A 69,715-nucleotide genomic window follows, 5' to 3' on the forward strand; every position below is an offset into this window, starting at 1 on the left:
TTGCCACGACCTGTGACCTTTTTCAGGCTTTCGGGGTCGTTTAGGGCCTCAAAACTGCATTTTTCTATTTTCCGGTGTTTTGGTTTTCCTAGTTATTTTCGGGTTGTTTTTGTTTTTACCCATGGCTTTAGGGTTTCATTGTTAGTCGCCCTAGGGTTTATTTTCTTATAAATAAGCCGCCTTAAGGCTGCAGAACAGATCTTTTATCTTATTATCAATAAAATTGAGATTATTCTCTTTTTATCTCTGGTGGACTCCAGAACCCTTTTCCTTAGGTTTATTGCTGGTAAACCTATTTATCAATCCGTCTGCGTCATTCTATATATTCCAAATCTCTACAAAAATCTTCTTGTAAACAGATCCCAACCAACAACTAGCACAGAGACATAAAGACAGTGCATGGCTTCCAACTGCATACCTCAAGTTGTTCATGAAGCCGCTTTTTTGGAGTTCTGCCTGCAATCACAATGCTTCAGTAATACCCATACTGCTCCTGCAGGTACATAGGAAAAAGTTTCAAGTTCATTTCAAATTTAATAGCTCACAGATAAACCAGTAGACAGATTAGCCTAAAAAAAAAAAAAAGCTGAAGAACCAAACACCAATTCCTCAAACCAAGTGTTTAAGAACCTTAAAACCGCAGAACAATGCAGCTTTTCTTTACAAACTGCCTATAAAAAGCTGCAAGAAGCCACTAATCTTGTGGCAAAACTGAACCATAGATAAAATAGAACAAATTGAATTCTTCCAGAAACCCAAAGATTTCATCTTATGCAAACCAAATTTCATCTTTAATATCATACATCTCACAAAATATTCAATCTTTCCTACGTACCATAAACTCAAGCACATACACGCTGCCGGCTTTCTAATTTAAATTTCTATACAACACTGTTTATCACATAGATGAGCAGAGCCCATAACCCCTTTCAGTTCATCATTTCAAATACTATAATAAAGAATCGAACTTGATTAAGCAATCAAAACATATATCCATGCCAATAGCTCAAAATTTGTGCAAACAAGACCAGACCCATATATATATATATATAACAAGACCCGCCCCCGGATTTCACCCTGAAATTCGAAGTGGCCCTGCGGGGTCCACCTTAGAAGAAATTCTTCCAAAAATTTGGCAGAACTTCCCCTAAAATGGACTACCCAAAACCTGGAGAAATGAAATTTACACTTCTAAATCACTCATCCTTATTCTCCTAGAGCCACCTGCTCCCCAAATCACAACTCCAATTTCACAAATATCAGTCTCAACCCAAAAACAATATTAATCCCACAGGTTATCAGAGCAATACTAATCCACTAGGTAACAAAGAAAATAGAAATAGAATGAGTACGCGGAAGCAATGCTGTTAGCTATGCCTCGACTCCATGTACGCCCGACCTCAACTAATTTCGCCTGCAAACTGGGCATTTGAAACAGAAGGGCCCAGGGGAAAAGTATATGAAAACGTTAGCGTGAGTGGACAAAAATAAATAATTGAAAAGAAAAAGGATTTTATACTTTCCCACATTTATTTCTTTAAAAACTCGATGCATGCAACAATGGTAAAACATTTATTTCTTAAAATCAGGAAACTGGAAACTGGAATTGTAAATCAAATCCGCTGAGTATCGTATCATCGGACTAGACCCCGCTAGCCCAGAAATAATATAAAAGTAGGGGAAGAAGATAGCCATACGAATGAGCCTCCCAGGCTCGGGTGATAGCCTCCCAGGATAAAGTACTCCCATATACTCCTGTTATATACCCACACGCCACTATGTGTAGCGAGTAGGATACTGGGCTTCAGCATTACTGTCACAAAGACAGTAACCAGCGCCACAAAGGCGGACGGGCTTCAGTGATCCCATCACCTCGCCACAAAGGCGGACGAATCAATGCTAGCAATGATAATAGTCACCCAAAGTATGGCAAAGGAAAATCCGTAAACCACATAAATCCATAAAGCTTCCCCCAAATTCTCACAGTAAGGCGAAATATCATCGACGTGTCCCACACGCCAAAAGTATCTCAAATCAATAGCAGAAAGGTGAGATTAAACAAAATCATAATTCTCAACCCGAAATCATTACTAAGGCATTCCCAATGCCAAAACCAAAGATCGAATAAATAAACAAGAAATAATTCCATCGAAATCCCATTTCGAAATGTAATACCCCGGAAAAAAAAAATCCAAATTAAATTCCGTGGATTTTTAGAAATGATTTCACGATAGTAGGAGCGAGTACGAAGCTTGGAGAAGTTGTGGAATTAGTTCGAACGATTTTATTTTCGAAAACGAACGTTTTTAGGGGGTCAACAAAGTTGACTTTTTATACGTTCAAAATTTGGGAAAACTTCCTTCATGAAAGTTGTAGAGCTCGTCGATACGAGTTCGTGGACATGTGGAACGCATTATTCGGAGTTCGTATGATTAAGTTATGAATATTTGAAAATTGGGAATTTTCTATAAATAGGAAAAATTTCTGATTTATTCATTAAGGACGAAACTTTTCTGTTTTTGCGGAATAGTCCCCCGGACTCTCTCTCTCTCTCGATCGAAAACCCTCAGACCCGGCGGGTCGAGCTCGACCCGACCCGGCTTTTTCACCACCCTCCGGCCACCTCCAGCTCAGGACCCGGCGCCTCCCGAACTCGCCGCCGCACGCCCAGTCGCCTGGTGGTATCATCTTGCTCCGCCGCTGCCCCCAGAAGTGGATCGAAGCCCCCCCGAAGCTAGAACCCGACCCGACCGGAAAACCACTTTTCCGGCGTTGCATGGGCCGATCGTTCCTATTTTCGTGATCTCCTCTTCATGCTGATCATCCCCATGTAAGCCTTTCATCACGATTTTGTGTATAGAACGCTAGATCATGGTTTGACTTTTTCGACGTCCCTGATTTAATCTGAAATCTGATCAGACGCACGAGATTAATCCAACTTCAACGCTTGATCTAGGACGATCTAGGCCAAACCAGACTTAGCTCCAGGTATGAAAGTCGACCACCCTTTCATTTTGAACCAGTTTGTAGTTGGTCACTTTGCCATCTGAGGTGGTTGACCGGCGTTGACCGACGCGTTGACCGCCCACTGACCACCGCTTGTGGCGGCGCATCAGACCATATTTCGAGTTTTCATTATCTAGGCGATGATCTATGCATCCATACGAGCGTTTTGATATATAACATGGTCATGTTAGAAAAAGTTGATAAATAGTGGATTTACGTTTTGACGTTACTATTTAACGTTTTTACGTTTATCTTCGGTTTACGATCTGTGAAGATCTGACCATCGGTTTTGCTTCAATTTTGGATATGTTGATCGTATGACTGTCCCGGTGACTTTGTGAGGTCACGGGCGAAGATCCGACCGTTGGATCTTCGTATAATTGAGAAATAGTGATTCGGAAGGCGATTCGTGAGAATCTGACCGTCGGATTTTCATATAATTTTATGGAGATGTTTGTTAGAGTGATTCAAGAAGATCTGAGTCTTCGTGATAATTTTGGAGGATGATCCTAAAGGCGATCCGTGAGGATCCGACCGTTGGATCATCATTAAATTCAGATCCGACCGTTGGATCATCATTAAATTCAGATCCGACCGTTGGATCATCGTATAATTTCGATCTGACCGTTGGATCATCATTAAAATTAGAATCCGACCGTGGGTTTCCGTATATGTGTGCTTTTGAGTTGTTGGCTAAGTTAAGATCATTATTGGATTAGGTGATCGATGGATTTATTTGGCGGACGATTCGTGAGATTGTTAATGGAGCTGTTAAGAAGACGCAGCTGGATTAGAGGTGAGTAAACCTCACGTGGTTCATATTACGAACCCAATATATTTAATTGCTTTATTTTGCAATCATATGAACTATAGTTGGTATTAATGGGCATTCCTGTGTGAATGTCTATCTATATATATATTATTTATGTGAAATAATATGTATTGTTGAAATTGTGAGATATTATGTACTGTTATGGTTGTGTTGAGTTTATTGTTGAAAAGCAACAATATTGTGAGAGGTATTAAATTTATTGTTGAGAAACAATAAATTGTTGATTTGTTGAGATATATTGATCTGTGGAGATCAATAGGTCACGGGGGTGACCATGGCATCTATTAGTGAACCACGCCCTTGTACCGGGTAGGTGGAAACTAATAGCATTAAATCGTGAACCACGCCCTCGCGCCGGGTAGGTGGAAACGATCAGTTAGAGCTCTAGTCTGTCTGCCAAATGTTGAGTGACCTTATGAGGGTAACGGGGAGTGACTCATAAGTGTATAATATTTATATATATATATATTTATATATATATGAGAGTGAGAAAGTGAAGTGGTTTTGTGGTGATCATTGTAATTGTGATGTTTCTACATTTCTATACTTGAGTTAAAGGAAATGTATTTTATTAAATCAACAGTTCTTCTTGTTTACTCATACTGGCTGTAAAAAGCTTACCGGGTTTTGTGTTGTTGCAACTCCCGGTACACTATTCAAATTGTGTAGCGGGTAATCCTACAGGACAGGAGAACCAGGACGGTGATCGTGCGGTTAGAGCAATTGTTAGAGTTTTACAGCAATTGTACGTTGTGAGGTGTGTTATGCTCATTTGAGCTTTACAATATTGCTTGTGAGAGTGAATTGTAATAATGAACTTGAAGTTTCGAGATTTGGATTTTGTAATTGTAATTATTCATGTTTCGGATTTTGAATTTATTATTCAAAATTCGGGGCGTGACAGTTTGGTATCAGAGCGTAAGGTACATATTTGGTGATAATCAGTACTCCCCGAGTGATGGCCCGTCTGCAGCGGATCCCCATCATATACTCTTCGGTACTGGTATAATCATTGGGTATGTCTTAGTATGGGGTCTAGACAGCGTGTATGTCTGTAGGACGGTAGAGTTGTCTTCTAAGTTCGTATTAGAATAAATTTAGTTTCCGCAGGTTGTAATCTTCGAGGAATAGAGACCTCTAGATTTAACTCTGATGAGTCGGTGAGATTTGTTTTATGGAAGTGAGGTCCTTTTGGATGTTGAAGTGTTGGTTGAAGGCATGATGTTGACCTATGCACGTACCTAGTGTGGATACGAGTATGAATTGTTATAAATTTTGTCTTCTTAAGTTGGACGTACAGACGTTTGGATGGGATGTACGTATCAAGGATTAAATATCTTGTTTTGTAATGAGATGTCCTTGTGGAGTTTGTTAGTAGGGTTGAGGTTAGGAAAGAAATTATTGTGGTTACTTCTTCCTTGTGCTTGTAAGTTGTTAAGCAGGGTTTAAGGTGCGAGACAAGAATTTTATTTTGTGCTCGATGGTTAGAGATGAGAGACCATTGTTTTGGGTTGTCGTTGAGTACTATAATTCCTTCAGAATCAGGATTGTTGGTAGAATTGGAATTAGTAGTAGTTTTGGTGATTCGGAATTTGAATTGAGTTCGTGAGATATGTCTTATATACGTGGTTGATGTTGCTTGCATCATTTTGGAACGATACGTTACGATTCACAAGGAAAACTGGATTTGAAATTTATTCATTTGAACACCATGGGTTGATGACCTGACCGTGACTTGTGAATATAGTTTTGTTCAAGTGAATGAAATTGAATTTTGTGGCCTTTGTGTGGTGAACTAGTTTTCTTAAGTGTTGGATCGTAGTATGGAGATGGACTGCAGTGAATTTGAGGTTGTTTGTGTTTTAAGTTTAAGTAGGCGGGACACTTAAAGTTTTGAAATGGAGTTTGATCTTGGTCGGTAAATAATGGGGAGATTTAGAGTCAACTCTCTGTAAATGTTATTAGATGAGGGTGTGTTTCTGTGGTGATGGATTTTAGGAGAAATGGTTAAGTGCAATTTTGGGTATTGATTTTAGTGACTTTGTTAGGTATCCATAGTGGTTCAAGTGAATTACTATGTGATATGGAGTTTGATTCGATTTCTGAATCGCTAAATGTTAGGGATTGAATTGTGGTGAGTTTTTGTTGAAACAATTGATAGATGGAATTATCGAGATTCTATAAGAGTGGTAAGAGTAACTCTAAAAACGTGGGTTTTTCCTAGCTAACTCAGGATGTGTTTAGCTTTATAAATCCCTAATCCTATCGATGCAATTGTTGTGTTTGGTTTGACTCAGAGGATCCTAGCTAGACCTCGATGCGACTTAATTGATTGTTGGATTCTTTTTGAGTGATTGTTTTTATTGCATCATTATGAAAGATGTGTGCAGTAGAGTTGTTTATGGTTTTGAAAATAGTATTGGGTGACCAAGGTTCGATCCTTGGTGTTGTTGTTGGTTAAACAAAAAGAAAAGAAAACATGCACACCATCTTATTGAGTTATATTACAAAAAAAAAAAAAAAAAAAAAAAAAAAAAAAAAAAAAAAGGAAAACAAGGACTATGCTATACTAAGCCTAGTCAGCAGCTCCGGATGGATTGAGGCTGAGCTCAAGAGAAACGTTAGAGCCACTGTTGTAACCGCCTGAGCCACCAGAATAGTAACCAAATACGCTACCTTCCTCGGATGTAGTCTTCAGGTTACCAAAGACGTCCTCGCCGTGCACGGGGAACAGAGGAAGAGTTTGAACCTCCTGGTGATCTCCTCCTCGTTGTTGCAGGGATGTTTGTCCTCCTGTTGTGCCAAAAGAGTTGGACTGGTATTAGTGTTGAAGTGTGAGGAAGAATATGAAATAAAATTTAAATCAAGAAATCCTTCATTACCAGTAGAATAGGTGGAACCAAAGTTGAGATCAATGGATCTACCATCATCAGTAGAACTAGTGGACCCAAAATTGATGTCAATGGATCCACCAGCTGGCCCAAAATTGATGTCGATGGATCCACCAGCACCAGTAGAACCAGTGGACCCAAAATTGAGATCAATGGATCTACCAGTACCAAGAGAACTAGTTCCCATGGGCACTGGAGCAGCCTGATTACACCTATTCATCTGCTTCTCTCGAGCCCTGACGTTCTGGAACCAAAAGTAAATGTTCTTACCCTCAACATACCCATACTGGGTCAGCTGGAGACAGATCTCGTGAATCTGCTCTGTAGTTGGGCACTTAAATCCCTTGACGTAGTAAAGATCCTTGAGGATTCTTATTTGTTCTGGAGTAGGAATCCACCTGGTACGGCTTCGCCAGAAATCCACGTTGGCACTACTTCCAGCTGCTTGGGTGTTTCCTCCCTCCTCTGTTGGTTGCTGTTGTTGTGGTTCCATTTGTTGCGGGGTTTGGAGCTCCATTAGTTGCAGAGTTCGTGGCTCTTGGGTCATGGAGTGAGAGGATGTGAAAATCGAGGAATACATGGTTTAGTGTTTGAGGGAGATTTTGTTAGAAGGATTGGAGTTGTTGAACTGGTGATTGGAGATCTGAGATTCTCAGAGGAAAGATGAGATCGAATCTTCAAATGGAAGAAAAGATCTGAGAAAGAAGGATTGAAGATTTGGAGGAAAAGATTGAAGATCTGAAAGTTCAGAGGAAAGATGGGATTGAATCAACTAGATGGGAGAGAAGATCAGAAGAGAAGGATCGAAATTGATGAAGAAAGGATTTGAGAAGAGAAAGGCTGAAGAGTTGAGAGAGAAAGACTTGAGCTCGGAAGAAAATTTCTTTTCTTTTGGAGTGAACAGTTTTTCTCCAGAATGCACCTATTTATAGAACAAGGTGAGCAGATCTCCACCGTTGGATGAACGATCTCAGAATTTGAATCCACGCGTTGGATTAAAGTCATCCGAAAACCCGGAAAAGTTGTTGGCGCGTGGAGAGCGTGTAAGGGGACAGGCCGAACCTCGAGATGCTGTGGCAGACAGCTTTAGCCGAAAGCAGATTTGACTGCCGTAAATCACGGAAGGGATAAGCCGTGACACAAGTGGGCCGTACTTGGGCCTGTCTCGGATCAAGGCATCACTGTAGCTGTGGGTGGAGGCCTGATGGGCCGAGTTTCAGAAACAGTTTTGGACATGATGGGCCGAGTTTCTGAAACAGTTTTGGATGAGTTGGGCCGGATTTCTGTAACAGTTTTGGATACGTTGGGCTGGGTTTCTGCAACAGTCTTGGATGTTTTGGGCCGAATTGTTGAAACAGTTGAAACAGTTGGTTTAAATAAAAGGATTGGTATGGATAATAACGTGAGCAGCCGTGCTCGAGTGGTTGAGTGTACAGTTCGTGTACAAGAGGTCTGAGGTTCGAACCTCGCCTCTCGTTTATTTTTATTATGTTCGTTTATGACATAATAAGTATAAAATTTGTACACATTATATTAAGCACAGCTTGTGCTCCAGTGGTTAGGGGACAAAGGTTTCGTGCGGCAGGTTGAGGTTTCGAACCTTGCCTTCCCCGTTATTTTATTTATGTCACTTATGACATAATAAATATAACACGTGAGCATATATTAATGAAGGCAGCTCTTGCTTCAGTGGTTGGGAGCAAAACCTTTGTGTTTGAGGTCGGGAGTTCGAACCCTACCTCTTACAAATATTTTTGGGTCTCGTATATGCTTGATATACGGACGTATATACGGTATGTACGGTATACATACGTATATACGGTCTGTACGGTATGTATACTTATATACAGTTGTACAGTATGCATACGTATATACGGTCTGTACGGTATGCATACGAATATACAGTTGTACGGTATGCATACGTATATACGATCTGTACGGTATGCATACGTATATACGGTATGTACAATTTCATACCGTAGCCGAGCTGGAAGTTGGTGGGCCAAATAGTAAGCCCAAATAGTAAGCTCGAATAGTAGGCCCAAATGTTAAACCCAAAATGGTTTGGGCCGGTTCGAAATGTGGATGGTCCGATTTCTTCAGGCCCAATTGGCCAGCCCTAGTGCTTAGTCCAAGGATTGAGCAAGCCCAAGTCATCATCATTGGGTGACATAATTTATTGGCGTGCTTTTGGGGATGATTTGTTTTGAGTGATGCATCTCTATGGTTGTGAAGAGTGGTGCATGCTTAAGTTTTACTATGGAGATTTACCGTGATGCTAATTGAGTAGCGAAACACTTTGTGGGAGTGTTTACTGTGCTTGTATGCCAGTACAGAGTGATGATCTATGTGAAGATCTATGTGATGATCTATGTGAAGATCTATGTGAGGATCTATGAGATGATCCATGTGACGATTTTGTGTATGTGATGTGGAGTGTTGTTGAGCAGTTGTTGTGTGAGTTTACGTTTGTGATGAAAGGATTTAGTGGCCATAGGAATGTATTTTTATACAAAGGATTGAGGCTTTGTAGATTACTACAGATTTGGAAAAGATGGAGATTCTATAGTTAGGTCAACCTTAATCGAGAAGAATTGACTTACGCTTAAATTTCGGGACGAAATTTCTTTAAGGAGGGTAGATTGTAATACCCCGGAAAAAAAAAATCCAAATTAAATTCCGTGGATTTTTAGAAATGATTTCACGATAGTAGGAGCGAGTACGAAGCTTGGAGAAGTTGTGGAATTAGTTCGAACGATTTTATTTTCGAAAACGAACGTTTTTAGGGGGTCAACAAAGTTGACTTTTTATACGTTCAAAATTTGGGAAAACTTCCTTCATGAAAGTTGTAGAGCTCGTCGATACGAGTTCGTGGACATGTGGAACGCATTATTCGGAGTTCGTATGATTAAGTTATGAATATTTGAAAATTGGGAATTTTCTATAAATAGGAAAAATTTCTGATTTATTCATTAAGGACGAAACTTTTCTGTTTTTGCGGAATAGTCCCCCGGACTCTCTCTCTCTCTCGATCGAAAACCCTCAGACCCGGCGGGTCGAGCTCGACCCGACCCGGCTTTTTCACCACCCTCCGGCCACCTCCAGCTCAGGACCCGGCGCCTCCCGAACTCGCCGCCGCACGCCCAGTCGCCTGGTGGTATCATCTTGCTCCGCCGCTGCCCCCAGAAGTGGATCGAAGCCCCCCCGAAGCTAGAACCCGACCCGACCGGAAAACCACTTTTCCGGCGTTGCATGGGCCGATCGTTCCCATTTTCGTGATCTCCTCTTCATGCTGATCATCCCCATGTAAGCCTTTCATCACGATTTTGTGTATAGAACGCTAGATCATGGTTTGACTTTTTCGACGTCCCTGATTTAATCTGAAATCTGATCAGACGCACGAGATTAATCCAACTTCAACGCTTGATCTAGGACGATCTAGGCCAAACCAGACTTAGCTCCAGGTATGAAAGTCGACCACCCTTTCATTTTGAACCAGTTTGTAGTTGGTCACTTTGCCATCTGAGGTGGTTGACCGGCGTTGACCGATGCGTTGACCGCCCACTGACCACCGCTTGTGGCGGCGCATCAGACCATATTTCGAGTTTTCATTATCTAGGCGATGATCTATGCATCCATACGAGCGTTTTGATATATAACATGGTCATGTTAGAAAAAGTTGATAAATAGTGGATTTACGTTTTGACGTTACTATTTAACGTTTTTACGTTTATCTTCGGTTTACGATCTGTGAAGATCTGACCATCGGTTTTGCTTCAATTTTGGATATGTTGATCGTATGACTGTCCCGGTGACTTTGTGAGGTCACGGGCGAAGATCCGACCGTTGGATCTTCGTATAATTGAGAAATAGTGATTCGGAAGGCGATTCGTGAGAATCTGACCGTCGGATTTTCATATAATTTTATGGAGATGTTTGTTAGAGTGATTCAAGAAGATCTGAGTCTTCGTGATAATTTTGGAGGATGATCCTAAAGGCGATCCGTGAGGATCCGACCGTTGGATCATCATTAAATTCAGATCCGACCGTTGGATCATCATTAAATTCAGATCCGACCGTTGGATCATCGTATAATTTCGATCTGACCGTTGGATCATCATTAAAATTAGAATCCGACCGTGGGTTTCCGTATATGTGTGCTTTTGAGTTGTTGGCTAAGTTAAGATCATTATTGGATTAGGTGATCGATGGATTTATTTGGCGGACGATTCGTGAGATTGTTAATGGAGCTGTTAAGAAGACGCAGCTGGATTAGAGGTGAGTAAACCTCACGTGGTTCATATTACGAACCCAATATATTTAATTGCTTTATTTTGCAATCATATGAACTATAGTTGGTATTAATGGGCATTCCTGTGTGAATGTCTATCTATATATATATTATTTATGTGAAATAATATGTATTGTTGAAATTGTGAGATATTATGTACTGTTATGGTTGTGTTGAGTTTATTGTTGAAAAGCAACAATATTGTGAGAGGTATTAAATTTATTGTTGAGAAACAATAAATTGTTGATTTGTTGAGATATATTGATCTGTGGAGATCAATAGGTCACGGGGGTGACCATGGCATCTATTAGTGAACCACGCCCTTGTACCGGGTAGGTGGAAACTAATAGCATTAAATCGTGAACCACGCCCTCGCGCCGGGTAGGTGGAAACGATCAGTTAGAGCTCTAGTCTGTCTGCCAAATGTTGAGTGACCTTATGAGGGTAACGGGGAGTGACTCATAAGTGTATAATATTTATATATATATATATTTATATATATATGAGAGTGAGAAAGTGAAGTGGTTTTGTGGTGATCATTGTAATTGTGATGTTTCTACATTTCTATACTTGAGTTAAAGGAAATGTATTTTATTAAATCAACAGTTCTTCTTGTTTACTCATACTGGCTGTAAAAAGCTTACCGGGTTTTGTGTTGTTGCAACTCCCGGTACACTATTCAAATTGTGTAGCGGGTAATCCTACAGGACAGGAGAACCAGGACGGTGATCGTGCGGTTAGAGCAATTGTTAGAGTTTTACAGCAATTGTACGTTGTGAGGTGTGTTATGCTCATTTGAGCTTTACAATATTGCTTGTGAGAGTGAATTGTAATAATGAACTCGAAGTTTCGAGATTTGGATTTTGTAATTGTAATTATTCATGTTTCGGATTTTGAATTTATTATTCAAAATTCGGGGCGTGACACGAAAATCTTTTAGAAATCTCAAATCGACGAATGAAAATAATATGAAATTCCGGAATCACCTCGGAAAAATAATTCGTCGAAAATCAACATAAATTATAAATTCGAATCCGAGCATGACAAATTAATATCCGCAAGTCATAACCGAGATAAACCGTAATCAATCTCTGAAAATCATTATTGAAAGCAAATCCACGAGATAAACCGAAATCAAATTCCGAAATCAATTCATATGCTCGAAAAGTAATATGTTAATTAAATAAAGCAGTAATTCAAGAAAATAAACGCATGCATCATTATTTAAAACAAAAGTCCACTCACAGTACTATTTAGGCGATCATGCGTACGAGTTCCTTCGTCGAGCAATAGCTCGGTACGACGCCCTATACATAAATATAATTCGTGAATAACTATTCTATTTAAATACGATTCTCAAAATCGAATCCTCATAAATCATCTCTCCAATTCTTCTCGGATTCAACCCACGTTCTATCACTGATGCCAATTCGTTAATTTAAAGGTTCCAAGGCAGAACCGAGAGATATCCGGCGGTCGGATTCTCATAAATCGATAACTGAAATTCTGAATTTCCAGGAATTTATAATCGATTCAAAACTTCCCTAATCTTCACAAAACTTCCCTAATCTTCACAAAACTTCATATATAAGCTCCACAACATTTATAGGATTTAATTGGGCTAAAACAGAAATTAAAAACCTACTCTACTCGCCTCCACGTGCCACCAACAGTGGCAGCGCGTGGGTCCCACGCGCCGGCGGCCACCACCTCCGATGACCACCAAAAATTGGCAGCACCACCTATTCAACAGACCCAACATTTTTCACAACTACAAGAAATTCCAATTTTACCTTTAAGTGCTCGAGATTGGCCAGTGAAGAAAAAACCCAGAAATTCCAAGAACCCTAGGATCGAGTTTTGATCGATTCTCCCTCTACACTGTAAATTGTGGCTAAGGCTAGGGGCAAAATGATCCTTGGCAAAAACCGCACATTCGACCGTGGTTTGGTGGCCGGAAACTGCCGGAATCGGAAGAATTACCGGAAAACCCCAATCTGCTACAGTTTTCTTCAAGCCGTCGATTCCCACTTTTCCGGCCAAATCGCCGTGACCCGCTGCTGCTAGCGTGTGGAGGAGAATGAGGCGCGCCGGTGATGACCGTGGCTCGTCCCCAGGTGGCCGGACGGCGGCGAATCGAAAGGAAGAAGGAGAGAGTCCGACGCGGGGGAAGAAGAAAGAGGAAGAGAGAGAAATCGGGGTAGGTTTCCCGAAATGAAAACTGACCCTGGTAACTCGGCTATTTATAGAAAGTTAGCGTGAACAGTAACCATAAACAGTAACCATGAACATAACTTTAATGTTTTGCTTATAACTTTCGCATACGAACTCCGATTTTTACGTACCACATATGCACGCGCTCGATTTAACGTCCTCTACAACTTTCATGAAGGAAACTTTCTCAAATTTTGACCCAAACAAAAGTCAACAATTTAGGGCCACTAAAAGTATTAAAACAAAGTAAAGGTGAAAGTAATTCCTGTTTACCATCCAAAAGACTAGTAGACCGGTAAATTGAGATACGGGACGTAACAAAATATATATCAAGCATCCAAAAAAAATCAGTAAGAAATCGAAATGATAACCATTTCAGATGGATAAAGTAGTCAAAAACTAAGTGGTTTGGACTGAAAGCTTGGATAGAGACTGATAAAGCAAAGCAAAGAGTAGTAGTGTAAGAACTAAGAAGAAGCAGAGAGTAACCTGCTGCTTGTGGGGTGACTATTGAGCCAAGCCCTGCACCCCTGATTAGAGACTCCTCTAATCGAACTTGTATTCTAATTGTTCTTACAGAGCGGAGAGCACTGAATTAGAATGATCGAGAGGTTCACCACATCATTGCATGCAAAGGGAAGGGGAGGTCGCTCGATTCGCAAATTGGTCTGACTCGTAATTCACTCGATGCCAAAATACCATTAACCCCTGCTGCTTTCAGCATGACGGAACTGGAATTACAGTTAACGTCCCATTACCAGTCAACAAAAAGTAACCAGGTTGTGAGGATGATAACTGGCCACGTCAGTGGGGCCCCTTTGGTCTACAAAATTTTTGGTCCATGGGGGAAATTATAAATCTAGGAATCCGTTTTGGTTATTTTTTACGTTCTTAGAGAAATTTGAGGTTTATATTTAAAAATTAACCAATGCACAAACAGCATCTCGAAGAGACAGACGTATCACATATGACATGTAATAAAGAAACAAACGATTTTCCGGTCAAGAATCCCAAAGCTTTATGTTTGAATAAACACGCGAGCTAAACAGTGGAGGCAGTCACTGTTTACTCCGTAGACATCAATTACGTTCCGCAAGAGGCTGGACGGCGGTCAGTCGACCCAAGTATCCAGACACCTCCGGCGCACTCAGGGGCGGAACTAGGATTTGATATTGGGGGGGGGGGGGGTCCATACATAAAGTAACGATCATATAACCGAATTATTAAGTTCGAATAAAAAAAAAAAAACAACAGTATGACAATAATTTAAAAATCTTATTCGATCAATAGAATTCATAAGCAATAAGCCAACAATCAAGAAAAAATAAAACAATAATTCCATCGACTCAAAACATAACTCGAATGGTACAAGAATCTAGTCGAGGGTTTGATCGATGAAATAGTAAATTTATATAAGAAAGTAACAAAAATATGATACAGCAAAAAAAAAATAAAAGGTATCGCAAAATACCTTAATACCTTTCGCAGGCTCGGTGGCTTGGTGCAGATTAAGAGAGTTAAAAAAAGAGTTAAATACTGTTTACCCCCTATATTTATAGGGTTTCATCGTTTCAGTCCCTGACCTTCGAATTTCACCTAAAAAGTCCCTGAACTCCCAATTTCCTCCCAATTGGTCCTTGTCGTCAAAGACTCTGTTATCTTGCTGACGTGGCGGTCGTTTTCCCCCTACAAAGTCTATTATACCCTCACTTATTCAGTTTTTTTAATTAATTTTATTCTCTCTCTCTGTTTTTTTTTTACCTCTTCGATCTTCTTCCACATAGAGCGTCTTCTTCTTCCAAAAACAAACCCAAAATAAACCCAGCTCTCTCTCTCTCCATCTCTAGACCTTCAACGACACCAACGTCAGCCAAAATGGTGACGTTTCCAACCGCGCCGCCCTTCTCGCTCTCCGCTCTCCGCTCTCCGCTCCGCACCAGACCCCTGTAGCTTACTGGTTTTGCCCCAAGACGACGAAGATGACCCTTTTCTCTCTACCTTCTTCTTCTTCACACCCAAATTAATCACCATAACCACCACTGAGCTCTCTCTCCATACCCAACCATCAATCCCATTGCAATCAACACCAAGCCTAAATGGCTTCATATCTTCATGAAATTACCCTTTACATTCTCAGAAAACCCACTTCATCACTTTAGATTTACTAGGCCTGATCTGGAAATACATAGTGGAGAATGAACAACTCTTTCATTCTTACGAAACTCTGCTCGTCAGCTAACTTCGGCGTCTAAAAACTCCATCTTCTGTTGCTCAGATAGTCACGACTTCTTCATAAACGTTGTTCAAAATCGAGTCTTCTAAACTGTCTTCAAATTTCATGAAAATCCAACGGTTGAATCTTCCAAAATCAAGGTAAAACCAATGACTGTTCATACAAAATTCTGTTTTGAGATGAAATGATGAATTGGCTCCAATTCGTATTTACATGTCCTATTTCCTTTCAAATCCAGTCCCTCTTCAAAATGGGTCGAGTTCTTCTCTTGAGATTGAATTCAATTCATGAAGTACTCATTTCAATCTTGAGCAAGTTGAAGCCATCAAGGAGAGAGAGAGGCAAAAGGAGAACATATGCAATCTGGGTACCCCACCCAGCCCAACACCAACGCCGCCCAAGCCGCCCAGCACCCGCCGAAACCCACCTATCTGCTCTGGGTATTTGAGTTTTTGGTAAGATTTTGATGGGTGAAGTGTTTTGATTCAAAATCTCATTTGGGTATTTGAGTTTTTGTGAGGTTTTCTATCAAGATCGAATTTTTGGGTTTATGTTAGTTTTGGGGCACACATTTTGATTGGAATTGGGTCTGGTGTGGTTTGGAATGAAGAAAGTGATGGAACTGTATTTGATTGAGCTCACTAAGGTGTGAATGAATCGAAAAAAATTGAATTGAATTAGGTGAGGTTGGTATTTGTTATTTGTGATTATATGGAAAGTGTTGATGTAATGAAAGTTGCATGCAAGTAATTATAGTTTATTAATCATCGGACATGGTTCTGCTGCAGTTAACGAAATCCGGGATCTAGTGATGATTCTGGTCATGGGTATGCATATCCTCGGTCCAGCGAGAAAATACTGGAGGATGAGAGCTTCCGGATAATAGAGGGTCTTTAACCAGACGGAGATCAGGAGAGATGTGGAAGAAGAAGAGGTAAAAAGAAAAAAAAGAAGAATAAAATTAATTAAAAAAAAAGAAAAAGTAAGTGAGGGTATAATAGACTTTTTAGGGGGGAAACGACCGCCACGTCAGCAAGATAACGGAGACTTTGACGGATGCTTGACGGCAGGGACCAATTGGGAGTTCAGGGACTTTTTAGGTGAAATTCGAAGGTCAGGGACTGAAATGATGAAACCCTATAAGTATAGGGACCCTATAAGTATAGGGAGTAAATAATATTTAACTCTTAAAAAAAAAACCAAGTTACCAGGGTGGAATACAAAGCATTTGTATTGCAAAATATATAGACATAAAAGCATAAAACTACCAAAATTCCTTGATCAAAGCAATTTCCGTTCAAATCCTAATGACCTAGGAAATAGGAATAATTATTTATTATTACTTTGACTTCTATTTCTTATCTTATTGCTTTTTTAATATTATTTTGTTATTTTTTTAAGTAGAGACAAGATACTAGACTCCAAACACACCCTATGGGTGTGAGTAATTATGTGGGAAGTTATTCCACATAATGTGGGGAAAATTGCTGCACATATTTTATTTTTGATTTTTGATTTTTTTTTGTTAAATTTCTTTTGTTTTTCTTTCATTTGTGAATTGACCATTTTGTCTTTCTCAAATATTTCAGTTCAAATGTTTTTTAATATTTAAGGGATATTTTGATAAAATTTTTCTGTTTTGGCTGACAAACTCTCTTCTCTTAATAATAATATAGATATAATTATATATGTGTCAGCCGAAAAGCTAGGGGGGTCCGGACCCCTTTGGGCCGAACAGTAGTTCCGCCCCTGGGCGCACAACTACCGACGCAACCATTGAGCAGTGCCAGTGGGCTTTGATTTCTTTGTTCCCAGACAATTCAACAGTCTGATTGGCTCCAACATAATAGAGGGACTTTTGTGCTTGTAATTTGCAGCATGCAGAATTTGCAGGGAGGAAACAACAATATGGCCCAAGACCCAACTGAAGAGGCAGAGTATGCTGTTCATCACAATACTCTGTGTATGTGAATGCTTAAGTTTAGTTGACTATGTCTTTGTCTGTTGTCTCTCAGCAGTACCCTGCATAGTATATTCCCTCCCTCCCATTTGAAATTTTCTGCTGATATTATATGCATTAAACAAGTCCTATAATCACAATACGCGTTTCAACTAATCAATGGAACCAACCCACCCTGTCTTCTACTTAACATTAACTAATCATCCACATTGTTTAATCAAATTCCCCAATCCTCTCCAAGACTACTACTACTCTTCTCTTCTCCCACCTCCTGATATCAACTCATCTGCCAAGTTTTTGTCTTTGTATTGATCATGGGACAAGAAACTAGGAGACTCGCCGATGAGTATGAGGTAGCTGAGATTTTAGGGAGAGGAGGATTCTCAGTAGTCAGGAAAGGCATTAGTAGAAAAGCAGGTACCAGTGACAAAAACAATGTTGCCATCAAAACACTCAAAAGACCATTTGGGGGATCTTCCTCTTCCTCTTCCTCATCCAAAAACTCTTCATTTAATCCTGGTTTGGAGCAGGGCTTCCCAGTCCCGACTAGGAAACAAGTCTCTATATCTAATGTTTTGCTCACAAATGAAATCTTGGTCATGAGGAAGATAGTTGAGAATGTCTCGCCCCATCCGAATGTGATTGACCTCTATGATGTGTATGAGGATGAGAATGGGGTTCACCTTGTGCTGGAGCTTTGTTCTGGTGGCGAACTCTTTGATAGGATTGTGAAGCAAGAGAGGTACTCTGAGGCAGGGGCTGCAGCTGTGGTCAGGCAGATTGCACAGGGCTTAGCTGCTCTGCACAAGTCAAATATTGTTCATAGGGATTTGAAGCCTGAGAATTGTCTCTTCTTAAATAGTAGTGATGATTCTCCATTGAAGATCATGGACTTCGGGCTCAGTTCTGTTGAAGAGTTTACTGACCCTGTTGTTGGCTTGTTTGGTTCCATTGATTATGTCTCACCAGAGGCTCTTTCTCAGGGACAAATCACTTGTAAAAGTGATATGTGGGCTCTCGGTGTAATCTTGTATATCCTTCTCTCTGGGTATGTGTGTATGTAGATATTTAGTTATACATGATTTTTACTAGTTTATATTTCCTTTTAAAATGTTATATAAACACTTTTGAACCAAAACAAATGTGGATTTTAAGAACTTGTTATCTTGCTAGTGGAATTAAGCACCCTAAGTTGTCTGATTGCAGTACAAGCTTCAAAAGATATACAGTGTTCTTCAAGACTGCAATTTTAATAGAATGCCAACATTATAATAGCTTCAAGATCCAATGAAGCTTTTCAGTAATTTGCTAAAACTACACAATTAATGGAGTTGGTTCCTCTGAGATTAAGAAAAAGGGTGGGTAGAGGGATTAGTTTTTCTAGTCTCATAATGATATAGTTCTTGTCTTTCTTATGACTGTCCTCTTTATTTTCTTCTATCCAAACATAAGATTGTTCAATTAGTAGTTTCTGGCATATGTCAATCCAATTGTTAGATTCCCGAGTTTCTTCTGCTCAATTTAACAACCAACCCACTTAGTTGAGAAATTTCCATGTCAATGACTCAGTCTTTCAAAGCCCTATCAACTTGTCATGAAAATGTTTCACGCTCTGTAGTTTCTGATCTTCTAGGACCTTAATATGTATTCTTTTACTACAATATAGGTACCCACCTTTTATTGCTCAGTCGAATCGGCAGAAGCAGCAGATGATAATGGCCGTAAGTGATCAAACCATTTACATTCTATTCATATGTTTTTATATGTTAACATGATGTTCATTTTAACAGTTTTGTTTTAAAGTACAAGAGATAATATATACTTTCTCCTGCAGGGAGAATTCAGCTTTTACGAGAAAACTTGGAAGGGAATTTCCTTATCAGCGAAGCAATTAATATCAGACCTCCTCAAAGTTGACCCTGAAAAGAGACCTAGTGCTCAAGAGGTATGGGGGTAGTTTGCATGCAGGGTTACTAGTATTGATGTTGACTGAAATGTCAAGGCATAAGGATAAGAAATACTGTTAACTAGACTGTGAAGGATATTATGGATCACTATTTAGTACTGCAATTAGTGCTCTAGACTTCATATATAGTTCTACGCTATAATCTGTATATATTAATCCAGCAGTTCTTGGTTACTAAAGATGTTCTCTTCCAGATTTATGAGAAACCATAACACTTTGACTATTTCAAATCTTGTGGAATCAACAGCTTCTGGACCATCCATGGGTTGTAGGTCTTTCAGCCAGAGAGGACCAAATGGATGCTGAGATTGTTTCACGACTGCAGAGTTTTAATGCTCGACGCAAACTCCGTGCTGCAGCAATAGCTAGTGTGTGGACAAGCTCCATTTTCTTGAGGACAAAGAAGCTCAAATCATTGCTAGGGTCCCATGACCTTAAACAGGAGGAAATCCAGAACCTGAGTTTGCATTTTAAGAAAATGTGAGTAGTCAAAAGCAGATTTGCACCTTATTACTTCGTCTGTGCATGTTGTGATGAAATGCATGTTAGTCATAGACAACTATCAGTACACAGCATTCAGTCTCTGCTAAAAAGTTGCATGAAAGTATATATACGTTACTAGAGAATGTTCTATCGTCTATGTCTGGAATTCTAGGCTGTCAAACTGTCAATCTGATTCAAGTACATTTTATTTAAGCATGAGTCCACGAGATCGACAATACAGATCAGTGGTCTGTCAAAATGACTTAAAAAAAAATTAATTATGGAGATAACCAAATGACAAATGAAATTCTGTTTGAGTCACCAATTTTGGGCTAGACAATACTAAATTACTTTGGCATGAGCCTTATTTCTAGGCTTAAGTTCTTAACCAATATTTATAATTTCTGATCAAGAATGCCAACTTGGAAAAATACAGATGTGTAAAGGGTGATAATGCAACTCTGTCTGAATTTGTGGAGGTGCTGAAAGCAATGAAAATGTCATCACTGGTCCCTCTAGCACCCCGTATTTTCGACCTATTTGACAACAACCGAGATGGAACAGTAGACATGCGAGAGATACTCTGTGGTTTCTCTAGTCTCAAGAATTCACGAGGAGATGATGCTCTCCGCCTGTGCTTCCAGGTGCATTCTCCTTTTCTGTGTCTCCATTGTTATTAGTACAGTCACTTAAACAAAAGCTCACTCAGCTGAACTATTTCTGGTTCATTTTGGAATTTCTAGTATTATTTCAACCCCATATAGTTTTTACTAGCAAAATGATTTCTCTCTTGCTCTACCTTTTCACTATTATAGTTCGTTGAAGTTGATATCAATCGTCCCTCTCTTTTTTCTTGCAAGCAGATGTATGATACAGATCGATCAGGATGCATCAGTAAAGAAGAAGTGGCATCTATGCTCAGGGTAATCCTCTTCCTTCCTCTTATGGAATTTATCTACATTAGTTGCTGGTTTCACCTGAGAATAAGATTGTATAACGTAAGTAAATTATATTGAGCAGGCTTTGCCAGATGACTGCCTTCCAGCTGATATTACAGAACCTGGGAAATTGGATGAAATTTTTGATCGAATGGATGCCAACAGCGACGGAAAAGTTACCTTTGATGAGTTCAAAGCTGCCATGCAGAGAGACAGTTCTCTCCAAGATGTAGTCCTCTCCTCTCTTCGGCCACTATAGCTACTTAGCTCTTCCTATCATCAAACTTCCACACTTCTAATAGTTTTAAATCTTTCTTATGTTAAGAGGCAAGGTGGTGAAGAACAATGACCAAAAAACTGAGATGTATTTCATTGATAATAGGGTCTCTATATATAGAGGATTACATGTACAATCGTCTTCCTTAGTAAGAAATCCTATACACAAATAGGAGATCAATACAATATATTTTTCTATTACATCTAGGGTAAATAACCCTATTTGAGATAGGCACATAAATATTAGATTTCTTGCAACACTCCTCCTTGTGCCGTCCAAACAAAACTCCAAAAATATATAAGAGATTTTCAATATCCTGCTCAATCTTATAGATACTTGTTTGTACTCTAAAGATAATATCCCAGTAATCGGGAGTTTCTCTTTTAAGACTCTCTCTAAAGTCTTTCAATTTTCTCAACTTTTCTCTTTCTTTCTTCAATTCTTTGCTAGTAATCTTACAAATAGCCTTTAACTCAAGTCTGTCAACGATAGATATTATGAATAGTAAAATTTAACTGTTTACCTTTGAATATCGAGGATGAAATTTAGCTGCAACAATTATAGTCTAGACAAATATATTCAAGATGGGCCCACCACGTTTCATCAAAAGGAAGAAAAAAAAAAACTGTTCACTGTAGTAAATAGTAAAACGGAAATAAAAAGAAATGATTGTGAAAGAGAAAGGGTAGGTAATGGAATAAATATTAAGTGAAAGGAATAGTTGGGAAAAAAAAGAAAATTTTTGTGTGAATGAGGTTGAAAATAAGTTGGTGGAGTGTATAGGATGTATTTTGGTATTTTATGGGTAAATGGTCATTATTCCTAGTTATTAAGTATATAGCTCACACACAATATGGTGTGTTGGCAGTTTCTACTTTCTAGTTGAATTCTAAAACGAAAAAGAAAAATTAAGAAATTAATGTAATGTGACGATGTGTCGTATAATTTCGAAAAAAAAAAAAAAAAAAAAAGCAAACATGGGCATAAGGTTCGAAAGTGACTGCGTAAATCGCATATAAAAAATAAAATAAAATTTTTATAAGCATCAATACTTGGCGTTTAGGAAAGTTGTGATGAGATAGAATTGTATGTCGAACTGGTTAGCATATTGGTAATTTCGCAATGTAACAGAGTGAGTGTTAGTAGTAGTTGAGTCTCCGAAGCAGCTGTGATCGCCGGCAACAACAACAAGAGAACCACCAATCTCAATCGGAATGGCTTCTTCGTCATCGGAGGCGGTGTGCGTGACCGGAGGCAACGGCTTCATCGGCTCGTGGCTCGTCAAGACCCTACTGGAGCGCGGCTACACTCGCGTCCACGTCTCCGTCTACCCCGGCTCCGACGCCTCCCACCTCTTCTCCCTCCCCGGCGCCTCCTCCGCCACCCTCGCCGTCTTCGAGGCCGACATCCTCGACGCCGGCGCCGTCGCCAGGGCCGTCGAGAACTGCAAGGGCGTGTTCCACGTGGCGTCGCCGTGCACCCTCGAGGACCCCAAAGACCCCCAGGCGGAGCTGGTCTTGCCCGCCGTGCAGGGCACCCTCAATGTGCTCCAGGCCGCGGCGAGGTCCGGCGTGAGGCGCGTGGTGCTCACGTCCTCCATCTCGGCCATGGTCCCCAACCCCGGTTGGCCCTCCCACAAGGTCTTCGACGAGACGTCCTGGACCGACCTCGATTACTGCAAATCCCGCCAGGTCACTACTCTCTCTCTCTCGCTAATCAGTTTTACTCCTAATTCTGAGAACTAGCCAAAGAAAAGTTCACTTTTTGGCTGCTATCCAAGACTTTTAGTCAACTTATTTTAGTGCATAATTATGTCTCTCTGTTAAGTTTAGATGGGTATAGGTTTTGCTATAGGTTAGGAGTATAGGTTTTGCTATAGATAGAATCATAAATTATTGCCCAGCTTTCAATCTGAGGCACTTGATGACTTTTATGTATTTATTATTGAAAAGTACTGACTCTGCCGTCTTATATGAAGTTAAAACCTAAAACCTTTGCTGTCACTCATCCAACTATTCTCCTCATTAGTATTCCAACTATCCCCTTCATTAGTTTTAGTTTTATTGGTATTAAGTATATAATGTGGGTCTAATCACTTCATTAGTGTTAGTTTCATTAGTATTAGTATAATGTGGGTCTAATCATTTGGTTGTCCAGAAAATATATAGGAGAAGGGATATACAGAAGATTGTGTCTAGGCTTTCTGGCTTCCCTATTTTTGGTGAAGCCTGATCCTGGCCTTGCTTTATAATGAGCAGAACCGGTTCGAGCAAGCACTACGCGGCTGGCTGTTATTTAAAGATTTAAAAAAAGGCTCAATGTCAACAGAGGGCCCAAGTTCGGGCTAGTTTTAAGATATTTCAGACTTACTTATAGTCATTCTCTTAGAATTTGGAAATATAACTATAGTGCTGAAGCCCCTTGAGTATTGTTAAATCTCTCCAGTAATACGTGAAGCCTTCTTAAGTGATCATTTTGACTATCTGCACAACCAACAGTGATAGTAATTTAGTAATATTTTTTTTTTTTTTGACAGAAATGGTATCCCGTGTCAAAGACACTAGCAGAGAAAGCAGCATGGGATTTCGCAGAGAAGAATGGATTGGATGTGGTAGCAATCCATCCAGCCACATGTCTTGGACCTCTTCTGCAGCCTGGTTTGAATGCAAGCTGTGCCGTTCTGCTCAACTTGCTGCAGGGATCCAAAGACACACAAGAGTATCACTGGTTGGGGGCTGTGCATGTCAAAGATGTCGCCAAGGCACAAGTTTTGCTGTTTGAGGCTCCTGCGGCTTCTGGAAGGTACCTTTGTACCAATGGTATCTACCAATTCAGTGACTTTGCTGATAGAATCTCCAAGCTCTTCCCTCACTTTCCAGTTCACAGGTTAGTATCAAAGTTGGTTCAGGTTTTATGCTGATGCAATCTCATATGTGACTGTGCACGGTTTATTGTTATCATCTCTGATGTATTATATGGGCAACTGTTATACTTAATAGGTAAAAGAGAGGTCACTGCCCAACTGGATTAATTGGATTTTGCTGAATGCTTACGAGTAGTTTAATCCTGTGTAATGAATCTATGTAAAGGTTTCATTTAGATCTAGAGGCAGTTATTGGTAGACTTCCTCTATGTGTAGCTATGAACTGTTTATAATTAACTAATACTGCTGTAACTGCATTTTAATGCTTTGTGGGGTACTTGCAAACTATACTAGTAATAAGGTTGCATTGAAAATAGGTAGGGATGACACTTAAAAATGATTAGTACCTAGTGAAGTAGAGTAGAAGTGAAGTCATAACCAACAATCAAAGAAGATTAGGAGGAATAAAATAAGCATTTTTATTCAAGTAAGCATCGCAAGTGGATATGCAGGAGCTAAAGAGTAATCAGAAATCTCAAGCATCGTTAACCTGGATATCTGTCAGAGGATGTCTATCCTTTCCAAAATTTTAAAGTTGCTAGCAAGTTTAGTCTCCTTACTCTTAGAGTTAGAATCTTGTCTTGTTGATATATAGAGGCCACTGAGCTGCAAGAAACATGAGTTCTTAATACTATTGATGGTGCTAGAATGGAAGTATTTTCGGTTCAAGCAAAAGCACTTAGGAAATTGATTAGAAAAGGATTGATTAGAAAAGGGAGAGAGGTGAGGTGGCAGAAGGTACAAAAAAGAAACATAACTTTTATGAACTTATTATATTTAAAGCAGTGGGAAATCCACTTCAATATAGTATTATTAGCTCTGTATTACTGCAATGACCTCACTGAATGTGGTGCATAGGTGCACTCGATGTTGATTATTTATCCAAAAATAAATTTTTTTATGAGTTCTCCTTTTGCCTCTTCTTTTGTGATTGCTTCCTTGCCAGTCCTCTCTCTCTCTCTCTCTCTCTCTGTATATATATATATATATATATATATATATATATATATATATATTATGTTGTGTTCTTATTACTTCTCAATGTTTTCTAGAAGTTGTATTCATTGTGATCAAAGGTACCTGCTTTTGTAAAGCCCCAGCTTTTTAACACTGTCATAGGAGGCTTCGCAGCACCAATTGTTGATGGTTTACACTTTTCAGAAAATCAAATTTTACTTTCTGTGTATATGACCCTTCTTCGCAGAATAGTTATGGCCTTTGATTGATATCTTCGCAGTGTTGTTATTTCCTGCTTCATGAAGTCATGATGCCTTTTAAGCAAATTTATAAGGCATATTTTAAAGTATATGATGAGCAACAAATCGTTATGATTGGTTTAAAAAAATTTGAATTTCAAAATAGATATGCACAAGTCTAAATGATTGCATATATTTACTTTCCATCAGCCTTTGGAATGTGCTCGGATGCATGAAGTTCTTTAGTAATTACTTGATGTCAAACATAACATCTATCTTTGCTTCCTTCCTGTGGTGCTCTTTCCCTATAGTGGTGTTATTTGGTAGCAAGGAAAAGGCTTCTTAGCTAGCTTTCAATCTTTTTCTAGATTGTAAAAATTTCAAATAGCTGCAAGGAAAGTGAGACTCGGGTTAGTAGGCAGTGCTTGTGAGAAGGGAAAACAGTGCAACGTGGAGGTCCAGTTTGAACTTTGAAGTGAACCCATAGATTGAAAAGAATTCCAATGAAACAAAATTGTAGTTAATCATTGATATCATCAGTCATTTTGAACTTCTATCAGTATAGTTTTTGGACAGTGAGACATGCACTGATTTGGAGAACGTGTTCATCTTGTTGGTCGAATTATTGTTATTGTTATTATTTTCCTATCTTGTTCCATAAAAGAACTAAACTTTATTTTATTTTTATTTGAAGATATCTTACTTGAACACGTGTACAGGTTTAGCGGGGAAACCCAACCAGGCCTAAAGGATTGCAAGGATGCTGCAAAGAGATTAATCGACCTGGGTCTGGTTTTCGTACCAGTTGAAGATGCTGTTCGGGAAACAGTGGAGAGCCTCAAAGCTAGAGGCTTTTTGAAGCAGGAAGAGACGTCGCAATCTAGCTAGTTGGCACTTAGCAGTAATAATGAGTGGAAATGAAGTGTTGTTCACAATTAGTTTCTTATTCCCTTTCTATCATTGCCTTTTAACTTTTATTCGTTCGGAAAGTTGAACATTATCTATATATATTCTTGGATCTGAGCATCATATGTTTATTAAAGTAAACCATTCTCGTAACTATTGTTGTTTTTAGTGATCGAGTTCCAAGAAACAATTTCACTCACTAGATGGTGTCCTTTTTACTGCACAGTGCATAGTGCAGAGTATATTGCCTGCAAACTGCAACTGCAAGCATGTGGTGATCAACAGCGTGTCAGCATCATCAATCAATCTCAAAACCAAGGCCATTATGTAATGGCAGAACCTTGGAACTATTCCATTCATGGCCATAAAGAGTGCTACACTGAAATAAAAAGGGACGATATACTAGTACCACAGCTAACGGCCCGGCCAGAAGGACCACCGTGGCTGGTTTTGTTTTTTTTTTTTTTCTGGGCACGTGATTGGGGTCCTATTTAAATTGATTGAGTATTGACTCGTTGAAGGTATTCTGGTAGGTGTCACTGTCCCTCATAATCAGGCAAGCTTGGAGGGTTAGTGTGCCTAATTGAGCTTTCTATTGGCATAAGGCTTTAGTTTTTAGCCTTTTCCTCGTTTGCTCTGGCAAACCTGCTTTCCTAGTTTTTGTTTTTAAAAGCCTTCCCCAACACTCCATGTGCTTCATCTTCCCTACCTTAGCTCTGGCTCCTTTTCTGAAAACAAAAGAATCAATCCATTTCTTCTTTTATTTTTTGGTGTGAGAGAGAGAAAGAAAGAGAGAGACGTGCAGTTCCAATCATGGAGGTTCCTCTGGCATTGCATGTGCCCCTATCTCCTCGCCCCACTTCTTATTATTCTACACTTCTATGGAAACCAGTACTTCCTTGTTTATATATCATTCATTCCACTCTAGAGTCATAATTCCCGTAGGCTTTTAGCCCTCAACGAGAAAAGCAAGCCTCCATTGAAATTGAAACTTGGAGAAGAATACTGAGATGGTTAGTCCAGCACCCTGCAGCCGATCCTGGTGAGAACCTACTTTTCATGTCATTGTTTTTTGTCACTTTGATGAATTGAATTAATTGAAGAGTCTATTGATCTCTTGGTTTTGAAATCAAGGTCTATAAGCGAGGACTCGCTTAAAAGATATGTGCAGTTTGCAAGTGAGAGCTGTATACAAGAGTTACTGTCTGCTTCAGACTCCAACAGGGGGATTGGGATTAATAATGGCAATGATGGCTGGAAGGTTCTTACTCTTGAAAATGGAGTGGAGATATCGAAACGAAGGTCTGGAAATGGATCATTCCACACCTTCCGCAGCCGCTGGCTGCTCAGATCAGTATCACCCCAACAATTTATCACTGTTGCTAATGCCATAGATGCTGCCAAGGTCAACTAGTTCCATATATTAATATTATTATGTGTATATATATAGTTTCTTCTTGAATAATAAACTTGTTGGATTTTTATTAAGTTTATTGAGCCTGAACCTGCAGCAATGGGATTCTGATCTGGTAGAAGCAAGGTACATAAAAGATCTTGACGACAACCTCAGCATCATCCGGCTCAAGTTTGGAGATAATTCCAAGCCCCTATTTAGAAACAGAGAATTTATAGTCTATGAGCGACGGGAAACCATGGAAGATGGCACTCTGGTAGGTGTTTCATAATTAATATCCTCATAGTTTATAAGATATATATATATATTGTTATATACAATATTATGTGTGTGAGTGAGGAATATGTGTATCTTCTTGATTCATCATGAAATTTAATTTGTCTAACCAATTCCTAATGGTTGGAGAAGCTCAAGACATTGAATAGTGTTGTAAATTTGTAAAGCAAGGCTCTCACCACGCGTAGTCATGGGTGGTGTGACTTGAGCTAACATATGAACAACTTGTATTGGGTGCAGTGAAGCACGTATGACCCCACAATATGCGTAAGACGTGGGCTGTCAGCTCTGAGCGTACAACCCAAAACCGTATGTAAGAGTTGTAGATGTATAACTGGCCAGAGTTTTCCCTGTGCAGGTGGTAGCAGTTGCTTCACTTCCAAAGGAGATAGCTGCTGGATTGCAACCAAAGCAAAATAATGCAATCAGGGGACTGCTGTTGCAATCAGGATGGGTCGTTGAGAGGCTTGATGGTGACTCTTGCATGGTCACCTATGTTGTTCAGGTACGTACTTCTCTTTTTAACTACATAATGTCTTTTTATTCATCCGTTTCCTTCACCATATCCATATGGTTGCAGTTTTCACTTTTGACTTTTGAGTAACAACCCTCAGAAAAAAACAAAAACAAAAAACTGTTCAACCTTACTTATTTTTTTAGTTGGTTCAATTTTCCCTCTTTATTACAGTTGGATCCTGCAGGCTGGATGCCCAAGTGCTTTGTTAATCGACTTAACAACAAACTAGTTATGATCATTGAAAATCTTAAGAAACTGGCGCAAGCTTGTCCAATTGATGGGGATACATGATTCATAAGATTGTGCAGAGGACTTGAGAAATGAAAAGGACACTATGAATGCAATCTTTCTGTGCCACTTTCAAAGAACTAACTTCCAGAACCAATAATATCTTTTTGATTCTGTTGTTGGTAATTATATTGTAAATAACTCGCAGAGTGCAATCAGAGATTTTTTTTTTGTGTCAACTTAATCATTCACTTAAAGCCGCAAAAAGCTGCAGCAAACTTACAAAACAAAGGAAAGCTAAACACCCAGAGAACCAAAATAAAAATCGGCAAACTCACGATCATAGGGAGTGCAGGCAAACCATCAAATTTCAGAATGTGCACCAAGGAAGATGGATGTCTTGCACAGCAAGAAAATCAATTGCAGCATTAGCTGATCTGTGTAAAAGGGTCCAGATACAATTCTGAAAAGTAGCTTCGATTCAAATCTTTTAATTTTTTTTGTAAAAGATGATAGATTTCCTAGTATTAGCAAGAATCTTCTCCTTCACAAACATTAAGCTGTTCATAATCAGACTCCAATGTTATATGCTTGAAATCATTGGCTTCTGCCAAAACCAAACCCTGAGCTCTGGCCTCAAATTTCAACACTGATACTGCAGAAATAAACTTTTCCACACCAGCAACAACCTGATAACTTGAATGACGGGCAATCACTCCTGCATTTTGTTGCATCTGTTCCACGATGGTCCCATTCGATCTCCATCGTTGCCACTTTGCATTAACCTCCATTATAAAGATGGGTTGATTTCAACAATACCTCTCCTTTTCCATCTGAACGCTCAGAAATTGATGCACAGCTCTCAGCTCTATGAGAGCTGATCTTCCAAATTCTCCACAATGTGTAGCCACCCAACATTGAACTTCAAGCCTGTCCACCTTATGCTCACCCAACTTTGTGAAAACTCCCAAGAGTCATTGACTAATGGTAGAAATAGCAGCTGATTTAACGTTGTAGCTGATAGATAGGGCACCAGACAACATTGGTCTAAGAACACAGTTGCAATAAATGCTCCAGTCTCAGGAAAACATTTACAGATAGAGCATAGTGCATATGGCACAACTTTCTTGAAGAGTAAGATAAAGTAGGTGTAGAAATAGAGCTGATTATTTGGAAATGGTTGACTTTTGGAGTGGCAGCTATCTCCAAATGCACTTTGGTCTTTGGAATAACAATATCTGAACTGTAAAGTGTTAGAGGATTGAGCTGTATGATAGCCCGACCTGATAGTGTAAGATCCTCCTGATTTCTCAAAAGGCCTATCAATTTGTCAATCACCCCAGTAGATGATAGGGGAGTAGATTGAATTGCACCAATCTACTATGGGGAAAGGAACTGCTTGACAGGATCCAAGTTCTGAGATAAACAACTCCAATCACCACCAATGCAGCCTTGGCCCATCTTCTCCCAATTAAACCTGTGAATTTCCCCTCCATTATCAAATAGCTAGCCGACCACAACTAAGAGATCTCCTAGTCAAGTTTCTTCTGAACTCAAGTGTTTAATATATTTAAGACTTTTCCTACCCAGAAGCTAATACCTTTTTACCAACTCTTTGTCTTTCATGCACAACCTAAGAATTTTAATTTTTTTTGTTAAATAATAAAGAAGTGTGAGTCACATATTAATTAAGGTTACCCATAGAAAAGAACCGAGTAACGCAAAATCCATTTGTTGAGCATCCCAAAATTAACAGAAGCAATGTTTTTCCTTATCCACTTGTAGATATCACTTGATGCTTATGAGATAATAGTTCATATTCGATCTTTTGTCTTAACATACAGTTTAGCTGTTTGCGGCTGCAGGGAGAACTTAAAACTTGAGAATGTCAACAATAAGATATATAAGATCATCATCTGTATCCATGGCAGCTCATAGCACAAAAAGAATTAGGAAAACAGTAAAAACTGAAGCAAGCTACTAATTGTTGGAATCTATCACTTTCACACCTACAATAACTCTCCAGAACTATATTGAAGTAAAGAAGAAAGATGTAGATGAGAAAACTTTAGAAAGATAAAGAGATGAACAGAGAGCAGACCATGTAGCTCTTTTAGTTTCTATTCTGATCTGAAAAAGATTACACCAGATGCTTAGGCTTATATCCCAAGACTTGAAGTGCTGCTGGAACAAACTAAACCACACAAGGCTAGATATTTCACAGCCACAAAACACTTAATATAAGGTCAAAGAACTATAAAACACAAAACTCTGACCATTTGACTTAACTAGGAAGACACATGTACTGAACATTCCAAATGTACAATCATGCTCCCTACTGCGGCTCTATCTTTGAAGCTGGAAATACTCCACTATAATCAAAGGCCTCATTGCTGTAAGGATGCTTAGAGCTTGCATCCTCATAGCTTGCGGAAGTGGATGCCGACTCAGCATTAGGGTTCAGACCAGCAAGCTGCATAATGTTTTCAATCTCTTTTACCACCTCACTCATAGTAGGCCTGTTGGCTCCTTCTTCTTCAACACACGTCATTGCAAGATCCACAAACCTCTCTAAACCTTTGAGTGTCGTTCCCAAATTAATGGCTGAATCCAGGATTACATGAAGGTTGTATAAATCCTTAGTCTTATCCATTGCCATCCTTACTTCTCGCACGATATATTTTCCTTGTTCTATCGGTTTCCTTGCAGTAAGTAGCTCCAACATTAGCACTCCAAAACCATAAACATCACTCTTCTCAGTCAATCGCTGGGTCATGTAATATTCAGGATCCATGTATCCCTACAAGAAATGAAGGGAGTGCTTTGTATTATGTCTAAAATTCTCAATACAGTCAACCTAAAATAATTTTAATTCAATGGATAGTTAAACCTATTTCAAAACATGATACTTTCTCTTTTGATTTTGATAAATTTATATTTGAAGTGTTAATGAAAACTGACCATTGTTCCTTTAACTTGAGTGGAGACATGATCCCTTCCACTATTACCCATGGACTTGCAGAGACCAAAATCAGCAACTTTTGCATTCAAGCGGTTGTCCAACAGAACATTAGTTGATTTTATATCTCTGTGTATAATTGGAGGGTCGCAAAGTTCATGAAGATAGGCTAAGCCTCTAGCTGCACCAATTGCTATTTTAAGTCTCCTCTGCCAATCTAATCTGATTCCTGACTTACCTGCATAGACAATTTTGTGTGTAACGTCAAAATGAGCAAAATAAGAAAGTGAAACGCAGCTCAATTGTCAATTGTGCCTTCTTAAAAACTGTCTTCCCTGTCTGTGGTAGATATTGTACATTTTTTTTTTTTTGAGAGTTGCGAGGTTCAGTTCCTCTGCTCAGAAGGTTTTTTTCATTCACATACCACTGTGTTGGTATTTACAACGGTGATTACACTTAATGATGTGACTCTCAGATTCATCTAATCTCCTTACATACCCGTCAACGAGAAAACTCCTTCAGACATTCAACTTTTTGCTTAATAGTCTGACACTATAGTTTCCTTAATTAGGTTATGAATGAAGACTACACATTCGAACATCAATATGCTTATATGTGTTGGTGATTAGAAGGTAAGAGAGGATTGATGAGGATAGAATTAGTTATTATTACCTGAAAGACTATCCTTAAGAGTCCCATTTGCTACATACTCATACACCAGCATCTGCTCACCTCGGTCAAAACAAAATCCTACGAGGCTGACAAGGTGCTTATGATGAACCAGTGAAAGAAGTTCAATCTCAGTTTTGAACTCATTTCCACCTTGGATAGATTCTTTGTGAGCTCGTTTGATGGCAATCAGTTGCCCTGTGGGAAGTGTTCCACGGTAAACCTATAACAGTAAACAGTAATTGGATAAGTTCTCCCTTTGTAGTCATACTTGGTAACTAATAAACTCTCAACATTCTATGTAAACCATATTTTTATAGGAAGTTTAATGACTACATGTTAAGCTGCTGAAGCTGAACTGTCAGTCAAAACCATTTATTTAGAAATGATTTTAAACAAATCCTACAGTAAAAACTAAAAAGAGTTACCTTCCCATAGCCCCCAGATCCAACATCATTTGCTTCTGAAAAGTTGTTGCTGTATTTCATGAGCTCTTCAAAAGAGAACGATCTAGCCCCCTTTAATTGGGGAGTGCTACCTCTGGTCTTATTATTCACATCCCATTTGCCTGCATTTGATTGACAAAAATTAGTGTGGTAGATAAGTACAACAATAATCGATATGTGATATAACATGAGTTGAACTGAATAAAGGATTTGTCTTACCAAAAGGATTGTTTTGATCAGTGGCCCTTTTTGCCCTTCTCCTCTGGCGAATAGCATAAATTCCTACAAGGAGTAATATTAGCACAAGAACAGAACCACCAGCTGCTGCTCCAATAATAATGCCCACATTAGACGATTTGTTTGATTCTGATGGTTCCTTTTCTCCTGCATTATGAGAAGAGAAACAGAAAGAAAGATGCATCAACATAAAAAAAAAAAAAAATTGGGAAATCTATTTCCTTCTGTATGGAAACTTAATAAGCAATCACCTGCGAAGTGTTCATAACCATCACCAATGAAATAGAATGGTCCAAAAGATTTTTGAGGCTTGAATGTTTGGTTACTGAGTAGAAAAGCAATTCTAGAAACTTCCTTTCTACTGAAACGATCTTGGCTTTGTGGGAATACTTCTAGGCTCAAACTAAGGTATGCATGCGAATCCTTGGTGAGGTTACTCAAAGCGACTGAATCGACGCTAAGTTCATGGGACAAGAAAGAATCAATGAGATTCTTCTCAAGCTCTTTGTAGCCAGTTGAGTTCAAGTCTGAGAAGGTAGGAGCTCTAAAGGTTAGAGTGCCCTCATATGGATATGCACATTTACAGTTGGGGCTTGAAACCTGATTGGAACCGCAGGGACTGGGGGCACAGTTATTTGGCGATGTTTTATATGGGACAACATCAGATGATTGCGAAATCTTGCAGTAACTCAGTACTGACGCTCCAGTTCCTTCACAAACTGGATTTTGAACAAGTCTGAAGCAGGACAAAGAAAAAAGATAAATAGCCTGCCAAGGTAACAAAACAGTAACACAACTTCCAACAAGCAATAACATACCAGGTAGTCTAACTGTCTAAGTACGTTACATTTTTATGGTCCCAAAATGACAACTGGAAAACATATTGTGCTGGAGAATTCATATGACTAGAGATCATTCTCATTTTGTTTTGGAAATTTATTGTATTGCAGGAAAAACTGCATAAAATTACTATCAAGATTGGCTTACATTAAAGTACGATTGTATCCTCCATTTCCTTCATATTCCGTAATGAAATTTTTTTCTAAATCAATGAGTTGCAATTGACTGCTATAGGTAGCGCCAATATCCAAGGTGCCATTGAGCTGGTTGTTCCTCAGGACCCTGTCACCACATTATATATCATCTCACAAAAATATTAGAAGACTGCTCCTGCTCTAAAAGGAGCGAACTGCAGCATTTATTTACCACATTTATAATACACGAAATCATGCCATGCCAATACTCACACAGTCTGTAAGTTTGAAAGGCTGAATAGAGCAGCAGGTATTTCTCCTTGAAGTTTTGTGTCCTCCATTATTCTGTTTACAAGATAAAAAGGTTATAAAACAATGTAGACTTCCGGTTCAGATGCATCTACGCCACACGGGACAGGAGGGTTGACAAAGGACTTACAATGTGGTCAAAGACTCTAGTGTAGAAAACCATGGTGGAACATCAGACACCTCAAAACTATTACTGCTCAAATCCCTGCAGAAGAAAAGAAAAGAAGAGGAAAAAAAAATCAAAGTAAATAGTGAATTAGCTAGAGAAAACAAAGACAAATTATATTCTGGTTAAACTAGAATAGTAGTTAAAAAAATTTATAACTTACACATAATGGAGAAGGTTCATGCCAGTAAGGTTGGGAGCAGGGCCGCTCAGCTTGTTATTAGACAAGAACCTATGAAAATGATCACCAGAGGCCTCTATAAGGTTTTCCATGCTAAACAGTAACAACTCTCCTGAAACAGTATAAAGTAATATTTGGCAAGGTTTTAATCTACTCACAGCTGAGAAACATGTGCAAGACTGTTGAGGCTCGGAGGAATAGGCCCAGTTAACATGTTTCCATCAAATCGCCTGTAATCAGACACTTATATATCAGTATTAATTAAGCCAATAAGGCTTAAGGTTAAATTTTCCAAAAACCCTGCGATTGCCCTTGGTTTATTAGTTGCTTAATATAGAGAAATTTATTCAAAGAGGATAAAAGAGTAAAAAGATAACAAACAGAAACCACTTTCAAGCAGTTTTCTTCTCTCCCACAAACTCTCCCACAAGCAGTTGGAGGAATAAAAACTGCACCGAATCATCGAGGAAAACAGAAAACGCAGGCAGTTAGCACGATCTCCTTGAAGAACGACTGCCAGGGCGCACGATTGGAGACCGAAGAAGGACGTGGGAGATGATCGGAGTGGAAATGGCTTCATCACTATTCACCCCAATCTCAATTTACGGTTCATATAAAAGGAGAGAAGGGAGAGACGAACAGAGCAAAATCAAACCCAGAAAGAGGAAAAAAATTTGTATCAAAATCGGTGATTCTCAGATTTCGTTCTCCATTGATTTGGGTATCCTATTTCTGTTATATTTGGTTTTCTCTATTACTCATTGGAATTGGATTATCGCTGTTAGGTAGTGTGGGCAGAGCGGATTCTCAATCAAACCCAAAAGGCAGAGTAAAATAGGTATCAACTCGGGCGACACTGTTGCGGATTCAGTGGAGGTCAGCCTTGATAATTGTTTACACATTTTGAATTTCATTTATTTGGGTTTTCTTTTAGGATTGAAGTTCCATGTGTTAATTATTATCGCTGTGTAATCTCAAAGAGTGGGTGATTACCAAATGCTGCTCATGAGCTCTTCGTGCAAATTATGCTTGCAAAAAATTAATCCATTAGGCAGCGGCTTTCAAAACAGTTCCTGTTAGCTCTTTGTTACCATTATGATTTCATTCCTCTTTGTTACCGCTTCGTTTTCTTTCAATTTTTGCAGGTAAATGTATGGGAGATTTCGGAACATTGTGAAAGTTGGTGAAAGTTGGTGTCCGCTTTTGAAAGTTGCAGGTAGTGTTTTCGTCTCCTATGTTCTTTTTTCTTCAATGACAAGCTTCCAGGACTAACATTAAGATATGAGCAGTGAATTGCTTCTGCCAAATTAGGAACTTTAGATATATAAGCAGGGAGCTCTTTTCCACTTGCTTTGAATCATGCTTTTAGGGCTCTATGTATGTTGTTATTATTACACTAGGAAGAGTGGGAATTGGTTGTCTTTCTACTTTAATATTGTTTGATTTTAGACTAGCTAAAAGGCTAGGAGAGGGTATAATACTGCTCCATTACCTTGAACGGTGGAGGCACCAAGGTTTCAGAAAGGCCATTCAGCAGTGGTTAATTATAGCAACTCAGTTTTCCTTCCTCTATTATTATTGTTATGTATGGATAATTTAGTTTTATCTTCTCATTTAATCAATCTGATAATTGGTAGTGTTAGACAGTGTTTCCATTCACTCTACTATATTACTTTGATCATTGTTTTATGGGCCGAGTGTTGAATGTTTTATTTCATTTTTAGTTCAGATATGGGATTATATGATTTTCATCTTAATGATCTTATAAGGATGTTATATTATGGATGGTGGAAGCTTCTTGATCCATTTAATCTGGCTTCCAATCCTCTAGAATCAAATAAATACTTGAATGCACCGTGCAATTGACATTAATTAATGCAGTGCATATATATGCATGTACTGTCTACTCATTCACCGTTTTCAGTTCACGTCCAACTATTCTGTACCACTGCCTGTTTACCATGTAGAGAATGAAAATATTTATACCAAAAATATTTGAAGAAAAAAGTTAAAGAGATGTATTATTTTTTTTTAGGAACAAACCCCAACAAGTGATGGGCCAAATAGAGCCTGTACGTGCTCGACATAGTGAGAAAGGGCGACATTCAATGAGTTTTTCACAACATCGAGCATATTTGGCCCGACGACGTGCAATAGCTCAAGGAAAGCGACCAATGGTGGAAACTAGCTCAAGCAACAGAGCTAAACAAGCTCCAGGTACTTCTTTATTCAATGGATAAAGGATATTATAAACTTACATATTTGATTGCATTATTTTTATTACAACCTTAGAGTTTGTGTAATTTTTTTTATTTGTAGGAAAGGTACGAGCTAGGCGCCCTCAACAAAAGAAAAAGTTCCAAAGAGACGAGGACTTTAGGAGACGTGTTTCCATGTTTTCATCTGGTTGGCGGATGGGACAATCAGTAAAAATTAACACCGCTTATCTCAGTGAGCTGATTTTGAAAGAGTGGAAGAAAAAGAAGCATGCACAGTATGTACTCTGTTACGTTGTTTTGTTTTATTCCAAGTATAGTTACTTACTTAATTGTCACCTTTTGAAAATCTTACAGTTGGCGCTACAGAAACGCACGTACAGAGTTGATGACACACGATATTGGTCACATTAAACGAACTTGGAGAAAGGTTTTGCGCATTAGGTATTCATTGTGATTCATAATTTGTTCATTTTATTGCATGTATCTTCAATAGTCATAGCAATATTTGTTTACTTTTTCTTTCACATAAAAATCTGCATATCGATGAGCAGGAGGCAAAAGCATCGTGAACAAAACAGCTTTTTGGCTAAGGTATTATAGATTTCAATTGTGATACCTAGGAGCAAGTATATATGCATGATATTGAACTATTATGAAGTTTCCTAACAATAATTATTTGTTCCTCCTAACAGTTCTACATCAAGCGTTTTGAGGATTTGAAACATGATATTGAGGTGATTATATAATGAGTTCGTTGATATGTTATACTTGGTCAAATCATACAATTAAGAATTTAATATTTTCTGTCACTACAGAACTCTTCCAATAATTGGACCAAAGGTGTTGCAGTAAGGGAATTATCTAACTTCATGGTGTGTACTATAAAGTAAAAACCAAAGACACTTTCTGTTTTTTTCTTTTTCTTTTTTTCAATAATGATTTTGTGTTTTTTTTGTACTCTTAATTTGTAGTATGGGCAACGATTGTTGACAAATGGATGGCTGAGATGGAGTTGATTGGAGCATGTGGACTTTATTAAACACATATGTATATAGGCATATATAGAAGTTTCTTTTTAAAAAGTATGTTTCTATTGTAAACATTTGTATATATAGTGCACATTTTTGTATGAAGTTTAATGTTTTTTAATTTTATTTTTTACTAATGAATGGGTAAAGCCAAATACCACTATAGTATAATGTTTGCATATGAGAGAGTTAGGTAATGTCCAACATGGAAATTATATTGCACTCTCGAGCGAAATATGACACAGGCATAGTAAGAGAGGAATTACAATGTGCATATGCGGAATGTATTGTCCAAAAACAAAACTCGCACGCGCGAGCGCGGCCCTTCCGCACGCGCGTAGCGCGTGCAGGAAGGCTAGTACTTCATTAAAAGAACTTGATTCGAAGAAAAATAGAACAAAAAATGGAATCCACATAATGTATTAGAGAATTTGTGGAATTGATACTCACACAACCTCCAAAGACGTTACAAGTCCAAGGCTGGAAGGGATGCTGCCATATAGTTTATTACTTTCGAAGAGCCTGAGCAGGAAATGTATAAGGGGATGCTAATTGTATGAGAAAGAAAATTGAGGATAAACTATATTAGAGAGCTAAGGAGTTAGGAAGTTTTATGTTCCAAAATGGTCAATAAATATGAAAACACTCAAAGGGAAACAGGTCACACTTTCTACAATGCACAGATATCCCCAATTCTCAGTGACTTTATTTCCAATATATCTGTGTGTGGGTGTATTGTGTCGTGTATTTAATCTTACACATGTATCAGGCTCATGTTTGAGCTAAAAAGCTTTGATGGAATTGGGCCTGAGAGCTTATTCATTCCGAGATGACTGCAAAATATGGAGACAATCTTAGATGATTCAAGGATACCATTACAGGAAAATCTACCAACCAATGGACAATAGGGAAAAAAACAAAAAGTTGACATACAAGTGCTTGCAATGACTGAGCATGTCAAGACCAGGTTCACCACCAACAGAAACTGGGATGGGTCCTTCAAGGTAGTTGTCAGCTAGATCCAGCCAATATAGTTTAGACAGATTACCAATGGAAGATGGGATCATCCCACTAAATCTGTTAGAATTCAGAGACCTGTGGTTTCATAAATGAAAAGAGCACAATGAGCACCAAATATTTTAAAATTTAAGATAGATGAGCAGATATAGCAAATCGTGTCATTTACAGCATCCAAAATAACCTCCATAAGAATGTTCATCTTTCAACTGAGCAGTAAAACATTTATGAAGGAATACAAAATTCTTACAGAAATATTAGCTCCTGTAGGGACCCTATAGTAGGAGGTATGGGACCAGAGAAGCTGCAACCAACCAGAATTCTGAAATGGACCCAAGCAAGCAATTTTATGAGAATATTTTACAATGGCATTGAAGTTTTAACAATTGGTCTCCACGCAAAACAGTATTTCCTTACATGTTAGATAGCTTCTTCAAACTGCCAATTTCTTCTGGGAGTGGTCCTGTCAGGCCTTTGTTGTAAGATAGATCCCTAGATGAAGAGACTCATGAAAGAAGAATTAGAATACTTATTGGAAATAACTCAAGGTTTTGCTCTATATAGTTATAAAATTTGGTAGAAAATTGTTTCTGATCAATTATTTATGATGATACAAGTAACATTGCAAGTTCATCAAGCCTTGAAAGTGTGCAGCGAATCTTATGGCATCTGCATTGTGCCGACTAACAAATAGTATAGATTGACGGGTTGTTGAAATGCATCAAGTTCATGTGAAATAAAAATAGACGAGAAAAGGGTATTCGAAGACCTACAAAATTTGTAGTTCAGATAACTGTCCAATATCTCCAGAGAGTGTGCCAGTCAAATTCATACTTGATAATTTTCTGAAAAATATAAGATGCTTCGGAATATCAAACACTGGAATATACAGGAATAGATAGTGCATGATTCTTGAATTATGATAAGTGTTAAAATCGTACAAAGAGACCACACGCATGTTGATACACTCAATGCCATCCCAACCATCTTCACAAGGATCCCGAATCCCCCAATTTGGAGGTGTATTTGTCCATAGTGTCATTAGAGACTTTAAACCAGTAACTGCATCAATCAAATATTATCACAATCCAACATTGCAAAAGCTGAATTCTCAAAGAAGAATTTTCCAATCGATAAACACAGAGAAATTGCAAATCCTTTCTAACTTACAAATTTACGAGTTTATGAAAGCAACTTAAAGAACACTATTGCACCAACTGTAGCTATAGCAATCCAAGCAGCTCTTGAGAATTAATTGCTTGTTCTCAAGGCTGACTAAGTATTTCCTAATGAAGCACAAAGTAATCTTAAACTACTCAGAGACTAAAGAATCAAAACCTTATTCGTAACTAGATGAATTAAGAAGTTCTGCTGTCAAATCTGACATCAGAATTAATACTTCCTTAAAATGGTTCCTCAATGAAGTTGAAAGAATTAATTATCATAGACTACTTTCTCTGAAATCCGGATTACCACATACAGTTACTGGCACTGTTGATCGTTATTCAGCTTTGGGAAAGATTTTGACAAAAACTAGAGACATAATATCTGGAAAGCTAAAAAGCAGGTACAACAATCCTGCAAATTCAGATATTAACAAATAAATGGAGTAAGCAAAGCAAATAGTATCTATATTGAGCTTACCATCCAGAGAACTTGTCTCATGGTTTGCTAAAACGAGAAAAGGCGTGAATATAAGAAGCAGAAACACCGGAGTTCTATGATCCATTGTTCTATCCAAAACTTCAATACTTCAAAAAAAAGCTTCAGCTGGAACTCATACAAACGTTTAGTAATGATTTCATGTAACACAGTGGTTAACCATTCAATATAGATGTCTTTAGTGTGGTAGGTATCCCCTTGATGCTTACTGAATATCAATACAGCACAGTGGCAGAGGCGCACAGTGGTTGCTTTTCCTTGTTGTTGCACGTAATTATGAAGAGAATGACAGCAAGCAAGTAGTATATGCTATACACAAGGTTAATAGCTATAATATACTTCAAAATAACACGCCGGTCAATTGTTGCTACTATAAATATCAAGTCATATAGGGCAGAAGCAGAACCATTCAAATGCTTTTTTTAGTTTGGATATATCCACACTAGGAGTTGAAAACAAATATGAAACTCAATCATTTGACAGAGGATATATGGTTGGGAAGTTTATTATAGAAAGATGGAGAAAATGTCTCCTCTCTTGTCTCGAGTCGTTATCGGAGGAGCATTATTCATCTACAACTTGATAAAAGGGCTCATAGTTGATTAGATGGATTCTCTTTCATGCTCAGTTGTCAATGTGCAAGTGATGAAGGGAGTTGACCCACCAAATCAATGTCAATGGACCCCTTCCATTACTCCATGTCAACATCCACCTTCTCCCCCATGTGACAAGAAAAAATGGAATGGAATTGCTGGAGGAATGATTTTCTTCATAGCTACTTTTCTTATAATTTCTGTATTAACAAGGTTCGTGAATTGTTGCTATCCTTTTTACTGGAGTATTTGAGCCACAATACTTTCAAAGAACGTCTCTAATGGTGAAGTGCTATTGAGATGAGATGACAGATCAAAGACCCCACTTCTAACTGCTTCAATGGTTTAAAATGAGGCTGAGGAGCCATTAATTCTACCAGGGATTTTGTTGCTTAATGTAGAAATTTCATGATGGGATTTTTAAAGAACGTCTCTAAATTTCTAATGGTGAAGTTCTACTGAGATGAAATGACAATTCCAAGACCCCACTTCTTACTGCTTTAATAGTTTAACATGAAGCTGAGGAGCCATTGATTTGACCAGGGAATTTGTTGTTAATGTAGAAATTTCATGATAGGATTGGAGGAGACACACATGCACAGCATACATTCAGCAAATATAGGTACCTAATTTGCTAGACAAGTGGAACACACCAGAAGAAGCATTAATGAAAATCTGAAACAGTAAAGAAAATTCAGATGTTCTTCTCTTTAAAATACGGTTTATTACTTTATTTGACATAGAAGGCTAGAAGCTGTATGATCCAAGTACACAATGTGTACAAGAGACGCTGAAGAGTTTTGACGTACAATCCAGACAATTACATCATTTTACATATACATTACAGCACTGCAGTTTCAAGCTGTTCCATTATTGGACAACCCTTATTTATACATGTTAGTATTACTATGTTGCAACATTCCAAATGCTCCAACGAAAACCTTAGTTGGTGGCAATTTTTCTGCATCTGGGGATAGGAAAGGTTGATTAGAATAAAAGAGATATTTTCAGGAGGATAGAAAATCTCTGAAGCACCAACCAACAAGAAAGTAACTACAGTAAATACAGTGTGTTCATGTGCTGCCACAAATATTTCATCAATGCCAGATGTAAGCAGAAAACTTATATACTGTTGAAGGAATATCGACATGGTGTGTCTTATCAAACTAGGAGTAGTAATAGGAGAGAAGGTTCTAGAATTCCTAATCCTACTCGGATTAGTATTCCTTGTAACATTAGAATATGTACTTTGTAATCCCTATATATAGGGCTCATATTCTCAATAATATGATGATGATTCTCTCTTCAATCTCTCTTGATTTCTCTTTTCCTTAAACACGTTATCAGCACGAGCTTTAACCACAAACCCAAAAATCTTCTTCATCACCGCAGCTCCTAGCCCACGCTAGCCTCACCTGCGCGCCTGCCCCTGCAGCACCTACGCGCCCCTGCGTACGTATCCCTGCTGCCCCTGCAGCACCACTGCACGTCTGCTGCCCCTGCATCACCAACGCACACCAACTGCATCCTTCTCCTTTCCTGTGCACGTCCGTCTGCTTGCAAGCCCCAAAACGTCTATTTTGGAACCTCAGATCAAAATCCTTTCTTCATCAAAGTTGTTCGTCTCTGTCTCTTTCATCTGACCTCCGAATTTCAGCCTTATCGGAGTTGTTTTGAGACCGGTACACCAATCGAAGTGCAAGCTGTTCAGAAGAGAATCTGTTCCGAATTTCATCAAGTAAGTTTTAAGTTAAAGTTGCCGCTTTTGAAATTTAATTTCCTCCTTCTTTTTCTTCGGGGACTTGCAACCTCCCTTCTTCTACATCCCACCTTTCTTATAACGTGGGTTCGATTCTTGAGAAAGCGGAATCGTGGGGATTCACGCAATTAACGAACTAAGAGCGTTCGTAAGACTTCGGACTAAGAGCGTCCGTAAGCATCGATTTAACGAACTAAGAGCGTTCGTAAGCTACGGACTAAGAGCGTTCGTGAGCATATATTTTGACCATTTAAACATCATTGTTTCGGTCTAATCCAAATATTCTTGGAAATCGATTTCTTGGTAGCATTAAGACTCAGAAATCTTATATTAGTTTTCGTGGAAGCATTGACTCCGAAACTAATACGTTCTTGCTTTCCTTTCAGGATGTAAGACTTGAACGAGCTCGATTTTACTCCATTGAATTCTACGGGCACGGGATATTTATTTGCCTACAATCCAAGAGCCCTGTTCTAAAGGAACCGCTCAAGACTCACAAACTGAGATAGAAAATTCCAGGGCATTTACCCTGATGAAGCGCCACATGAAGATGGCCCTCCAGTTTGAGTACATGAATGAGGATAACGCTAACAACCTTTGGGTTGCGCCTAGTGAACGTTTTAGTAACATTCACAACTTTCCGAACATAGAAGCACGATGGAATAATATCTGCTTCACTATAACTTTGAAAGAGTTATGAAATATTGTTCGGAGGTTATCTGCATCATATTATTTATGCATGCTTGTGGAAAAACACAAAATAACAAATTGATTGAGAAAACCCTAATATGACCATAGGAGTCATGACGTTAAGGGTATAGGGTTGGACACCATGGCGCCATTTTTGGCCATGATTGCACTATTCCAACGCCATTGGTTCTAGGGACCATATGTATTGTGTCAATACACCTCAATCAAGAGAGCATCCTCTTCATGGTATTTTATGGAGCACCTGATCAATGGTAATATATCGAGCTATAAAAGACTTTAAATCTGGCGATGAAGATAGAATGCCGCAGATTTTTATTTAGAATAGTCTTTTAATTTCCAAGAATTATGTAATGGCAATTATGCCTTAATCAATAAAATGACTTATTGGATTCTCTCTTTTCCTCTAGGCGTACTCAATTAAGTATGATGTCTAGGAAAGTAATTGAGATTAGTGGTACTTAAGCGAGCTTTGCTCCACCGACATCTCTCTCTACTTCCCTGGTCATATTTAATTGGAATTACCGAACGAATTGAGTGACTACAATTTGTCTAATGTTTGATTTTACTTTGGATTAGATTATGGTCACGAAACTTTGATGTAATCATTGGCTATTATTAATAAAGTATCGATTTATTTTATCTCATGTCATGGACATATTTTTCGAACTTTATTACTTCAAAGATATATGAGCCAATGGTTTTCATGTGGAAACACATTGTGAGAATGGACAAGAGTTCCTTTGCATCACCTCTAATGACTACGGACATAAACGAGTATTAGAGAAACTTATGTGTCGATCTAGTGGGTTTTATGCAACCACTATTCGAGTAATTGAATCCAATCATGTTATATGATTTATGGGATTCTGACACATATAGGCTTTGGCATGACCGTCTGGGACACCCAGGTCGTGATATGATGATCCGTATATTAAAGACTTCACACGGACATCCATTCTTCAGAACGAAGAGAAGTAAAAACCAAAAATTGTTTCGAGGAGATGCACCTGCGCCTCACGGTGCCAAGACTGTGCAAGACCGGCCACTTAGGGCCGGCGCCGTCTACCCCCTACGGTAACAACATGGCATTGACGCCATGGATCATTGTTTGACTCCTCCTTCTACTTCTAAAGTCAATTGTGACTTCATGGCTAAACCAAAATCCTCATTGGTTGTCTATAAAGCCCATCATTCGTTCTGCAAAGCCTGCTCTTTAGCAAAATTAGGATCGAGACCATCCTATGCAAAGGACACTAAAGAAAATATACCATTCTTGCAAAGAATTCAAGGTGATATTTGTGGACCTATTCAACCACCATGCGGACCATTTCGATATTTTATGGTGTTGGTTGATGCATCGACACGCTGGTCATATGTCATGCTATTGTCCACTAGGAACGCTGCATTTGCTAAACTCCTAGCACAGATTATTAAGTTCAGGGCTCACCACCCTGATCATCCTATTAAGTCTATAAGGTTAGACATGGTCGCTAGGGCATTGGTAATGCGCACCAATCTCCCTATTTTTGCTTGGGGCTATGCAATATTGCATGCAGCTGTGCTTATTCGTTTGAGGCCTACTGCCACTCAACCCTTTTTTTGCGTCCCAGATGGTGACTGGGTATGAGCCTAATGTCTCACACTTACGCATATTTGGGTGTGCAGTTTATGTGCCAATTGCGCCGCCACAGCGCACCAAAATGGGTCTTCAACGACGATTAGTCGTTTATGTTGGATATGACTCTCCAACTATTGTCCGCTACATAGAACCCTTGACAGGCGATCTCTTTACCGCAAGATTTGCGGATTGTCACTTCGATGAGACAGTCTTCCCGTCGTTAGGGGGAGATAAGAACATCAATGTTCAACAGGAACGACAGGAATTGTCGTGGTCTGTCCTCACTCTGTCTCATCTTGATCCCCGAACCGCACAGTCCGAAATTGAAGTGCGGAGAATTCTCGATCTTCAGAACGTAGCAGAATCGATGCCTGATGCGTTTTCTGATATCGCAAAAGTGACAAGATCACACATACCTGCTGCAAACGTGCCTGCAAGGATTGATGTCCATAAAATCAGAGGACATGACGCCATCTCAAGGGCAATTGAGCATGGCGCCAACGTCCCCTCTCACAGTGATGGTGACGTTGTGGCTAGGCCCATGGCTCCTGCCAGGAAGCGCGGGAGGCCTATAGGTTCGATGGATTCTCGCCCAAGAAAGAAAGCGAGTTTGGCACAAAATAATCCATTAATCATCGATGTGAATAATCCATCTCATGAGAATATTCCGGATTATGGTTATGTCCGAGAGACATCATTGGGGGACGCTCCAATGTCAGAACCAACTCCAGAGAATAGAGAGATCTCCATAAATTACACTAGTGTACATGAGATGATGGATAGAAATTCTATGGCGATTGATGATGCATTTGCATATCATATTGCAAAAGGAATTATAGAATATGATGATATCGAACCTCGCTCTGTTGAAGAATGTCAACGAAGAGCGGATTGGCCTAAATGGAAAGATGCGATCCAGGTTGAATTGGATTCACTAACAAAGAGACAGGTATTTGGGCCTATAACGCAGACACCCCCAGATGTAAAACCTGTTGGCCATAAATGGGTCTTTGTTAGAAAGCGTAATGAGAAAAATGAGGTGGTTAGATATAAAGCCCGCCTCGTGGCGCAAGGTTTCTCACAACGCCCTGGAATCGACTACGAGGAGACATATCCTCCCGTAATGGACGTTATAAACGTTCCGCTACCTTGTCAGTTTGGTAGTTTCCGAAAAACTTGACATGCAGCTTATGGATGTGGTTACAGCATATCTCTATGGGGATCTAGATTCAGAGATATATATGAAGGTTCCAGATGGACTTCAATTACCCAAATCAAGTGGCTCTAAACCACGGAGCGCGTTTTCAATAAGATTAAAACGTTCACTATATGGATTAAAACAATCCGGACGGATGTGGTATAACCGTCTAAGTGACTACTTGATTGGGAAGGGATATATTAATAATGAGATATGCCCATGCGTGTTCATTAAAAGAACAAGTTCCGGATTTGCAATCGTAGCAGTTTATGTCGATGACATGAACCTAATTGGAACTCTAGATGAGTTGAAGGAAACTGCTAAATACTTGAAATCCGAATTTGAGATGAAAGATCTTGGGAAAACACGGTTTTGTCTCGGTTTAGAACTCGAGCACCGTAGTGATGGAATTTTGATCCATCAGTCTGCATATACTCAGAAAATTCTAAGGCGCTTTCATGAAGATAAAGCAAAGCCTGTGAGTACTCCCATGATTGGTCGTAGTCTTGAGCCCGGAAAAGATCCGTTTCGTCCAAAGGATGAGGACGAAGAACCATTAGAGGCCGAAGTGCCCTATTTAAGTGCAATAGGCGCATTATTGTACTTAGCTCAATGCACAAGACCAGACATCTCTTTTGCAGTGAACTTGTTAGCTCGACATAGCTCTGCGCCAACACGCCGCCATTGGATTGGTGTAAAGACAATCTTTCGATACCCAGGAGGTACGATTGATATGGGCCTATTTTATCCCTACAGAGAGAAGAGGAATGACGGAAGAATGGGATCGGACCCCATTAGGCATGGAGCCACCGTCCACCATGACAAAGTGGCCGGCCATATTGCCGCCAACGCCGCCACCAACACCAAGGGTGGCCGGCCTCACCCCATTCCCCTCCATCAAAATGACAATGATGTTTTGATGGGATTTGCTGATGCAGGGTACCTCTCTGACCCTCACAAAGGTCGCTTCCAAACGGGTTATGTCTTTACCATGGGAAGCACTGCGATATCTTGGAAGTCTACAAAGCAGACCCTTGTTGCTACTTCCTCAAATCATGCAGAGATTATTGCTCTACATGAAGCCGTGCGTGAATGCATATGGCTAAGGTCTATAATAAGACATATTCAAGGAAGTTGTGGTTTGAAGTCTACCACAGATAAACCTACATGCATTTATGAGGATAATGCAGCTTGTATTGAACAAATGAAGTTAGGTTTCATCAAGGGCGACAACACCAAGCATATATCGCCTAAGTTCTTTTATAATCAGCAACAACAATCACTTCTAAAGATTGAAGTGAATCAAATCCGATCAGAGGATAATGTAGCGGACTTATTCACTAAGTCGTTACCTAAATCCACCTTCGAGAAACATGTGAAGAACATCGGATTGAGAAAGTTATCCGAACTCCCACGATTGTAGCAATCAGGGGGAGATATCGACATCAGGGGGAGTTATGATGTCTACATGTTCGATCTCGAAGAGTGAAGGACGTGTTGTGCTCTTTTTGTCCTTCGACCAGGGTTATTTTTATCCCACAGGGTTTTTGTTACCTGACAAGGTTTTTAACGAGGCAACGGATGAAGCGTCACCACCAAGTTTGAAGCGGCACAAGGGGGAGTGTTGAAGGAATATCGACATAGTGTGCCTTATCAAACTAGGAGTAGTAATAGGAGAGAAGGTTCTAGAATTCCTAATCCTACTCGGATTAGTATTCCTTGTAACATTAGAATATGTACTTTGTAATCCCTATATATAGGGCTCCTATTCTCAATAATATGATGATGATTCTCTCTTCAATCTCTCTTGATTTCTCTTTTCCTTAAACATATACATGGTATAATCTACTCATTAGACAGAAGATATTACTTCATACCTTCAGCCAGAAGTAGCATCCGGCTGCTTATCTGGCCTAGCATCTATGAATGCTGGTATCTCATTGTATGCCTCATGCAACCTGGACAAAAGGGGGAGCTGGGTCTGTACAAACAATTGAAGAAAGAAACTCATCAAAGATGCAGATGGCAAAGACCGTAAAGTCCAAAAACCAGAGAAATAGTTGATTGATACTATCAGTATGAGCAATAGAAGGGGCTGTAAAAAGAAAAGGGGGAGAAAAAAAAGCAGCTAGTGGATATAAATATAGGAACATCCAAGAGCAGAAGCAAGGATAATAATTAAAGTCATACTGAAAGGGACCAAGACAATTTCAGTCTTTCATTTCATTATTGTTGACTAAAAAATATGAAAAAGATCCACTTGGCTCCTACAAGCCCAGTCAAATAAGGTATGAGGTTCACCCCACTCAACGCATCAATTACAGTATCTTTTCAGTAACTTTGCATCTTTGGTTCCACAAAATGTTATTAGCTGAAGTCAATAGGAGGGAAATTATGGTTATACAAGTATATAATTCAGTAATAAAGAAAAAGAAGTGGTAAAATTTCATTGTATAGTCCTGAAGCATACATTTATCACTGAATTAGCTACCATACAATCAACTTCTTGAAGCATGCCTGTTTGGTCAGCACACTATAACTAGTTAAATACATTTTTTTTTTTTTTTGTGTGTGTGGACTGTCATTCTATACAAACTTTTTTGGGACCAAATCTCTACAAAAACCTTTTCTTATGCTGAACCTACCACAGTATTATACCAACTGACAGGCCAGAATAAACTCCAACTCAATGTACAAAAGATGCAGTTGCCTATACATCATAAGGAAATATAGGACTGTAGCGAGAAGAAGTGCAAATGCACGAAGTGGTTGTTTGACACCTCAATTTTCGAGTGCTATGGAAAGCAAACGCAGAATATAGAAATTCCATAACATGATTGAAATATCAGAATAGTCAACATGGACCCATTCAATTCTCACTCAAAAGAACAGGAAAAGAAACGTGCCATGCCACAGAGATAAGTATCAATTTTACACTACTAGTTGAATAAAATCCCTTTATGTACATTTCCTATGGTTATAACTTTAACTGGCGCAAGAAATGAGCAGTACCATGTCTAGATTGAACCTTGTAAAAGATGCATCAATCTGGGGCGCCAGGAACAAATCTGCCTGCAAATATTTATCAAAATGTTACATAAATTTGAAGTTTCTCCAAACAAAGTAATTTCACACCAATTACAAAGTGACCATTCCATAGTGCAGCATGCAACTCAAGTACTGTAATCCAGAACCTCATTACCACATCGGTTGTTAAAGATAGATAAAGTTCTAGATGGTCTACTGGTACTGCGGTGTTCTGTTTCTTTAGAGAACAAAAAAATTGCATGAAATGGACATTTCAAATCTGTGATTATATTGCTAGGCAAAGGTCCTTGGTAATCTTAATTGTTAAATTTAGTTTGCATGCTTCTAAAAGTAGTGAAACCACAAGTCTAATTACTTTGAGAACATTGGATTTGCATGATTTTCTTCTATGGTTAGTAAGATATGATGTGAGCTAGATGTTAGGATTTAAGCAAATGTAGGAGGCCTACTGTTTATCTCCAGCCTAAATATATGCAAATTTTGTGAAATATATGCAAATGTTGTGTACTTTTTGGGTGAATTCAAAACCTCGGAAAAGCAAAAGACCAAAGCCCATGGATGAAAACTAGGCTTAGAGAACCAGTAAACTAGTTCCTTAGACCTGCCACATAAAAGATTTTCTGGTTTGGGGTTAAATGTGGTCAAAACGGTTCTTTTATTTTGCACTGACAAACTCGATCACTCCTTTTTTCATAAGATGGAGAAGAAGAAAAAAGAAGACAAAATTGATCAAACATACAAAAGAAACTTCATCTCCAATTGCATATCTTCCTGCATAGTTTTTCAGTAGATCTTCAAGTGCTGAAAGAAATACAAATAGTAGATATTAGACCTAAATTATTCATGAGAATAGGAATAGGGAGAATTTTTCGAACAGTACTTGAATTAAAGGTCACTGTGAATTAACGTTCCTGACTTTACACTAATTACACTTTGGTACCTGGACTATAAATCTCGACCCACTTTTGGTACACACTGTCAATAACTCCGTTCGCATATTTTGAAGAGTAAAGTTGTCACTTGACTATCCACTTTCAGAAAGTTAATTTTTTTAATAAAAAAAAATTGGTGGTGCGATCTTGACCGTAGATCCACCTTTGGAAAGTCTATTTTTCTTTTAAATAAAAAAGAAAATAAAATGTCTTGGCTTTGGGGTTTCTGGGTCGGGAAACCATGGATCAAAGATTTATCCAAATTGGAATTGGAATCAGAATCGGAAGAAAGAGAGAGGGAGTGGATGATGGCGTGGTGGACGAAGGAGAGATTGTGGGAGATGGAGTGGGAAGAGCGCTTCATGAGGACGATGGAGTCCGTGGAGTTGATGAGGTCCGTCACCAACCCAAACCCAAACCCAAACCCAAATAGAAAGAAGCTTCGGGTGATGCGGCTGAAATAGCCTCACAATTTAACCCTGCAAAATGTAGTTGTCAGTATAGGATAAGCAGGGATCGTTCAGTCCGGGGATTGTAGGGTACACCTACACAAAAAGGTCAATTAACAAATAAAAGAATAAAATGGGGGGTTTTGAAATTTGGTTTCTAATCTATTTCAAATAAAAATAAAACAAATAAAACTATCTACAATGATCGACTTCTTCACACTCAAATCAGAATTTTCAAACCATATCAACATGCAATGAATTGTCTCAATCTATACAACCTAAAATCGTGCCAACACTAAATATCAGAAATGAATTCGAAGTACAAGTCTGAAGAGACCGAGTACCACTTTAATTCTTCTTTTTAATCTCCTAAGTTAGGAAAAGTCTATAACTTAAAATATTTCATATAAAACATCACGTTAATACTGAAGAGCATCCGTCAACATTAAATATGAATCATTAAGTGCAATTAGAATTCTGAATCCAAACATGTATGCATCCATAAGAAGTTACAAACGCACAAACATGTAGCATATAATCTCGACCATTGTACATAGCCTTTACCACTTCAATTTATGCCCTAAAACGATTAGGTGAATCAGAACACAAATTTGGCTTTATTAACCTGCAGATTAACATCATAATTTAACCAAAATCATATGCTTAAAGATATAAAAGGATGGCACAAAATCAGATTATAGAGATATCATAAACAACTCAAGAACATAAAGAAATGAATTTGAAAATTACTAACATAAACTCATTCTTAACAAAAATCCAACTCCAATAACAAAGTTCATAAACGAAATCTGAAATTCAATACTAAAGAGTACGAAAACAGAAATAAGGGCCATGGATTACACTTTTTGATCTTCAAGGAAGCTTGGAGAACGTCAAGAGAACACAGGGCTTGACCTTCAAGAACACGAACAGCCTTGGAGAAGTCCTAAAGCTCTTCATGCCAAGAGGCTTTTTTTGAATATTTGGAGAGGGTTTTGGAGAGAAGAGAGCTAAGCTAATGAACTGAATTTTGCATGAAGAAGTGATGATTTTGGAGTAGAGAATGGCTGCTATTTATAGTGGAATTCTCATCTCTTATGATGCAATCATGGCCAATCATATAGAGGTGATTTCTCCTCCAAATTCCCTTGATTTTCTCATGAAAGAGTCTTGAATTTTCTGATCTCTTTTCCCCTTAATGACTCATTGTATATTCCTTGAATAGTGACCAGATACATCCCTTATTCATCTCCTTTAAATTGCACTAATTTCTTCTTCCAATTGTGCACATAATGAACTCCTACAATCAAGAAAAATCAGAATTTAATTAGCGTTATAATCAATAGAAAATAAGATAATTAGGAATAAATATTGACTATAAACACTCCATTTTATCTCCTCGAATTCTTCCTGATTTTTCCTTTAAGTTTTCCTCGAATTCATCACTCAAGAATTCTTAATTTGATGGACTCCTAAATTCTCTCTTTAATAGGAAAGTTCAAAGAAAGTTCCCTAAAACAAAATAGGAAATATTTCCTAAAATGAAAGAGGAAAGTTTCTAAAATGACTTGTCCTTATTTTACGATCATTTCTGCTATTTTTCACCTCTTTTCTGCATTTCCGTCCTTGAAGTACCTAAAAACAGAAATTATGTTGTAACTAGTAATTTTAAGAGAATAACTTAGCCAAATGAGGGAAAATACATATTAAAAACGTCACACTTTGTGCTCCTATCATCGGGAAGGTGGTCAATGCCAGTGACAAAGACGAAGAGCGACTCTGTTTCTCGAGGTGCGGCAGCGTGACAAAGACGGGTGAGTTCATGTTTTGTGCACAGGGGCCAAGCTATCAATTTGGAGATTCAAAGACTCAACCTTTTCTTCATTTGTTTATCTCCAATTTCAGCCTAGCTATCAATTCAGCTTTCTGGGTCAAGAAACCATGGATCGAAGATCAGAACTTTGAGAGAGAGAGAGAGAGAGAGAAGAAGAGGAATGAAGGAAGAAGAGAGAGAAAAATTGGGTCGGCCCGGTTGGAGGCTGGAGTGTGGTTGTGACGCAAGGCTCGGCCCGGAGAGGCTAGGGCGGCTGACAGCGACTTGGCTTGGAGGAATGACACATACGGTTTATTTGGGCTTCTGGGCAGTAGGTGAAGGCAAAGCTGAGGTTGCAGAAAGCAGGGAAATGAGATTAGAGCTGAGATTTGATCATGACCCCGAGAGAGAGAGAGAGAGTGTGTGTGTGTGTGTGTGAAAATACCAAACTACCCTTTACAAAATTAAATAATGACATGAGGTTAACGGAGTTATTGACGGTATGTACCAAAAGTGGGTCGAGATTTATAGTCTAGGTACCAAGTGTAATTAGTGTAAAGTTAGGAACGTTAATTAACAGTGACCTTTAGTTCAGGTACTGTTTGAAAAATTCTCCCGTAGGAATAAGTATATAGTAAGACTCCAACACTTGTGCTTGAGAAGCAAGACTGAGGAGAAAATATTACCATAATTCCTTTTTCATTTCATGGGCTAGAAAAAAAATATTAAATTCAAAAGTTATGGTTTACTGAATATTTCCTCTTCTTTTTTTTTGTTCTTATCTCTTTGGGAGGGGAATGTGGGACCATATGGATCAATAGTTTTTCCAAAGATTACCTGCAAAACCTTTCCCAATATGAACTTTAGCCCATTCAATTTTTGCATCTGGACTAACCCTTTCTTCTATATAATTCTGTAAATTGGAAAATCAACGAGCGAAATCAATGTTATTGATTAGATGATAATGATGATAATGCAACAAGAAGTGAACTCTTATAACAATGAAAGTGTTATAAAGTATAAACAAGCAAAAGCATCCAGCTAGTTACCAGTACTGCCAGATTCAGAAGGGGCTGTATGCTTGAGCAAACAATATTTGCAGCCTGCACATCATGAGAAGGACATGAAAATAACATTAATTAAGAGCTTTTTACCAATAACTACAAATAATCACATATATTTACCAAGAGCAGGCTCTGTTTTCTGGAATTCCGTGCGGCCTAAAATACTAATGGGTTGTTAGCCCATCGTAAACCTAATGAGAGAAAGAGTGCTCAAAGTTTAAACAAATTACGCAACATGCCATTAACACCAATATTATCCATTTCTCCCAAAATCAAAATCCTCTCTAGATCGATAAATCTAGGGCTCCGACGAAGCGACCAGAGAAGCTACACGGCGAAGGTAGGCAGAGAAGGTAGGCGGCGAAGCGAGGCGATGAAGCGATCAGAGAATCGAGGCGGCGAAGCGAGACGGTGAAGCTAGGCGCGCGGCGAAGCGATCGGAGAAGTGAGGTGGAGAAGCGATGTGGTGAAGCTAGGTGGAGAAGCAAGGCAGTAAAGAGATCGGATAAGCGAAGCGGTGAAGCGAGATGGTGAAGCTAGGCGGCAAAGCTAGACGGAGAAGCTATTTTTTGGTCTTGGCCTGCAAATCTACTGGCAAGGAACGCGGTGAAACTAGGGTTTGTTCTCAGCCTGCAAATCCACTGAAGACCAAGGTCAGTATCAATTAAGATGAGTTGCTAGGCAGCGAAACTTGATGTTATGTGACTGATGATGAATTGTATGAGCTTATTGAGAGTCAGTACCATTAAAATGCTTGCAATATGTGCAATCTATGATTATTGAGAGTCAGTAGCATTAAAATGCTGCAATATGTGAGATCTATGATTATATGGACCCTCTAAAGATCATTAACTTTAGTTTTTGAGGGCCAGTAGCTTTAGTTTATGAGATTTGCTTGTTTTGATGCAAAATTATGAGTTTTGTGACTCAATAGTACAAAATGAATTGTATGAGCTTTAGTTTCTGAGAGTCAGTAACCTTAGCTTCATGATTTCACTAACACTATGTTTATTGTCCTCAAACTTGTGTTAGAAGAATAGCTATTGGTTCTGGTTTTCGTAATTGAGTGTTTCAAATTGGTATGACGATGTTGCTGGAGCTTTGTAGAATAGAGAGGCTGATTCATTCTATTTCTTTTTTATCTTCATAATTGACATGCTCTGTTGGAGAATGGTGTTGTAAGTCAGTATGGTGTTACTTAGATAGATCTTAAAATGTTTGGATACATAATGGTGCCGAATTGTATTGAGTTTATGTTCCATAATGATTACTTTATTAACATGTCAAGATCATTCTTTGAGTGACATCTTTAAGTTTCTGATATGCAATGATGACATATGTGCCTCTCTGTATTTGATGGTTGATTTAAGAGGTTTGAGATTGTGAATGGTGTAACTGAAGTTAGAAAACTATGTGTATTGCTATTGAGGGTCAGTAACCCTACGTGTATTGCAGCCTCATTTGATGTTTATTTATGAGGATCAATAGCTTTAGCTTCATGAGGTATTCAACTCAATTCTATTATCGGTTCAGTTAAGCATGCATTTTTAAACAGGTTTCTTAGCTTTACTTTATGGGAAGGCCATTGCAATTGTGTCTACCTATAGGCTCTGTGGATATTTGATCTTATTATTACTGTTAGTATTGCTCTGTGAATATTTTCTTAATCAAACTGAGGGTCAATACACTACTGAGGGTCAGTACTCATATATTTGCATTTCTCATAATACACAGATTAATTGCAATGGCAAAGAGGATGATTGCTGCAATAGAGAAGGCCATTGCAATTGTGTCTACCTATAGGCTCTGTGGATATTTGATATTATTATTACTGTTAGTATTGCTTTGTGAATATTTTCTTAATCAAACTGAGGGTCGATCAGTACTCATATATTTGCATTTCTCATAATACACAGATTAATTGCAATGGCAAAGAGGATGGCTGCTGCAATAGACCAAGAGGATGTACCGACTGGAACAAAGAAGATAAGAGCACAGAGACCGGATTACATACAATATAAATGTAATCTGCATGCATTCTAGAGTTCTCGTTTTTTACTAAGTTTATTGAGGGTTAGTGGCTTTATACTATGAGACTTGATTTCCAATTTCTTTGTTTTTGTGGATGTGAGATACTTATCTTATACTATTCGGACCAGTAGCTGCTTTTGGGGATTCATCCGTGCTATTAGTGTGCTACTATCATTTAATAATGACATGATTCTTGTTTAATCCAGGAAGGAACAAAACAAAATTGAGGCCCACTTATCTTGAAGACTTGAACTAAGAAGAGACAAAAGGAAACTGACAAAAGTGTTTGGCTAGCATTACAAGGGTAATTTTGTAAAGTACTATTTGAAAGACTAACTTGAAGAGAAACGGAGTTACCTTGCAACGTTTAATTGAATGACCGCATGAATAAAAACAAAACACGGCCTGCGCATGGGCAATTTTAAAAAAAAAATGTATCTGATGGTAATTTGCTATTAAGAAGATACCTTCAAAAAGTTACAAACTGTGTATTCAAATTAGGATTTGGAGCAAAGCATAATGAATCGTCCAAAGCATTAGTAAACTCATATGAGATTCATAGTATATCATAAAACTGGAGCATGATACTACTGTCTAAACCGATTTGGCATCATTCAGCTGCCTATATTATGTATATTGCATTAAGCTCCAATACACACTATAAACTACCATCAATGTCATTTACACCCTGTTTAGGATTATACTATGTTAGTTACGGACTTAATTAAGATGATGCAGTTCTTGGTAAGCTATGCATACAAGTGTTGCCAAGTCAATAGGACAAAGAAAGAAACCATATTTTACTTTTGAATTCAACATATGACAATGGGGTTGTTGCAGCCATGAGAACATGAAAATCCAGTCACTTTGTAAGAAGCAGTGCAATTGACTTATCCATGCAAACAAGCAAAAGAATTTTAAGGAAAAGAAACGTTTTAGTTGACCAGGAGATTCAAGCTAGCCAGAAGGATTCAGAAAATTAGGAAACATGGGTTTTCAAATAAGCCAACAAGCAGCATTAGAAATAATAAGATCCTGTGGCATGCACAATTGCATGTAAAACTTTGACCTCACCATGATCACGATCATAACTTTGACTTCACATCAGAAAAACAGCCAAATCCATCCACAATAGTTGACAAAATCTTAATAAAAGGACCCCAATATCCTTGACACGAGACTGACCTGGAAGTTAATGGCCTTTCGCTGAAGGTCTTTAGGCAACAACGGATGTTGTTGGTACTTTTCTTCCAAATACTGCGAAATATGAGTAGATGCTAATGAAAACTGAATGCATATCCTATGCAGATTAAGGTAATGGAGAAAGAAGAACATACAGACTGACCAATAATATGGCAAATGAATCGGAAACAGCTATGTCCCCATCCACAAGCACCGGCACACAGCAGATAGGATTCAGCTTTCTAAACTCTGCCAGACAAAAAAACCCACCAGTACAGAATCAATTCAAAGCAGATACAACAGTCTTAGATATAGACATAATTTCAAAGTGGTGAGTTAAAGGAATGGGACTAACCAGGACTAAACTGTTCTCCCTTCAACAAGTTTACAGCTTTGTACTCGTATTTGAGCCCTATACATATACAAACCATAAGGTCAAGTTCAAATTCAAATTCAGATACCAATAATGAATTGAATGTACAAAAACTGGAGGAAAGGAAACACCTTTGAGGTTGAGGGCAATTCGGACACGGTAAGCACAAGAGCTCATGTAGTAGGAATACAATTTCAGTTGTTGATCGCCATTTTCGTCACTACCACTCGCCTAAAGACGCAAACTTTCAGTCTCAGTATCAATTTGTCCATATATTTCAAACCCAGAATTAATCCAAACTAGGAAGATAAGAATGACAAAGTTGAACTTGACTCACCATAAGGGATTATCCGATGACACAGAGGTTGGAGCAAAATCGCAAATGTGGGCTTTTGTTCTTTCGCTTATTTACACTAAATTAGTATCCGCCAGCATCATTGACGGTCCATTAATGAAATCGACTAGTAATTTAGAGTCTCCTTCAACTTAAATTGACTTGTAATCTGCTTTTATTGAGGCTTTCAGATCAGTTGGAAGTTAGTAGTTTAGCTCATAGGGCACTAGTAATACTACTATACTTCCTTGCTCCATTGATCAGAAGAAAGTCATTGATGTATCTGTTAAAGCTTGCAGCAGCAAAGGTATTATTTTTACTTGCTCATTACACCCTATATCTTAATTTTAAAGATTAAATACTGTTTAGTCTTTGTACTCCAAAATTTCGTACCAATAGATCCTTTCTGTTACTTTCCGTAAAAAAACTCCATTAAATTGCTGACGTGGCAGTAATTCCGCTGCAAAATGTCTATTATGCCCTCATTTTTTAAAAAAAAATTTATTTATTTATTTTTTTTTTTAAATTTATTCTTTTTTTTTTCCTTTCTTTTTATCCCTTCTCCTCTCTCTCTCTCTCTCCTCCATAAACCTCAACACAACCCCCTCCGTCCCCAACCCGAAGGCGCGTCTGAGCTAAGACCTTTCAATATTTTCAGAAAAAGAATATTTCTGAGACTCCTCACCTACCTAGCGACCCAAAGCCACCAAACCAACCCGACCCACCCGACTCACTCGCTAGTGCACCCATCACAACTTCAACCCCTTCGCCGATCCAATCGATTCCTGCAGCTCCGAAGGCGACTTCTTCTCCAACGCCGCCTCCGATTCCGACCATGACGTCAGCTGCTTCGTCATCGATCTCTGCGACCGTCGCACCTCCTCCGATCATCTCCCCAGCGACTGCGTCCTCGTCTCAGATCCGTTTGTGACCGAACTGGAGATCGAATGTGACGACGGCGATGATCTTGGGTCAAATCCCAATTTGGGGCTAGGGTTTGGGGCCGAGTCAAATTCTCAGGGCTTCGGCTCTGAATTCGGTGACTTTCTAGCTCCGCAAGGGCTTTGGGTTGTTGGGTTGGAGGCCGATTTGGATTCGGATAACGATGAATTCGAAAGCAATGAGGTCAGCGAGGGTATCAAGTTGATTTAATTGGGACAATATTTTCATGGAGGAGCAGAGAAATGCGTATGAGAATTGGATTGGATGGATTTGCAGAAAGTTTGATTCAAATGAAGTAAATGAGACTTGAGAGATGGCCATTGGAGAAGTGGGGAATTGGCGGTGGCGGTGGGGATTGGGGAATAGAGCTGTTTGGCTTGGGATTGAGATTTGATGGTACTGGGGTTTTTGAAGAAGGTTTTGAGCAAGGTTTGGATGGAGCTCATGGGTTGTTGATGGAATCGTTTTGGTTTTCTTTTCTTTTTGTCTAATCGATCTAGGTTTCTCCCATTGTTGCAGTTTTTTTTTTCTTTTTTATTTGGATTTGGTTCAAGAACATGTAAAATTTCTGGGTTTTGATGGCTGGGAGGTGGTTGTTCGGAGAGAGAAGAGGTTGGGGGTTTTGGAGAGAGGGTAAGCAGAAACTAAAAAATAGAGAAAAATTAAAAATTAAAAAAAAAAAAAGGAAAAAAGAAGAGAAAGTGAGGGTATAATAGAGTTTTTGCAGTGGAAGGATCGCCACATCAGTAATTGAACAACGTTTTTGGACAAGGAGTAACGGAAATGACCTAGTAGTCCGAAATTTTGGAGTATAAGGACTAAACGTGTAAAATTATAAGGTCAGGGACTGAAGTGTTTTTAGGGCAAAACCTCAATGACTAAACAGTATTTAATCATAATTTCAATATTAAATTTTGACAAGACCCGCCTCGAAATTCACCCTGAAATCCAAGATGGCATGCGGGGCCCACTTTTCAAGAAAATTCTACCAAAAATTTGCAGAACTTTCCCTAAAAGTGGACAACTCAAACCTGTAGAAAGCCCATCTTCTAAACAAAAACCACCCCTAATCTTCTGGAGCTACCGTGCTCCCCAAAACACAACAACTTGAAAACCAAGTAAAAACCAATCCAACACTTCCACAGTTCACTGAAAATCTGAAATTTACAAAATCCCAATTACATAAACATAATTCCCAAATTATAACAATTATCCCAATAGGTAATCAGAGCAATCTAGGAAAATGAACCGAATTAGATTACAAGTAGCTTTTTTTTTTTCTTAAGAGCTGCCGTTCTAGAAGGCTAGAAGCAACTTCTCATTGAAGGTCACTCTAATTGACTGCATTAAAGGTGTTTAATCAACCTCAAAGGTGACTCCAATTGAATGCATTAACAACACATCACCCCCTTCCTAGAGAATCAAGTCAAACTTAATCACTTGTTGCAAGCTGGTTTCTTTCAAAGCATGTATTTAGAGAAGCCAATAGTACGTGTGGCTAATGCCTTGGCTAACTTAGGACATGAGTATTCATTGATGATTTGATACTAGGATTTGGTTTGGTATGATCTCTTAGAGTAAGTTCACCCGTTGGGTCACCAGGTCACCCACTATTCACTACTTTTTAGTGTTAATTTCGTGCCCTGGGTCACGAGCACAGTGTATTTCGTGCCCTGAGTCACCCGGTACAGTGTTCTGGGTCACCATGGTGACCTGCACAGTGTATTTCGTGCCCTGGGTCACGAGCACAGTGTACTTCGTGACCCAGAGAATGAAAATATACACTAAAAAGCAGTGAATAGTAGGTGACCCGGTGACCCAACGGGTGAACTTGCTCTTATAGGGCTTCCTCTACCTACAAACTTGATCGACTTCAAATCAGTTGTAGCAGAAGCTAGCTCCTCCTTGTGATTTCTTTTTTCAAGCAATAAAAAAAATATATGGGTCCTTGACCCAAAGCACAAAAATTAGTAAAAATCATCACACTTACCCTAACAAGGAGATTTTTATTCCAACCAACCCGTTTTAAAATAAAATGACGATATTAACCTCAACCCAATTAAAAAACTACCATCTGCCACTCATCATCCTTCTCTCTCTCTCTCCTCCCTCTCTCTGTGCAGACCGGTGAAGATCTCTCTCTCTCTCTTTCTCGCTGCCAGCGCTCTCATCCCTCTCTGATCCGGCGATATCTCTCTCTCTCTATAGACCGGCGCCAGCAGGAAGCGGAGTCCGACGATCTCCGATCCAAACGTCCGACCATGGCTATGACTTGCAAGAACGTCCGGCCATGGTTGTTCCGGTGTTTTCGAGTAGCGCACGAAGCCATCTTCGATCCAAATGTCTAGCCATGCCTATTCTGGTGTTTCCAAGTAGCGCACGAAGCACACGAAGCTGTCCCCAGCATGATCCAGTCGCCAGAGCTTCCAACCGGCGGAGATGGTGTCGTCGAGGAGGAGGTCAAGGTCGCGCAATCAGATCGGGTTTCGAGGAGGCTTTGGGCTCGAGCTCCCGGAGGACGTCAGCGACATCATCCACGACTCTTGCCTCGCCGGAAGACTACTTCCGGTCCCGGGTCTACAGCCAGAAAGATGGGAGAAGAGGACATGGGTGCCCAATCAGATTTTTTTTTTTTTTTTAAGTAACGGGACAGAAGGAAAGGAAAAAAAGTTTTAAATGTATATTAGGAGCTAATAGACGTCTATTGGAGGGCAATAGACGTTTTTAAATTGATATAATCTCTTCGTTTTTTTTTTAATCAAAGGCCGTTTTTTTGTCTAATTTTAGGAAAATTAGTTTCCATTCTGGCTACCGAAAGTTCTATTGGAGGGCAATAGACGTCTATTGGGGGGCAATACATGACTGATAGTCGTCTATTGGGGGGCAATACATGGTTGATAGTCGTCTATTGGGGGACAATAGACATCTATTGCCCTTCTATTGATGGGCAATAGATGTCTATTGGGGGCAAAAAAAACTTTTCCAGTGAGATTTTCAGCAAATTCTAGTGGGCGGCAGTAGGTGACCGGAATCCGGCGACCGGTGACCGGATTCCGGCGAAAGTTGGCCGGATTCCGGCAACCGGTGACCGGATTCCGGCAAAAGTTGTTTGGAATCCGGCGGCCGGTGACCGGGCTCCGGCGAAGTCTCCTATGGTTTTTCTCTCTTCCATTTTCTCTCTCTCTTTCTAAGTAACAAAGGGGTGAGGGTAAAATGGTATTAAAAAAAATTAAAAAACAAAAAAAAAAAAATCTTAATGGGGTATTAGGGAAGACATTCTTAGAGTGTTTTGGGTAAGAGAGAATTAAAAAAACTTAATGGGGTAAGTGGGAAAAAAATCTCTAAAAATGGGGTAAATGGACAAAAACCCAAAATATATCTCTTTTTGGCGATCCCATCTGTTTCTCTCTAGATATGTTTCATGATTAAAGCCTCAAATAAATGACTGTGGACTAAGAAAATGGTAGGGTGGCAATAGCCGCACCCTATTTTTAATAGAGGTTCGATATTGACATTCCACAAGTCTTACCCTTTTTTTAATTGTGGTTCACTATTGATATACCACAAGTCTTTGCCAAAATGAAATGAACACGTGAGAATGATCTTGGCAAGGTCTCATGTATAAAACATCTAATAAGGCTTTTCTTACCCTTAGAAGCAAAGTTGCAGATAAAGAAATCTAAATCACATTAAAATTAAGGAATCCTCAAGCATTACTTCGCAGTACTACTTTGCTTTCTGCATTGATCGAGAGAGGAAAAGGGTAGAAAAGATGGCAATTAATTTCAAGCAAAAAGTCAACCAGTTTGAAAAATCACAACACCACATCACTAGTAACTCTACAACTTCCTAGTCGGCAACCTCGCCAGCCATTCAGTTATCTCACTAACCAACCAAAAATCTCAACAACTTACCCACTACCTTACTGACTGACCAACTACGCACCAACTAATCGTCGATTGCACCGTCCCATTGACAAATTCCACCACCACCTCACCAACAACTACACAATCACCAGATTTGCAAATTCTCACCAATCGACCACACAAACCCTAAAACCTAAACCAACGAACTCCACCATCGCTCAATTGTGGACTCCATTATTTTCAAAACAACAACTTAAGAATATTTCCATCGGCAATGTCATTATCCCACCAAAAATCATTATTGACCAGCAAATGGCCAGACGACCGCCTCTCGACGAACAACACTCATTGGCGGATCGATGACCCTGGCCACTACCTGAGTTGTGACTCCATTCTTTAATTTAGCTATTAAACATGCATAACATAGTTTTTGTTTTAGAATCCATTTGACATCCCTATATGAAATACATTTTTAAACAATTTTTATTTTCATATGTTTATTCTAAAACATTTTTGTTTATCTTTGTAAAACCATTTAATATATATATATATATATATATATATATATATATATATATATATACAGCAAGGTTCCAAAGAGGACGTCCTTAATATAGTTAAGTTGCGGATGGGTCTTTCTCAGCCGTCCATTGCTTTAAATGAAAAGCAACGGCTCAGATCGAATTCTTCATTTGCATGCTGGTCCCACCCACATCTTCTCTGTTTCCCGCACAGTCCAATTAGTCAACACTCTCCTCATCTGTCTCTAACTCTAATCTATTTCTAAAGATTGAAACTTGCTCGTGATCCTGATCCTCCTCCATCTCTCCAATCTCCAAATCCATAAACAGATTGACTAGAAAGTGGAAATCTTGAAATAGGCAAGACCTCAGTTTTCATATATATCACCACCCCAAAGAAACCCGCCGACGATCACTCCGCCTCAAGCTCCGCTCCAACTTCACATTCGCCTCTCCCTTTCACCATTCTCGCAATCCCATTCCCTTCGACGTCCCTCTCATCTTCTATAAGCTTTCATCAAGAGTTCTTTTTTCTTTTAAATTGAATCACAATCAAGCAAACCCAGACTGTTCTGTAAATTCAAACATGAATTTCCAATTAATAGACTTGAGCCCAGGAACTGATGCCCAGAAACACCTTGATTTTGAGAGAGAATATTAGAACTCAAAAGGGGAGGACCTATATCTCAAAGACAGAAATTAGGAGAGAAGTCTGTAGATCAGTACCAAACTACCAACCCAGATCGAACAAAAGAAAAAAGAAGAAAAATTCTTCTAAGTCAAGCTTCAACTACCAACCCAGATCGAACAAAAGAAAAAAGAAGAAAAATTCTTCCAAGTCAAGCTTCAACTACCAACCCAGATTGAAAAGAAAAAAGAAGATGGGTCTGGTCTTTTCGTCGCACCGCCTTCGAAAAAAGACTGGAAGCGAACCGGGCACCATGCGGATGAAGTTATCCGCCTATTCCCCTTTGATATCCAGAATTCCAAGTTGAGAAACGTTTCGAGAATCGCTGACGTTTGATTGGAGCATTTGAATCAATGATTTTTGGCAGCTCCTGATCAATTGAAATTTCGACTCCGACCACCGTTGATTCCAGAAGCGGCTTCTGCAAATTCAACTCCATCTTCTAGAGCAACATCAAACCAACCAATGTGTCTCCAATTCTCCCATGTCAGCATTCGCGCCTCCAAAATGATGAAATCGAATTGTTAGTTACTTTCAGACTCTTCAATTTGAATCATAGCCTATATTCAAATTGTTCAGAGACCATGAACTCTAAGATTTTATAGATCCATGAACTCTAAGACTGTTGCTAGAGTTTGACAACAACAACATTTGACTGTTGTTCTATTTCACATCTAACCACATATACTTACAATTTGTGCATATTTAAGCACATTCAAACGACAGTTTTTTTTAGGTGTCTGTCGTCTGAGTGAATTTCTGACGTCGGGCTTTACCCGTCGTCTGAACGTCAATCAGATATCAGCTTACTAGACGACAGATTTTTTACATATCAGACGACAGTCATTGTCTATCGTCTGATGATGTTATTGGCATAGTGCCAGATCCCCACCAATGACACATACCACCAGGAAAAAAAAAAAACTCCTATTCTTCCTCCAATCCTTCTTCTCCCATCTTGCGATGCAAACCTCATCAAAAAATCTTCAAACAAAAAAATGATGATTTCAGCGACCCAATCTCATTCTCAACCTTCCTATGCTCCATCAGAACCAGAAACGAATTCACCCAGTAACCAATTTTCACTTCCCGAAAGAAACCAAGTCAGACCCACACCTTTACTGAGTTCACTCAGATGATTTTGTTGGGCATGATGTTTTTGCTGGCAACGATGATGATTAGAGAGGATGAGAGTCGAAGGGGATGGGATTGTGAGAGTGGTGGAGGGGAGGAGAGAATGTGAAGTTAGAGCGGAGCAAGTTTCAATCTTTAGAAATAGAATAGAGTTAGAGACAGATGAGGAGAGTGTTGACTAATTGGACTGTGCGGGAGACAGAGAAGATGTGGGTGGGACCCGCATGCAAATGAAGAATTCGATCTGAGCCGTTGCTTTTCATTTAAAGCAATGGACGGCTGAGAAGGACCCATCCGCAACTTAACTATTAGGGGTGGGCTCGCGAGACCGAAAACCGAAAAAAACCGCACCGATACCCGAACCGAAGCCGAAAATAACCGCACCGAAAAAAACTGCACCGAAAAGCAGAAAACCGCACCGCACCGAATCTGATCGGTTCGGTTTTCGGTTTCGACCCGGCCGAAACCGAACCGAACCGAAAAACCGAACCGCAAAACCGAACTTCAATTTTTCCCCTATACGACGTCGTTTTGTATGTAACCCTAAAAACCTAAAGGGCTCGACTTCAGACGCTCATTGCCTCTGCCTCGTTCATTCCGCCTCTCTTCCTCTCTCAGACACAGTGACTCACTCTCTCTCTCAGTCTCTCAGTCCCGTTATTATCGAAGATCGAGTGATCGACGGCGTTTGACGGCGTTTCAACGTCAGCCCGACTGCGTTTCGTCCTCAGCCCCGACCTCCCTCTCTCTCTGTCCTGAATCCCGATCGCGTTTCGACCTCATCACCTCAGCCCCGATCGAGTTTCGACCTCAGCCCCGACCTCCGAGTCTCGACCTCTCCCTCTCTCTTTGACCTCTGTCTTGATCACGGTTCGACCTCGTCTATCTGGGCTTTATGAGCAAAACCTCATCGATCTTCGTTTTGGGTAAGCTTCGTTTTAGTTCATCTAGTTCTTGTTATTGATTCAATTCTGCTGAGGTAAGCTTCGTTTTGGGTTCTTCTGGAAAGATTTTCCTGTATTAAAATCAGACATTGACTCTAAATTTCAATTTCGTTTTTATAACACTATATATCAATCTCTAACTTAGAGGGTTTGAATTCAGTTTCTGTATGGATCTTATGAGTAATGTTTAACCATTGTTGAGTAATGTTTCTTTCTGTTTCAACATGTAATCAGTTTGAGTGTACCTGGAACGTGCTTTAGCAAGGGAGGAAGAAGCTAAGAAGAGGTTTTGTGTTAACTGTGTCCTTCGCCAGAACCGATTCTCTATTTGAGTATTTTAGTTTCAGGTATACCTATTTGAGTATTTGAATCCAAGTGTAGTAAGTTCATTGATTTGAAAATTGAAAATGGTTGGAAATTTGCAGATTGGTTCATTGATCGATAATCTTGTTCAGTACTGTAACAATTCTCAATTCAGTCTACTCTTGGCATGCTTCTGATTTTTATTTTCGGTAACATGGTATATGCTTGGTCTGTGTGTCACTGTGTCTTATGCTTGGTCTGTGTGTCTTATTCATTTTTGAATATTGAATAACTTAGTTCAATAATAAATGGAAAGTTATTCATTTTTGAATATTGAATAACTTAGTTCAATAATAAATGGAAAGTTGTTTATTTTTGAATATTGAATAACTTAGTTCATTTTGACAAATTGAATAACTTAGTTCAATTTATGATTAGTATCATGTGGATTTTCAGTTGCTTTTGAATGATAAGGTATTGATTTGAGGTTTGAAATATGGAGTGATTGAAATAAGGTATAGATTTTAGGTTTGAAATGTGGATTTTCAGTTGCTTTTATACTAGACTATATATTACTGTTTTTATATGCAGTAAGCTAATTGAAATTACAACTCATTCAATTTGAATAGGAGTGATCAGTAGCAAACATTATGAAGAGGCAATCTAAATCTGCTGCTGCTAGTTCCGGTGCTAATCTGAAATCAACTTCTTCATCTCAGGTACCAATTTTGTTTCTTTTAAGTGCTATGGGATTTGGATTTTCTGGAAATGTGATTGCAGTTTCTGGAATTTGTGATTGCAGTTTCTGGAAATGGATGAAAAGGTAGAAGCTAACACAAAGAGTGTTAAGGATCTCTTGTATGATCTTTACAAGGTGTATGAGGAAGAGGGAAGGGGAAGTGGTGTTGGTGAGGTTGGTGGTTCTCAAGTATTAAGTGAGGGGATATCTAGTTCAAGTAAGGGTCTAACGGAGTTAGAAAAGAGATTGAAAGAGAAGGAGCAAAGGAGAAGAGCAAAAAAAGCCGGGATTGTAAACAACGATGTGGATAGATATCTAGGAGATCCTATTGAAGGAGATGGTGAAGGCTTTGACTTGTTGAATTGGTGGAGGGTGAATGGAGTTTGTAAATATCCTATATTGGCCCGCATTGCAAAGGATGTTCTAGCTATTCCGGTGTCAACCATAGCTTCGGAGTCTTCCTTCAGCACGAGTGGAAGGATTATTGATCCGTACCGTAGCTCCCTAAGTCCTAGAATGGTGGAGGCCTTGATATGTACACAAAATTGGCTTAGGAGTGAAAATGTGTATCTGCATCATATGCCTACTATTGAGGAGATGGAGTTGTGTGAAGAAGCGGAAAGAGGTAATTGTTTGTATTTTCTTAGTGCAAGTTTTTTGGGCTAATGAAGTTGTAATATTTATGTTATATATGATTGTATGTATTTCTTTTCTAATGTTGTTCTTTTTATTATTCTCTTATACTAATGTAGAGATGCTTAAGATGCCATGTGGAGCTGCAGTGGGGAGTAGTCGGAGCGGAATGTTACCTCCAAAGTCGAAGACTTCATCTATCCGACCTTGAGATCATGCCATTGTCCTGTTTCATATGTTGATGTTGGTTCTTTATTTTTGTGATGTTTAGTCTTGTTTTGAATATACATTTTTAATTTGTGAGGTTCGTATTGATGTACCTATGGACTTTGGACTTTGGACTCTATATTTTTTGACCATTTGATATTGAAGTATGGAACTTTGGACTCTATGTTGATGCTAGAAGTATGGAATTTTATCAACTTTTCAAGTATATAGACTATATCAATTGAGTTTTATGGACTATAAAGTATGGAATGATAGATTATTGTCTATTGAAGTATATGGAATTATTAATTATTGTCTATTGAAGTACAAAGCATGTATTAGTAAATTTGTAAACTTATTGTTATAGATTGTTATTACAGGTTTGAAGAAACAAATACTTCTTGAGTTACGATATAAAAGAAGTATAATTGATAAAAATTTGTTTTTTTTTTTTTTAAAAAAAAAAAAAAAAAAAAACCGAAACTGGGCCGAACCGAACCGTTCGGTTCGGTTTTCGGTCTCAACTTCTGAAAATTGAAAAACCGCACCGAACCGCACCGAATTTAATTTCGGTTCGGTTTTCGGTTTAGCCTCGGAACCGAACTCACCCCTATTAACTATAGCAAGGACGTCCTCTTTGGAACCTTGCTGTATATATATATATATGTATGTACGTATTTACGTATGTAAGCCCACAAGAGTATATAAATTGCAAATAAAAAGGATTCACAAAAGAAAAAAAAAGTTGAAAAGCTAAAATTAAATGCATGTGAAATTAAATATGGGTAAAGAGAAGAAGTGAAAACTTGTTTTTTAATTGTATTAATTATTTAAATTTTTTAGACATGACATGCTATGAATGAGAAAGTTAGAAAGGAAAAAGTTGGAAGGGAAGGTTGCTAGCATTATTCTTTAAGTTGAAGGAGACTCTAAATTACTAGTCGATTTCATTAATGGACCGTCAATGATGCTGGCGGATAATAATTTAGTGTAAATTTGCGATTTTGCTCCAACCTCTGTGTCATCGGATAATCCCTTTATGGTGAGTCAAGTTCAACTTTGTCATTCTTATCTTCCTAATTCTGGGTTTCGAGTACAAATTGAAACTGAGACTGAAAGTTTGCGTCTTTAGGCGAGTGGTAGTGACAAAAATGGCGATCAACAACTGAAATTGTATTCCTGCTACAGGAGCTCTTGCTCTTTCCGTGTCCGAATTGCCCTCAACCTCAAAGGTGTTTCCTTTCCTCCAATTTTTGAACATTCCATTCATTATTGGCATCTGAATTTGAATTTGAACCTGAACATGACCTTATGGTTTGTATATGTATAGGGCTCAAATACGAGTACAAAGCTGTAAACTTGTTGAAGGGAGAACAGTTTAGTCCTGGTTAGTCCCATTCCTTTAACTCACCACTTTGAAATTTTATGTCTATATCTGAGACTGTTGTATCCGCATTGAATTGATTCTGTACTGGTGGGTTTTTTGTCTGGCAGAGTTTAGAAAGCTCAATCCCATCGGCTGTGTGCCGGTGCTTGTGGATGGGGACTTAGCTGTTTCCGATTCATTTGCCATTTTATTGGTCAGTCTGTATGTTCTTCTTTCTCCTTTAGCTTAATCTGCATAGGATATGCATTCAGTTTTCATTAGCTTCTTCTCATATTTCGCAGTATTTGGAAGAAAAGTACCCACAACATCCGTTGTTGCCTAAAGACCTTCAGCGAAAGGCCATTAACTTCCAGGTCAGTCTCGTGTCAAGGATATTGGGGTCCTTTTGTTAAGATTATGGTTTCTGTCTTTGTGCTATTGACTTGGCAACACTTGTATGCATAGCTTACCAAGAACTGCATCATCTTAAGTCCATAACTAACATAGTATAATATTAAACAGGGTGTAAATGACATTGATGGTAGTTTATATTGTGTATTGGTGCTTAATGCAATATACATAATAAATGCAGCTGATTGATGCCAAATCTGTTTAGAATGCTCTACTTTTATGTACTATGAGTCTCATATGAGTTTGCTAATGCTTTGGACGATTCATTATGCTTTGCTCCAAATCCTTATTTGTATACACATTGTTTGTAACTTTTTGATGGTATTTTCTGAATTAATGCTATTTTCATGTCCTTCTCTTGTTGTGCAGGCTGCCAATATTGTTTGCTCAAGCATACAGCCCTTTCAGAATCAGGCAGTACTGGTAACTAGCTGGATG

General features: G+C 38.8%; 7 protein-coding genes and 1 long non-coding RNA gene across 14 annotated transcripts in view; 5 read left to right on the forward strand and 3 right to left on the reverse strand.

Moving 5' to 3' along the window:
* Positions 1–15,045: 15,045 nt before the first annotated feature.
* Positions 15,046–21,260, forward strand: LOC133706450 (calcium and calcium/calmodulin-dependent serine/threonine-protein kinase-like). The gene is made up of 10 exons (XM_062131988.1): positions 15,046–15,607; positions 15,706–15,922; positions 16,256–16,401; positions 17,345–18,475; positions 19,094–19,148; positions 19,262–19,372; positions 19,641–19,873; positions 20,313–20,520; positions 20,740–20,799; positions 20,897–21,260. Exons 4-10 carry the CDS (start codon positions 17,742–17,744, stop codon positions 21,071–21,073), a joined length of 1,578 nt encoding a protein of 525 aa, XP_061987972.1. The 5' UTR covers positions 15,046–15,607; positions 15,706–15,922; positions 16,256–16,401; positions 17,345–17,741; the 3' UTR covers positions 21,074–21,260.
* An 873-nt stretch (positions 21,261–22,133) lies between these two features.
* On the forward strand, positions 22,134–26,284 carry LOC133707241 (phenylacetaldehyde reductase). The gene is made up of 3 exons (XM_062132796.1): positions 22,134–22,782; positions 23,628–23,977; positions 25,930–26,284. The coding sequence occupies exons 1-3, from the start codon at positions 22,306–22,308 to the stop codon at positions 26,096–26,098; spliced, it is 996 nt and encodes a 331-aa protein (XP_061988780.1). The 5' UTR covers positions 22,134–22,305; the 3' UTR covers positions 26,099–26,284.
* A 300-nt stretch (positions 26,285–26,584) lies between these two features.
* LOC133707242 (uncharacterized) lies at positions 26,585–28,790 on the forward strand. The gene is made up of 5 exons (XM_062132797.1): positions 26,585–27,158; positions 27,251–27,521; positions 27,628–27,786; positions 28,165–28,311; positions 28,495–28,790. Exons 1-5 carry the CDS (start codon positions 27,127–27,129, stop codon positions 28,612–28,614), a joined length of 729 nt encoding a protein of 242 aa, XP_061988781.1. The 5' UTR covers positions 26,585–27,126; the 3' UTR covers positions 28,615–28,790.
* Positions 28,791–30,590: 1,800 nt separating this feature from the next.
* On the reverse strand, positions 30,591–40,736 carry LOC133707240 (leucine-rich repeat receptor protein kinase HPCA1-like). The gene is made up of 19 exons (XM_062132795.1): positions 40,401–40,736; positions 39,698–39,818; positions 39,530–39,601; positions 39,174–39,248; positions 39,007–39,078; positions 38,673–38,834; positions 38,498–38,572; positions 38,190–38,261; positions 34,651–34,722; positions 34,475–34,543; positions 34,276–34,350; positions 34,110–34,181; positions 33,850–33,984; positions 33,114–33,598; positions 32,845–33,009; positions 32,608–32,747; positions 32,183–32,402; positions 31,513–31,748; positions 30,591–31,351 (listed from the first exon to the last, which is right to left on the reverse strand). Exons 1-19 carry the CDS (start codon positions 40,483–40,485, stop codon positions 30,887–30,889), a joined length of 2,868 nt encoding a protein of 955 aa, XP_061988779.1. The 5' UTR covers positions 40,486–40,736; the 3' UTR covers positions 30,591–30,886.
* Positions 34,803–37,863, forward strand: LOC133707244 (uncharacterized). Of its 3 annotated transcripts, none has more exons than XM_062132800.1 (10): positions 34,803–35,180; positions 35,278–35,368; positions 35,638–35,708; positions 36,528–36,709; positions 36,812–36,986; positions 37,066–37,152; positions 37,263–37,302; positions 37,404–37,445; positions 37,527–37,597; positions 37,683–37,863. In XM_062132800.1, the coding sequence occupies exons 4-10, from the start codon at positions 36,547–36,549 to the stop codon at positions 37,699–37,701; spliced, it is 597 nt and encodes a 198-aa protein (XP_061988784.1). In that variant the 5' UTR covers positions 34,803–35,180; positions 35,278–35,368; positions 35,638–35,708; positions 36,528–36,546; the 3' UTR covers positions 37,702–37,863. The 3 variants fall into 3 exon arrangements, with proteins under 3 accessions (XP_061988784.1, XP_061988782.1, XP_061988783.1); XM_062132798.1 differs by having other exon boundaries at positions 34,810–35,180; positions 37,527–37,583; XM_062132799.1 differs by having other exon boundaries at positions 34,810–35,180; positions 35,282–35,368; positions 37,527–37,583.
* An 863-nt stretch (positions 40,737–41,599) lies between the features above and the next one.
* Positions 41,600–57,787, reverse strand: LOC133707408 (glutathione S-transferase zeta class-like). Of its 2 annotated transcripts, none has more exons than XM_062132978.1 (11): positions 57,527–57,783; positions 57,321–57,420; positions 57,172–57,228; positions 56,980–57,065; positions 56,820–56,891; positions 53,589–53,642; positions 53,377–53,452; positions 50,085–50,146; positions 49,310–49,369; positions 48,175–48,278; positions 41,600–41,978 (listed from the first exon to the last, which is right to left on the reverse strand). In XM_062132978.1, exons 1-10 carry the CDS (start codon positions 57,527–57,529, stop codon positions 48,177–48,179), a joined length of 672 nt encoding a protein of 223 aa, XP_061988962.1. In that variant the 5' UTR covers positions 57,530–57,783; the 3' UTR covers positions 41,600–41,978; positions 48,175–48,176. The 2 variants fall into 2 exon arrangements, with proteins under 2 accessions (XP_061988962.1, XP_061988963.1); XM_062132979.1 differs by lacking the exon at positions 41,600–41,978 and adding an exon at positions 49,448–49,562 and having other exon boundaries at positions 48,184–48,278; positions 57,527–57,787.
* LOC133707409 (uncharacterized) lies at positions 51,453–53,354 on the reverse strand. The gene is made up of 2 exons (XR_009845110.1): positions 52,430–53,354; positions 51,453–52,026 (listed from the first exon to the last, which is right to left on the reverse strand). It is a non-coding gene; the product is annotated as an uncharacterized LOC133707409 (long non-coding RNA).
* Positions 57,788–68,382: 10,595 nt separating the features above from the next.
* LOC133706871 (glutathione S-transferase zeta class-like) overlaps positions 68,383–69,715 on the forward strand; it is a 3,804-nt gene continuing 2,471 nt past the window's right edge. For 3 of the 4 annotated variants that reach the window (XR_009844768.1, XM_062132418.1, XM_062132420.1), the window contains exons 1-6: positions 68,384–68,542; positions 68,633–68,732; positions 68,831–68,887; positions 68,995–69,080; positions 69,169–69,240; positions 69,647–69,700. Coding sequence is in view for 3 of the 4 variants with exons in the window: in XM_062132418.1 (XP_061988402.1) it covers positions 68,540–68,542; positions 68,633–68,732; positions 68,831–68,887; positions 68,995–69,080; positions 69,169–69,240; positions 69,647–69,700 (372 nt within the window). In the remaining variant the exon portion in view is untranslated. Of the gene's footprint in view, positions 68,543–68,632; positions 68,733–68,830; positions 68,888–68,994; positions 69,081–69,168; positions 69,241–69,646; positions 69,701–69,715 lie in introns of all 4 variants that reach the window. The other variant, XM_062132419.1, reaches the window with a different exon arrangement.

The sequence above is a fragment of the Rosa rugosa genome, chromosome 4 (genome assembly GCF_958449725.1).
Source record: "Rosa rugosa chromosome 4, drRosRugo1.1, whole genome shotgun sequence".
Taxonomy (NCBI): Eukaryota; Viridiplantae; Streptophyta; class Magnoliopsida; order Rosales; family Rosaceae; genus Rosa; species Rosa rugosa.

Coding starts and splice junctions, on each gene's coding strand:
- LOC133706450 (XM_062131988.1), top strand. CDS start 17,742: ATGGGACAAGAAACTAGGAGACTCGCCGATGAGTATGAGGTAGCTGAG. Junction 18,476..19,093: donor TTGTATATCCTTCTCTCTGG/GTATGTGTGTAT, acceptor ACTACAATATAG/GTACCCACCTTTTATTGCTC. Junction 20,521..20,739: donor CTCTCCGCCTGTGCTTCCAG/GTGCATTCTCCT, acceptor TCTTGCAAGCAG/ATGTATGATACAGATCGATC.
- LOC133707242 (XM_062132797.1), top strand. CDS start 27,127: ATGGTTAGTCCAGCACCCTGCAGCCGATCCTG. Junction 27,787..28,164: donor CCATGGAAGATGGCACTCTG/GTAGGTGTTTCA, acceptor TTCCCTGTGCAG/GTGGTAGCAGTTGCTTCACT. Junction 28,312..28,494: donor TGGTCACCTATGTTGTTCAG/GTACGTACTTCT, acceptor TCTTTATTACAG/TTGGATCCTGCAGGCTGGAT.
- LOC133707240 (XM_062132795.1), bottom strand. CDS start 40,485: ATGGATCATAGAACTCCGGTGTTTCTGCTTCTTATATTCACGCCTTTT. Junction 38,573..38,672: donor CTCAGTCATTGCAAGCACTT/GTATGTCAACTT, acceptor CATATTTTGCAG/TCATCTCGGAATGAATAAGC. Junction 32,748..32,844: donor TGATCAAAACAATCCTTTTG/GTAAGACAAATC, acceptor AATCAAATGCAG/GCAAATGGGATGTGAATAAT.
- LOC133707244 (XM_062132798.1), top strand. CDS start 36,547: ATGGGCCAAATAGAGCCTGTACGTGCTCGACATAGTGAGAAAGGGCGA. Junction 36,710..36,811: donor CAGAGCTAAACAAGCTCCAG/GTACTTCTTTAT, acceptor TTTTATTTGTAG/GAAAGGTACGAGCTAGGCGC. Junction 37,584..37,682: donor GGGAATTATCTAACTTCATG/GTGTGTACTATA, acceptor CTTAATTTGTAG/TATGGGCAACGATTGTTGAC.
- LOC133707408 (XM_062132978.1), bottom strand. Junction 57,066..57,171: donor GGGAGAACAGTTTAGTCCTG/GTTAGTCCCATT, acceptor TTTGTCTGGCAG/AGTTTAGAAAGCTGAATCCT. Junction 48,279..49,309: donor CAAGGTTCAATCTAGACATG/GTACTGCTCATT, acceptor TTGTTTGTACAG/ACCCAGCTCCCCCTTTTGTC.
- LOC133707241 (XM_062132796.1), top strand. CDS start 22,306: ATGGCTTCTTCGTCATCGGAGGCGGTGTGCGTGACCGGAGGCAACGGC. Junction 22,783..23,627: donor ATTACTGCAAATCCCGCCAG/GTCACTACTCTC, acceptor TTTTTTTGACAG/AAATGGTATCCCGTGTCAAA. Junction 23,978..25,929: donor CCTCACTTTCCAGTTCACAG/GTTAGTATCAAA, acceptor ACACGTGTACAG/GTTTAGCGGGGAAACCCAAC.